Genomic DNA, 72,089 nt, shown 5'->3' with positions numbered 1-72,089 from the left:
CAGGTCCATGCAAGTGTTTACGCTCCACACGAGCAGCCTTCGCCCCGCCCCATCTTCATCTCAGCCGTTCAACATATCCTTCTATTCTTTCTCCCTCATGTGCTTATCTAGTTTCTCCTTAAATGCATCTATACTATTCACCGTAACTGCACCTGATGGTACCACATTAGTAGCCATATAACTCAGACCTCAAGTCAGCATTCTGATTGGCATTGGTACAGAAGGCAAGCAATGTGGGACCCCCTCTGTTATCTTCTCCCCCAGTCCTGGAGGTTCTTCCTGACCAGCTTGAGCTTGCATCAGCAGTACTATAATTATCACCTGCTGCAAAACAGTGTTTTAAAACTCCCAACAACTTTTCAAACTTGCTGTGAAATCGTTTTAATGTTGGGAGAAGTCAGCCTGTCCCAATCAGTCCCTCCCTTTTATTTAACATTAGCAGCATAAAGTGGAACTCTGCACCAGCATCTATCCAGACATGCAGAGCACTCCTTTGCATCTGACCTCAGTACAAGTTAGGTGTGTCAACTCTGTATCACATTGAATGAATTCCCAGATCTGGTAGTTGAGATGAAACTCCGAGGAATTGAGTAGTGCAGTGGCTAGCACTGCAACCTCACAGGTCCAGCAACCTGGGTTTGGTTCTGGGTACTGCCTGTGCGGAGTTTGCAAGTTCTCTCTGTGACCTCGTAGGTCTCCTCTGGGTGCTCTGGTTTCCTCCCACATGCCAAAGACTTGTGGGTTGATCGGTAAATTGGCCATTGTAAAAAAAAAATTGCTCCTAGTGTAGGAAGGTGGTAGGAGAATTGAGGGAAGGTGGGGATGTGAGAGGGAAAAATGGGATTGATGTGGGATTAGTATAAATGAGTGATTGATGGTTGGCATAGACTCGTTGGGCTGAAGGGCCTGTTTCAGTGCTGTATCCCTCTATGAATAACTGGATGCTATAAAGGTAGGGATAATTTAGGGGGTATTTTTGGATGGGCCAAGTGGCCTCCCTCATCTGTAATTATCTTTTGTGTACATTAAATTGTTACCATTTTATGAATTTCTCTGCAGTATCTGCAGTATTCTGCTTTTATTACATGAATTTATCTGACTGTTAGTCAATTGTGGTATTCGCCCACTTACACTAAAAGGAGTTCATGCATCTGTTCAAATGCAGCCAAATACATTCAAGAAAGAATTTATTTCACACCTTTCATTTCCTCAGGACATCTCAGCACACTCTACAACCAATCAATAACCTCTTCAAGTCCAGTCACATTTATTCTGTAGGCAAAATGCAACCATCAATTTTGCGCACAACAGAGGTCCAACAAATGGCAAATGAGATTATCATTTTTAAAAATGTATTCGCCAAAGTCTAGACCTCAGTCAACACCTGAAAAACCCCAGTTATCTGACCATTTCGTTCTTTGCTATTTGCAGAAGCAAGCTGTGCACAAATTGGCCGGCATGTTTCTTACGTTTACAATAGTGACTACACTATAAAAAAGGTTCATTGGCTGTTGAGATTGTGAAAGGCAATAAATAAATGTCAGCTCTTATTTCCCTATATTGAGCTACATTGTTTGGTGTTGGGGATGAATACTGGCATAGGGAGATGAAGGAGAAACAGAGATTCAGGGATGCATGTTGGCAATGACACAGAGGAAGGAGGGAACAGATGTTCTGAGATGATCTGGATGGACCAGATATTGAGGAAGAGGACATAGTTCAGGGATGAATATCGGCTACAGAATGGAGAAAGGCAGGGTTTGAGGCACAAAGGGGAAATTTGCCCAATAGATGGAGGAAGAGGAGTGAGAGATTCAGGATGAATGTTGAACAAGGCAGGAGGACCGAGGCATGCAGTGATGGGGGTGGTGGGGGATGTAGGGGTGGTGGTAGAGATTCATAAATAAATGTTCGTCATTGTATTATTCTGATGCTGACTAGTCTTATAATAGAATATCTGAGAGATTGACAGTTACAGGAACAGCAGTTTGTTTACATGCATCTGATTTCTACAGTATCCAATTTCACTCTATATGAGGTTCTATACAAGTTCTGTTACACAAATTCCTGTTGTGACACTAACAGGCTATTTACATATTTCGCCCAGTAACGATCCTATATTGCATTATACTACATCCCCGCCAAGTCTCTGACTTCTCAGAATGTCAGCCACTGTAGCCACTTTTTATTAGTCTGCCAAAACAGACTTTAGACGATGTCTGGGGTTTCAAGTATTTTATTTTTTCCTTCTCATTCTTTTGTACTTCAATAGAATGATTTGATAACTCAAGTTCTTCACTCAGGTTGTCCTCTGGGTTGATGGCTGATTGTAGCTCTGTCAGTTCATCAGCTTCTTGAGATGATTGTTACTCTTGGATCTGCAGCTTCTTTGGTATCACCACCAATGACCTTCGGTTTCTTCTTATCATCCCTTGGTCAGGCTGGATAATGTACAATTGTGGATATGATGATTGTTCCATCACTTCTTCATACCTTTCCGGATCTCTAATCCAAACTGATTCTCCGGGTTGTATGTCTGTCAAGTTTTTGGTTCTCTGACATCTGTCATAATTCACTGACTGTTTAGACCTTCCTGTATCCTCTCTCTCCCTCACTTTTTCCAAGTCATTCACTTGTGATTTAAGTGTCCTTGAAAATATAGGAAGTTGTGTTCTTAACTTTCGTTCCATCAACAATTTTCATGAAGCTAAACCATTCTAAGGTGCTGTTGCGCTACAGTTTAAAAGTGCTAATTGAAAATCTTCATTCTTCTTTAGTAAAGATTTCACAGTCCTTACACCTCTCTCTGCTTCACCATTTGCTGGAGGATATCTCAGTGAACTAGTGTCGTGAGTAAAGCCATATGCTTCTGTGAACTCTTTGAAGCATTTGTTCACAAAGTGATGTCCATTGTCAAATATCACCATGCCTGGATCCCATGTGTCGCAAAGATTTCATTCAAGGATGTGATTACAGCTTCTGAGCTCTGACCTTGTAGCTGCTTCACTTTAACCACCTTGAATAGTAATCAACAACGCTAAAGAATATCTGATGACATTTGTGGCTCCTTTGCCTCATGACAATTGACAGCACACATGATATACCCTGATATTATCTCTTCGATTTCTTTCAATATGCCAGGCCACAAAATTGACTATCCAACTCTGCATTTTGTTACTCCTAAAAATATCCTCGGTGTAATCTTTCCACGATCTCTAATCTTAGTATCCTGGGGATAACTAACATCTCATCCAATATCAACAAATCATTGACAATATGCAAAAGACCTCATTGCTCATAATATTTCCTTAACACTGGGTTGTGTGGCATGTATGCTTGCCAGCCCTGCAAACAACACTCGTGAATTGATTAGATTAGATTAGATTAGATATACAGCACTGAAACAGGCCCTTCGGCCCACCGAGTCTGTGCTGAACATCAACCACCCATTTATACTAATCCTACACTAATCCCATATTCCTACCAAACATCCCCACCTGTCCCTATATTTCCCTACCACCTACCTATACTAGTGACAATTTATAATGGCCAATTTACCTATCAACCTGCAAGTCTTTTGGCTTGTGGGAGGAAACCGGAGCACCCGGAGAAAACCCACGCAGACACAGGGAGAACTTGCAAACTCCACACAGGCAGTGCCCAGAATTGAACCCGGGTCCCTGGAGCTGTGAGGCTGCGGTGCTAATCACTGCGCCACTGTGCCGCCCTTGCTACACGTACTTCATCTTTTTTAGTCTTCCCGATAACGCTCAACTTCAGATTTGTAGCAGGTAAATGCTCTATAGTTGTTTGTGGAAATACTTCTACTTTCTCAAAAAATAGAATGTCACCTACTTCAGATCCTGCTGATGTAATGCTTGATAATGAATCCACTGTTATTTGCTGTTTCTCAGGAATATATTTGGTTACAGCATCAAATTTCATTAATCTCAATCTAAACCTCTGCACTCTCAGAGGTAACTTTGCTGGTATTTTTGTATTTAGCAGAGTAACTAATGGTTTATGATCCATTTCAATCTTAAATTGAAGACCTAGCACATAGTCAGAGAATTTCTTGCATGCCCAGGTTGCTGCCAGGGCTTCTTTCTCAATGATTGCATTTCTTTGCTCAGTTTCTGTCGAAGAACCAGATGCAAAATACACAGGCCTGCAGTTCCCATTGCTTTGTAACTGAAACAAGACTGCACCTAGCCCTGTTGCTGATGTGTCTACTGCTATAATGGTTGGTAATTTTAGGTGAGAATGTGCTAATACTTCTGAAAAACATAGTTTCTGCTTGATTTTTTGTAAAAGCATCATGTTGCACCTCGCTCCAACACCAAGCCTTGTCATTCTTTAATAACTGGTGCAGTGGTTCCTTTATCATAGCCTGATTCTGCAGAAACCTGATTGACCATGCCCATAAACCTTTGCAATTCTGTGATGTTCTTAGGCTTAGGAAAATATTTGATGACTTTTGTCTTTTCAAGGTCTGCTCTGATGCCTGATCCATCAATAATATGACTTAGAAATTTCACCATTTGTTGTGAAAAGATACATTTCTCATTCAGTGTTAGACCAGCTTCCTGCAGTCTCTACACTACTACTCTGCATCATGTTCCGATTGGCTTGCACCATGGATCAACGCAACAGCCATGTGGCAGATGATCCCTTTTAATCCCTCCAGGATTTTGGACATGGTTCTTTGGAAAATTTCCAGTGTTGACATACTTCCAGAAGGTAATCTGTTAAAATAGAATCTTCCAAACTGTGTTTTAAAAGTCGTATGTCACCTTTCATGACCTTGGGATGTCCCAAAGAGTTTTACAGCAAATGAAATAATTTTTTGAAGTGTAGTTATTGTTTTCAGACATGAAATGTTGGAAAAGACATGGAACAAGGTGAGCTTAGCAGATCAAAGTTGAAGGTTGGCCAATACAGGGTGGAAGAGAATGGAAAGATGTTCGGGAACAAACATTGGCCAAAACAGGGAGGAGGAGAGTGGTTTAGCTACTGGCCAAGACAAGAAAGAATAGTTTCGAGATAAATGCTTGCCAAGAGTGGAAGAAGTGGGGAGAAAGTTTGAGGGTAAATGTTAACAAAATAATGAGGAATGTGGAGATTTCAGGATAATGTTGGCAAAGACATGGAGAAAGGCAGGGGAGAGGTTTGAGGATGAAAGTTTGCCAAGAAAGGAAGGAGAGAGAGAGGTTCAGGGCTGAATACTGGCTGACAGGGAGTTGGGGAAGAGAAGTTCAGAGGGAAATGTTTCCTCTCCAAAGGCCTTGAACGTGTTCTCGCCTCCCAAATCCATTCCCATCTTTCCCAGAACTCCATGTTTGAATCCCTGAAATTAGGTTTCTGCCCCTGCCACAGTACAGAAACAGTTCCTATCAAATGACATCCTAAGTAACTGTGTCAAAGATAAACTTTCCCTCCTCGTCCTCTCAACCTGTCTGCAGCCTTTGATATCGTTCAACACATCATCTTCCTCCAAAGCCTCTCCACTGTTGTCCAGCTGGGAGGGACTGCTCTCACCTGGTTCCATTCTCATCTTTCTAATCATAGCTAGAGTATCACTTGCAATGGCTTCTCTTCCTGCTCTCGCACTATTACCTTTTGTGTTCCGCGAAGAACCCTGTCTTTAGCCCCCTCTTACTTCCCATCTACATGTTGCCCCTCGGCAACATCATCCAAAAGCACAGTGTTCGTTTTCACATGTATGCTGATGATACCCAGCTTTACCGCACCACCATTTCTGTCAACAGTTGCTAAATTATCAGACTGTTTATCTGACAACCCGTACTGGATGAGCAAAAATTGGCTGGTAAATATTGGGAAGCCTGAAGCCATTGTTGAAACCCTCATTCATCCCCTGGTTAACTCTAGACTTGACTATTCTAATGCCCTCCTGGCACACATTCTACCCCCTCTCATAAGAGTTTTGTTTTTCTTTGAAAACTGAGAGGTCTGTGTGTCTTTAATGACTGAAAAAAAAACTCTGTGATCAATAACTGCAAAGGCTTAGTATTGGAAGTGCAGGCTGCAGGGCAATTTGTATCCAAGCAACAGGAAGATTTTACAACAGTCTTATGACTCCTGTGGAAATACTTTAATCTCAATTCTGCAGAGGAAAACAGAACCGCTAGTATGACAGGTGTCTCTGCCTCAACGACCCTTTCAGCCATCACCACCCTCTGGGTGAAAAAGTTTTTCCTCATTTCCCTGCTAATCTTTCTACTAATCACTTTAAATCTATGCCCCCTCATCAATGACCTCTCTGCTAAGGTGAATAGACCCTTCCCCACCACTCAATCCAGGCCCCTCGAAATTTTCTCCATTTCAATCAGATCTCCCCTCAGCCTTCTCCGGCCCAAGCAGAACAACCCCAGCCTATCCAATCTGTCCTCATAGCTGGATTTTTCAGTCCTGGCAACATCCTCATAAATCTCCTCTATACCCTTGCTAGTGCAATCACATCCTTTCTGCAATGAGATGACCAGAACTGCACGCAGTACTCAAGTTGAGACCTAACCAATGAGTTATATAGTTCTAACATAACTTGCCTACTTTTGTATTCTATACCTCGGCTTACAAAAGAAAGGATTCCATATGCATTCTTAACCACCTTATCAACCTGTCCTGCTACCTTCAGGGATCTGTGGACATTCACTCCAAGATCCCTTACTTCCTCGACACATCTCAGTATTTTCCCATTAATCGTGTATTCCTTTGCCATGTTTGACCTCCCCAAATGCATCACCTCACACTTTTCCAAGTTAAATTTCATTTTCCACTTTTCTGCCCATCTAACCAGACCATCAATATCTTCCTGCAGCCGACAGCTATCCTCCTCGCTATCTACCACACGGCCAATCTTTGTGTCATCTACAAAATTCTTGATCATGCCCCGCACATTTACGTCCAAATTGTTAATATATACCACAAAAAGCAGGGGACCCATACTGAGCCCTGCAGATCACCACTGGAAGCAGTCGCTAAAACACCCGTAAACAATTACTCTTTGTTTCCTGCCACTGAGCCAATTTTGTATCCACCTTGCTGCATTTCCCTGGATCCCATGGGATTTTAGAGTCAGAGAGTTATACAGCACAGAAACAAGCCCTTCAGCCCATTGTGTCTGTGCCAGACATCAAGCACCTAGCTATTCTAATCCCATTTTCCAGCACTTGGCCATAGCCTTGTATGCTATGACGTTTCAAGTGCTCACCTAAATACTTCTTAAATACGGTGAGGATTCCTGCCTTTACCACCCCTTCAGGCAGTGCATTACAGATTCCAACGACCCCCTGTGTGAAAAAAATTTACCTCGAATCTCCTCTAAACCTCCTGTCCCTTGCCATAAATGATGGTGCAATGGTTAGCACTGCAGCTTCACAGCTCCAGCAACCCTGGTTCAGTTCTGGGTACTACCTATGCATAGTTTGCAAGTTCTCCCTGTAACCATGTGCATTTTCTGTCGGGTACTCCAGTTACCTCACACAGCCAAAGACTTTCAGGTTGATAGATAAATTGGTCATTGTAAATTGCCCCTAGTATAGGTAGGTGATAGCAGAATTGAGGGACGATGGGGTTGTGGTCGGGAATATGGGATTAATGTAGGATTAGTACAAAGGATGTTGATGGTCGGCACAGACTAGGTGGGCTGAAGGGCCTGTTTCAGTGCTATATCTTTCTATGTATGAACCCTGGTTATTGACACCTTCATTAAGGGAGAATGTTTCTTCCTATCTAACCTATCAATGCCCCTCATAATTTTGTATACCTCAATCAGGTCTCCCCTCAGCCTTCTCCACTCTAATGAAAACAACCCTAGCCTTTCCAGTTTTTCTTCATAGCTGAAATGCTCCAGCCCAGGCAACATCCTGGTGAATCTCCTCTGCACCCTCTCCAGTGCAATCACATCCTCCCTACAGTGCGGTGCCCGGAACTGTACACAGAACTCCAGCTGTGGCCTAAATAGCGTTTTATAAAGCTCCATCATAACCTCCCTACTTTTATATTCTGTGCCTTGGCTAATAAAGGCAAGTATCCCATATGCCTTCCTGACCACCTTATCTACCTGTGCTGCTGCCTTCACTGGTCTTTGGACAAGTACACCAAGGTTCCTCTGATCCTCTGTACTTCCTAGGGTCCTACCATCCATTGTGTATTTCCTTGTCTTGTTAGTCCCCGCAAAATGCATCAGCTCACACGTCGCAGGATTAAATTCCATTTGCCACTGCTCCGCTCATCTTACCAGCCCATATATATCATCCTGTAATCTAAGGCTTTCTCCTCACTATTTATGACACCACCAATTTTCGTGTCATCTTCAAACTTTCTGATCATACCACCGATATTCACATCTAAATCAGTCATGTACACGACAAACAACAAGAGTCCCAAGAACGATCTCTGTGGTACACTACTGGTCGCAAGCTTCCAAACGCAAAAACAACCCTCGACTCATCACCCTCTACCTCCTGCCACTAAGCCAATTTTGGATGCAATTTGCCAAATTTCCCTGGATCCCATGGGCTCTTACCTTCTTAACCAATCTCCCATGTGGGACCTTATCAAAAGCCTGACTGAAGTCCATGAATCTACATCAGTCTACATCAACTGCTTTACCCTCAGCTACACATCTAGTCACCTCCTTGAAAAATTCAATCAAGGGAGCTGGACCCCTAACAAAGCCATGCTGATGATCACTGATTAATCCCTGCCTCTCCAAGTGGAGATTAATCCTGTCCCTCAGAATTTTTTCAATAGTTTCCCTACCATTGATATTGGACTCATCGGTCTGTAATTACCTGGTTTATCCCTGCTACCCTTCTTGAATAATGGCAGCACATTCACTGTTCTCCAATCCTCCAGTACCGCTCCTATGGCCAGAGAGGATTTGAAAATTTCTGTCAGAGCCCCTGCGATCTCCTCCCTTGCCTCACATAACAGTGTGGGATACATCTCATCTGGGACTGGGGATTTATCCACTTTTCAGCCCACCAAACAGCTAATACTTCCTGCCTTTCAATGCTGATATGTTCAATTATATCACAAACCCCCTCCCTGATCTTATCACCTGCATCATCCTTCTCCATAGTGAACACAGATGAAAAGTAATAATTTAAAACCTCAGGGCGGCACAGTGGCGCAGTGGTTAGCACCGCAGCCTCACAGCTCTAGGGACCCGGGTTCAATTCTGGGTACTGCCTGTGTGGAGTTTGCAAGTTCTCCCTGTGTCTGCGTGGGTTTTCTCCGGGTGCTCCGGTTTCCTCCCACAAGCCAAAAGACTTGCAGGTTGATAGGTAAATTGGCCATTATAAATTGTCACTAGTATAGGTAGGTGGTAGGGAAATATAGGGACAGGTGGGGATGTTTGGTAGGAATATGGGATTAGTGTAGGATTAGTATAAATGGGTGGTTGATGTTCAGCACAGACTCGGTGGGCCGAAGGGCCTGTTTCAGTGCTGTATCTCTAACCTAAAAAAAAACCTATGTCCTCTGGCTCCACACACAGATTGTCACTTTGGTCCCTAATGGGCCCTACTCTTTCCCTGGTTATCCTCTTACCCTTAATATACTTATAAAACTCCTTGGTATTTTTCTCTATCTTGCCCGCCAGTGTTTTTTCATGCCCCTCTTCGCTCTCCTAATTACTTTTTTATGTACCCCCTACACCTTCTATACTCCTCTAGTGCCTCTGCTGTTTTCAGCACTCTGAATCTGCCATAAACCTCCTTTTTTTCCTGATCCAATCCTCGAAATCCCTTGACATCCAGGGGTTCCTGAACTTGTTGGTCCTACCCTTCACCTTAATGGGTACATGTTGGCCCTGAACGCTCACTATTTCCTCTTTGAATGATTCCCACAGGTCTGATGTAGACTTTCCTCCAAGTAGCTGCTTCCTGTCCACTTTGGTCAGATCCTGTTTTATCATACTGAAATCAGCCTTCACCTAATTCAGCACCTTTATTTCCAGTCCATCTTTGTCCTTTTCCATCACGACCTTCAATCTTATAAAGTTATGGTCACTATCCCTGAAATGCTCCCCACTGACACTTCTACCACTTGTTAGGCTTCATTCCTGAGGATCAGGTCCATTACCGCCATTCACTTGTCGGACTTTCTACGTACTGGCTCAAAAAGCTCTCCTGGATGCACTTTAAGAATTCCGCCGCCTCTCAGCCTTTCTCACTAAGATTATCCCAGTTGATATCTAGGAAGTTGAAATCCCCTACTATTATTACCCTATTATTTTTACACCTCTCTGACATTTGACCACATATCTCTCCCTGACTGTTTGGAGGCCTGGAGTGCACTCCCAGCCAAGTGATTGCCCCCTTTTTGTTTTTAAGTTGTACACATATGGCCTCATTTGAGGAACCTTTTTTTTTAGAATTAGAATTAGAATTAGAACATTACAGCGCAGTACAGGCCCTTCGGCCCTCGATGTTGTGCCGACCTGTGAAACCATCTGACCTACACTATTCCATTTTCAACCATATGTCTATCCAATGACCACTTAAATGCCCTTAAAGTTGGCGAGTCTACTACTGTTGCAGGCAGGGCGTTCCACGCCCCTACTACTCTCTGAGTAAAGAAACTACCTCTGACATCTGTCCTATATCTATCACCCCTCAACTTAAAGCTATGTCCCCTCATATTTGCCATCACCATCCGAGGAAAAAGACTCTCACTATCCACCCTATCGAACCCTCTGATTATCTTATATGTCTCTATGAAGTCACCTCTCCTCCTCCTTCTTTCCAACGAAAACAACCTCAAGTCCCTCAGCCTTTCCTCGTAAGACCTTCCCTCCATACCAGGCAACATCCTAGTAAATCTGCTCTGCACCCTTTCCATAGCTTCCACATCCTTCCTATAATGCGGTGACCAGAACTGCACGCAATACTCCAGGTGCGGTCTCACCAGAGTTTTGTACAGCTGCAGCATGACCTCGTGGCTCCGAAACTCGATCCCCCTACTAATAAAAGCTAACACACCATATGCCTTCTTAACAGCCCTATTAACCTGGGTAGCAACCTTCAGGGATTTATGTACCTGGACACCAAGATCTCTCTGTTCATCTACACTACCAAGAATCTTCCCATTAGCCCAGTACTCTGCATTCCTGTTACTCCTTCCAAAGTGAATCACCTCGCACTTTTCCGCATTAAACTCCATTTGCCATCTCTCAGCCCAGCTTTGCAGCCTATCTATGTCCCTCTGTACCCTACAACATCCTTCGGCACTATCCACAACTCCACCGACCTTAGCGTCATCCGCAAATTTACTAACCCACCCTTCTAAACCCTCTTCCAGGTCATTTATAAAAATGACAAACAGCAGTGGCCCCAAAACAGATCCTTGCGGTACACCACTAGTAACTAAACTCCAGGATGAACATTTGCCATCAATCACCACCCTCTGTCTTCTTTCAGCTAGCCAATTTCTGATCCAAAGCTCTAAATCACCTTCAACCCCATACTTCCATATTTTCTGCAATAGCCTACCATGGGGAACCTTATCAAACGCCTTACTGAAATCCATATACACCACATCCACTGCTTTACCCTCATCCACCTGTTTGGTCACCTTCTCGAAAAATTCAATAAGGTTTGTGAGGCACGACCTACCCTTCACAAAACCGTGCTGACTATCGCTAATGAACTTATTCTTTTCAAGATGATTATAAATCCTGTCTCTTATAACCTTTTCCAACATTTTACCCACAATCGAAGTAAGGCTCACAGGTCTATAATTACCAGGGCTGTCTCTACTCCCCTTCTTGAACAAGGGGACAACATTTGCTATCCTCTAGTCTTCCGGCACTATTCCTGTCGACAATGACGACATAAAGATCAAGGACAAAGGCTCTGCAATCTCCTCCCTAGCTTCCCAGAGAATCCTAGGATAAATCCCATCTGGCCCAGGGGACTTATCTATTTTCACACTTTCCAAAATTGATAACACCTCCTCCTTGTGAACCTCAATCCCATCTAGCCCAGTAGTCTGAATCTCAGTATTCTCCTCGACAACATTTTCTTTCTCTACTGTAAATACTGACGCAAAATATTCATTTAACACTTCCCCTATCTCCTCTGATTCCACACACAACTTCCCACTACTATCCTTGATTGGCCCTAATCTAACTCTAGTCATTCTTTTATTCCTGATATACCTATAGAAAGCCTAAGGGTTTAGATTAGATTAGATTAGAGATACAGCACTGAAACAGGCCCTTCGGCCCACCGAGTCTGTGCCGACCATCAACCACCCATTTTTATACTAATCCTACACTAATCCCATATTCCTACCAAACATCCCCACCTGTCCCTATATTTCCCTACCACCTACCTATACTAGTGACAATTTATAATGGCCAATTTACCTACCAACCTGCAAGTCTTTTGGCTTGTGGGAGGAAACCGGAGCACCCGGAGAAAACCCACGCAGACACAGGGAGAACTTGCAAACTCCACACAGGCAGTACCCAGAATCGAACCCGGGTCCCTGGAGCTGTGAGGCTGCGGTGCTAACCACTGCGCCACTGTGCTGCCCCAGATATCATCCCTCCTTACTGCAGTAATTGACTCCTTGATCAACAGTGTAATGCCACCTCAACTTTTACCCACTCCCCTGTCACCCCTGAAGATTCTTTACCCTGGAATATTGAACTGCCAGTCCTGCCCCTCCTTCAATGTCTCTGTGATAGCAATAATATCATATTTGCATGTGTTAATCAATGCCCTCAATTCATCTGCCTTACTAGTCAGATTCCTTGCATTAAAATAGATGCAATCCAACCTTGCATTATTTGCTTGAGCCTTAACAGGTCTATTTTTGCTCTGCCGTCCAAGCTGACTCAGTTTCTCTTCTATATTTGACTGTGCATCACCCCCTACTGTACCTCCATTCTGTAATCCATTCCACTGCCAAATTAGTTTAAATGCCCCCCAACAGTACTAGCAAACCTCCCTGCAAGGATTTTGGTACCTTTCCGGTTCAGGTGCAATCCGTCGAACTTGTACAGGTTCCAACTTCGCTAGAAACAGACCCAGTGATCCATGAAACTAAAGCGACCCCTCTTGCACCATCTCCCCAGCCATGCATTCATCTCCTCTATCCTAATATTCCTATACTCATTAGCACCTTCCTTCAATCATAAGGTCAGAAGTGGGGATGTTCGCTGATGATTGCACGATGTTCAGCACCATTCGCAACTCCTCAGATACTGAAGCAGTCCATGTAGAAATGCAGCAAGACTTGGACAATATCCAGGCTTGGGCTGATAAGTGGCAAGTAACATTCGCGCCACACAAGTGCCAAGCAATGACCATCTCCAACAAGAGAGAATCTAACCATCTCCCCTTGACATTCAATGGCATTAACATTGCTGAATCCCCCACTATCAACATCCTAGGGGCTACCATTGACCAGAAACTGAACTGGAGTAGCCAGATAAATACTGTGGCTACAAGAGCAGGTCAGAGACCAGGGACCATGTGGTAACTCACCTCCTGACTCCCCAAAGCCTGTCCGCCATCTACAACGCACAAGTCAGGAGTGTGATGGAATACTCTCCACTTGCCTGGATGGGTGCAGCTCCAACAACACTCAAGAAGCTTAACACCATCCAGGACAAAGCAGCCTGCTTGATTGGCTGACTGCTCGATAAGGCAGGACTTCCTCCCTCAAGCCGGGACCCGTAAAATGTGGGATAGATCCCCAGGCTAGGCAGAAGCGGGTTCACCACCGACTTTTAGGCCGGTGGCCTGCTCCCATCCTCCCAACGTAAAATCCAGCCCTATAGCTCCTCCAGTCTTCCCTGTACCCCGCTGTGCAGCTGAGCCACCCATGGTGCCATAGACTTGGCTCTGGCTGCACTCCCCAGATGGAGCATCACTTTGCTCAGTATACAGAACTGAATACCTGTTGGAGAGTGAGATGCACTCAGGGGTCTCCTGCACTACCTGCCCATTTCTTCTTGACTGTCTAGTGGTCACCCACTCCCTCTCTCCCTGCTGTGGGATGACCAAGGTTAAGTTGAGAGTTGGCAGGAAAATTGGGGTTGGAGTTGAAATCAGATGCTAAAAAAGCAGAGATATTTGATGTAATAGTCCAACATTTAAAATTGGAAGAACAAGAAGATAGTAAGTCAATGGGTGATGCAGTTGAAGTGGCTAAGATTCAGTTAGAAATGATAAAACTTAGGCTTCAACAGGAGAAAGAAAAAGAAACAGAATTAAGAAAATTCGAAGTTGAAAAAGAACTAAGAAAACTTGAACTGGAAAAATATGAAAGGGAGAAAGAGAGAGCACTTCAGAAAGTGAAAGAGAAAGAGGGAATTCAAATTAAAAGAAATGGAACTAAGACAAAGGAGTGGTCTTGATTCCAGGGTAAATTCTGGTCAGGAAGAATCTGAATCCAGCTCAGGATTCAGCGAAAAGCTGTCTAAATTTATTCAAGCTCTTCCAAAGTTTGAGGAAAGGAATGTAGAGGCATTTTTCATTTCTTTTGAAAAAATAGCCAAACAATGAAATGGCCAAAGGAAAGATAGACATTGCTTATGTAAAGCAGGTTGATGGGCAGAGCTCATGAAATTTATGCCATGCTTCCTGAAGAGGCTTCTGCAGATTATGAGATAGCAAAAAAGGCTATTCTCACTGTGTATGAGTTAATCCCTGAAGCTTACCGTCAGAAGTTTCAGAATTTACAGAGATTGGTTAGGCAAACATACGTAGAATTTGAGAGGGTGAAGCAAATTAACTTTGATCGTTAGATAGGAGCATTAAAGATGGAAACCACGTATGAGAACCTTAGAGAATTGAGTAAAAGCAAAATACTGCGGATGCTGGAAATCTGAAATAAAAACAAGAATTGCTGGAACCACTCAGCAGGTCTGGCAGCATCTGTGGAAAGAGAAGCAGAGTTAACGTTTCGGGTCAGTGACCCTTCATCGGAACTCTTCGGAACTTCGAGAATTGAGTCTCTTGGAATTTAAAAATTCAATCCCACTAGTCGTGAGAACTCATGATAACCTGAAAGTTTTAAATGCCAGGTAAAGCAGTGGAAGTTGCTGCTGATTTTGAGCTTATGAATCAACCAAAACCTTATGTCAGTCACCCCGGTAAACCCGAGAAGGATAGGAAGTGGGAGAGTGAAAGGAAGGCAAGTAGCCGGGGGCAAGAAAGAATAGCTGGGAATGCCCCGGGATCACCTCCTCAGGCCTGAAATGGAGATGCTGAGGGTAGAAGTGAGGTCCGCAAGTCCAAGTGTTGTTATTGCCAAAAGGTAGGACATCTTCGTTCAGAATTCTGGAAGTTACGAGGTACACCCATGGGACTTGTTGGGGTACCCAAAGTTAATGCTGAAGAACAGCCTCTTTCTTTGACTGAAAGTACAGCAGACCAAGCTGTAGCTTTAACGGCAGCTGTAAAGTCAGACACAAAAACTAAAGTAAGTGCAGATGTCAAGAATAAGATACTTGAAAGTTAGAAATGAATTCTTGTCAAAGGGAAAAGTAACTCCATATCCCGCAAGCGAGAAAGGAAAACCTACTGTTACACCTAGGGATATAGGAGCAACCCAAACTCTTTTGCTGGGGAATGGTATAACATTTCCAGCAGAGCACCACTGAAAACTAATGTTTTAGTTCATGGAATTGGCAGAGTATATATACCCGTACCTTTATAAAGAGTGCATCTAGAGTGTGACCTAATATCTAGGATGGTAAGTGTAGGAGTTGTCCATAGTTTGCCAGTTGAGGTAATTGACCTACTACTAGGAAATGATTTGGCCGATCAAAAGTATCGATATCTCCCGTCATCATCGAGAAACCAAAGGAAGTTAGAGAAACTGGACAATTACAGGATCAAGTTCCCAGAATATTTCCTGTATGTGTAGTAACCTGAGCAATGGCTGAACAAGTTCCATTGTCAGGCATAAAATTGGCACCACAAGCAGATAGCCAAGTTATTTGGGGATTTGGATAATCCAGATGAGATGTTTAACAAATCTTCTATAATTGCAGCACAACAAGCTGATCCAGAGCTACATAGAATAGCACAGACGGCTCTGACAGAAACTGAGGTGAAAGGAGTTCTGGAAGGCCATTATATTGAAGACTGGGTTTTGAAGAGGAAATGGAGACCGCCTCATAGACCTGCGGACGAAGTCTGGACAGTTGTTCGACAGATAGTGGTACCACCAAATATCGGCAGGAGTTATTAAGGAGAGCACATGACATTCCTCGAGCAGGACATTTGGGGATTCAGAAGACCAAATCACATATAGGTCAACATTATTACTGGCCAGGCCTTACAAAGGACGTGAAGCAATTTTGCAGAACATGCCATACCTGCCAAATGGTGGGAAAACTGCAACCTACCATAAAACCGGCACCACTTATTCCCATACCAATTATAAAGCAACCATTTAACAGGGTATTAGTAGACTTTGTAGGACCGTTGGCAAAAACAAAAGCAGGATATCAATACATATGTCATGGCTGTGGCTACTTGATTTCCAGAAGCCATTCCTTTTAAGACAATTACTGCCAGAGTAGTAGTAGAGAAGTTAACCCAATTCTTTACGAGATATGGATTACCACTTGTCGTTCAATCAGATCCAGGTTCTAATTCCATATCTAAGATATTTCAAGAAGTCATGGGCAATCTGGGTATCAGACAGTTGAAATCTTCAGCATATCAGTCACAGACACAGGGAGCTATAGAGAGGTGCCATCAAACTCTCAAAACAATGATGAGAACATACTGTCATGAATATCCGCATGATTGGGATAAAGGGCTAAACTTTCTTTTATTTGCTACAGAGATTTGCCAAAAGAGTCTGCAGGTTTTAGTCCTTTCGAATTGGTTTACGAAAATGAAGTAAGAGGTCCTCTAAAACTCATCAAGGACAGATTTTTAGAACAAAGGAAGATACTTTGATACTAGACTATGTATTTGTGTTCTGGGAAAGGCCGATGAAAGCTTGCAAAGTAGCTCAGGAGCACCACAAAGTATCCCAAGCCAATATGAAAACATGGACAGATAAAAATGCAAAGACCAACAATTTTCGACCAGAGGATGAAGTATTGTTACCTTTACAGGGTGAACCATTGAAAGCATGGTTCAGCGGTCCATATAAAGTGATCAATGGAGTGGGTAAGGTGAATTACTTGATTGACACCCCTGATCGCAGGAAAAAGAATCGGTTGTGTCATATCAATATATTAAAGCAACATCATCACAGACAGGAGGATAAGCCAGTACAGGTATGTAAGGTAAAAGCAAAATACCGTGGATGCTGGAAATCTGAAACAAAAACAAGAAATGCTGGAATCACTCAGCAGGTCTGGCAGCATCTGTGGAAAGAGAAGCAGAGTTAACGTTTCGGGTCAGTGACCCTTCTTCGGAACTGACAAATATTAGAAAAGTCACAGATTATAAGCAAGTGAGGTGGGGGTGGGGCAAGAGATAACAAAGGAGAAGGTGCAGATTGGACCAGGCCACATAGCTGACCAAAAGGTCACGGAGCAAAGGCAAACAATATGTTAATGGTGTGTTGAAAGACAAAGCATTAGTACAGATTAGGTGTGAATACACTGATTATTGAACAGCAGCAAGTGCAAACCTGAAAAAACCCTGAAAAAAACAGTGGGTAAGCAAACTGAACAAACTAAGATGAAATGAAATAAATGCAAAAAAAAAGGATTGTAAAAAATGTAAAAAAGAATGTAAAAAAAAGAAAAAAGGAAGAAAAACTAACTAAAAATGAAAGTAAAATGGGGGGCTGTCATGCTCTGAAATTATTGAACTCAATGTTCAGTCCGGCAGGCTGTAGTGTGCCGAATTGGTAGATGAGATGCTGTTCCTCGAGCTTGCGTTGATGTTCACTGGAACACTGCAGCAATCCCAGGACAGAGATGTGAGCATGAGAGCAGGGGGGAGTGTTGAAATGGCAAGCAACCGGAAGCTCAGGGTCCTGCTTGCGGACTGAGCGGAGATGTTCTGCAAAGCGGTCACCCAGTCTGCGCTTGGTCTCCCCAATGTAGAGGAGACCACACTGTGAGCAGCGAATACAGTATACTACATTGAAAGAAGTACAAGTAAATCGCTGCTTCACCTGAAAGGAGTGTTTGGGGCCTGGGATAGTGAGGAGAGAGGAGGTAAATGGGCAGGTATTACAGCTCCTGTGATTGCAGGGGAAGGTGCCCTGGGACGGGGACGAGGTGGTGGGGGTAATGGAGGAGTGGACCAGGGTGTCACGGAGGGAATGATGTAAGGTAATGGGGACTGTTGAGAAGGAAAAGAATAGTGAGGATGAGACAGAAGGAGGCCTAGACAATTCACAGATTGAACCTCTTACTACCCAGTTAGCGAATACAGAGTGGCTAGGAAAATTGGACAACATGCTTTTGTACTTAGATGCAGAACAACTTAAAGACCTAACCAGGCTACTCATAACATTTGTAAGCATCTGTAGGGATAAGCTGGGATGTACAGCCTTGGCCCCACATGATGTGGATGTACGGGAATCTATTCTTTGAAAACAACATCCTTCCCGCTTAAGTCCAGACAAAGAGGCCCAAGTAAAAGCAGAAATCCAATACATGCTGGAAAACAACTTAAATGAACCTACTCAAAGCAGCTGGAATTCACCAATAGTCTTAGTGCCTAAACCTGATCGGTCAACTCGACTTTGCATAGACTGCAGAAAAGGCAATGCGGTAATGAAGGCAGGCTCCTATCCAACTTCTCATTTCAAAGACTGTATTGACAGAGTGGGCAGTGCCATATGTCTTACATACATAAATTTGATGAAGGGATACTGTCAAGTTCCTTTGACAACTCGAGCTAAAGAAATAGCAGCTTTTGTCACACCAGACTGTCTTTATTAGTGCCGAATGATGCCATTCGGTCAAAAAATGCCCCAACAACTTCTCAGAGAATAGTGAAACCAGTAGTGGCCAGTGTTCCTAACTGTGCAGTTCACCTGGCTGAGGTGATGGTCTACAGGGATACTTGGAAGGAAAGCTTGAAACAACTGGAAGACTACGGTTGGAAGGTTGCATTGGTTGAAGAGGACAACCTTCGTAAGAAATTAAAACCGAAATGCTGGAACGTTCAAATAGAGTTTATTGTTACAGCCTTATCGCTTGAAAATTATACACGTTTCAGGAAAAAACAATGTTTTTGCCAATGCTTTGTCACAATTTTAACCATATTACCAAAAATATTGTGTAAATTTTTAGTGGAGTGAATCAGGACATGAATGCAAAAATCTGTTTAATTTTTTTGTAATTTCTGTTCCACATTGTAATGAAACACATTCAAGAATGGCGTTTCATTTTTCCAAAGGTGGAGGTGTCACAAGAGTTTTGTTTTTCTTTGAAAACTGGGAGGTCTGTGTGCCTTTAAGACTGAAAAAAAGTCTCTGTGATCAATAACCGCAGAGGCTTAGTATTTGAAGTACAGGCTGCAGAGCAATTTGTATCCAAGCCACAGTAAGATTTTACAACAGTCTTATGACTCCTATGGAAAGACTTTAGTTTCAATTCTGCAGAGGAAAACAGAACAGCTAGCAGTGGCAGGTGCTGTGAGGGTTGCTGATAGACCAGAGGAAAAAGACCTATTCTTTCTGAAAGTAAGCTCAGCATTTCAAGGGAAAAAGTGTTAAATTTGAGGTGAAGACAGAGGAAGAGACCCTGACAAAAGGGGAATTGCTAATCTCTGTGGGGAAACACTGCTTTGAAGAAAGGAAGCTTGTGTTTTGGGTGTGACTGGTTGCTGTTGTCTCCAGTCAAGAATCCCTGCCTGAAGTGTGAGTTCTGGAATTGCTGTGCTCTGTGGAGAATGCTTCTTTGCTGAGAACAAGTCCTGTTGACTTTTGTGCTTTTTGGAAGTTACTGAACTCTCAATAAAGTTTCTACTGTTAGACTGTTACTGTAAAAATTTAAGTAGTTAGAACCTGTTGCTGAAAGATCTGTGTGATACCTGCTGCAGACGAACAACCTTGAACACCTACCCACCATGCTCTGTTAATTAATTTCACCTGGAGAGCCATTGAGTGCCATCTGGCTATTCAACTCTGGGACCCCTCACCGATCTAGGAAAATACTGCCAAAAGTTACAACCTTGTTATTTATTTATTCCTAAGAAACTCTGTAAAAGTCAATATTTCTGTTTTTGACGGTTAACCATTAGGTAATTGAATGTATGTGTGTGCATGAGGGTTAGGAATATTAAGGGTTTATAAAATCTTTTCATACATATAGATTCATCTCATTATCGTTTAAAACTTGGTTTATTAATACATTCTTAATTTTGTTGTTGTTCCAAGCAACCTGGTTTGGCATGCTTTATTCTGGGGATAAATAAAATGATTAATTTGGCTATTTTTCCAGTAGGTGGGAAACTTTACTAATATGCTGTGACCTGTGGAGTAGCGGGTCTGAATTAACAGTGCATTACTCCTGCCTTGGTTGTAACACCCCATAAAGTTGAGGTCATCCAAGCCTCTGCTATCCAAGACATAACTCATACCAAGTCCTATTCACCTATCACCCCTATGCTCGCCGACTTACATTGGTTCCTCATCAAGCAACACCTTGGTTTGAAAATTCTCATCCTTGTTTACAAATCCCTCCATTGCCTCATGCCCTCCTTATCTCTGTCATCTCCTCCAGCCCCAAAACCCTCCAAGATATCTGCACTCCTCTAACTCTGGCCTCTTGTGCATCCCTGATTTTAATCACTTCACAATTTGCAGCTGCGCCTTTAGTTGTATGGGCCCTAAGCTCTGGGATACATTCCCTACACCTCTCTGCCTCTGCACCTAACTTTCCTCCTTTATGACACTCCTTAAAAACTACCTCTTTGACCAAGCTTTTGTTCATCTTCCCTAAGATCTCCTTATGTGACTCCTTTTCATATTTTGTTTTATAATGCTCCTGTGAAGCACCTTGGGAAATGTTATTACATTAAAGGTGCCATATAAAGATAAGTTGTTGAAGACAGGGATGGAGGGAGCCGTGATATTCAGGGATGATCATTTCTAACTCAGCGAGGAAGGGGAGAGATTTTCCTGGATTAAAGTTGGCCAAGACAGGATGGACAGGGATTCAGGGATAAATGCTGCTCAGGGCACGGAGTGTGAGAAAGAGGTTTGAGAATGAATATTGGCCAAGGCAGGGAGAGAGGTTCTGGGAGGAAGGGGGACAATAGTTAATGGATGAATGTTGCGCAAGACATGGAGGAAGGAGTGAGTGATTCAGGAATGAATGTTGTGCAAGACACAGAGGAAGACAGGAAAAAGATTTGAAGATAAATGTTACACAAGACACGGAGGATGTGGGCAGAAGAGTTTTCAAGGGAGCAGGCAAAAGAGATATTCGGGATAGATGTTTCCCAAGACAGGAGAAAAGGGTTTAGTGATGAATGTTGCTTTTGGCATGTAAAATAGGTGGGGAAGCTTTGAGGATAAATCTTGACCAAAGCAAGGAGGAGGTGGGGAAAGGTTGTAAAGAGGTTGAGTTCTGATGAAAGGTCACAGACGGGCAATGTTAACTGTTACACAGTACACAGATGCTTTCAGACCAGTTGAGTATTTTCGGCACTTACTGTTTTTAATTCAGATTTCCAGCATCTGCAGTATTTTGCCTTTGATTTATTGGAGAATGAATGATGGCCAAGAGAGGGAATAAGGGGGGAGGATGGGGGAAACAAATGTTGTTCCAGAGATGGAAGAACTGATGGAGGAGGGGAGGGGAGGGCAATCAGAGATTCAGGGATGAATGTTGGCCAAGACAGGAAGGAATGGGGGCAAAGAGGGTCACCGATGAATGTTGCTACAGAGATGGAGGGAATGGCAGTGGGCACGGAGGGCATGGAATCAGAAGTTGAGAGATGAATATTGGCAAAGTCAGAAAGGGAGAGAGAGGTTCAGAGAAGAAAGCTGGTCAAGACAGGGAGGAAGTGCTGCAAAGGTTCAGGGATGAATGTTGCACAAGACAGGAAGAGAGGGGGAGAAGAGAACTTCCCAACAAAGTTGCATTTGACAGGATGAAACTTGCGTCAACATTCCACTATTATCACACAAAGTGAGATAGAGATAGAGATCCAGGAGGTTTCATCATCAGTCACATGCAGCTCAATATAAATAAACCATCTCACTGTGTCTGACGGATTTTCATCTCCGGCGGAGAGGATGCGCTGGAGTTTGGTATTGGTGCGGGCTCTGGCGGTGCTGGCGCTGTGGATCGGCGGAGACTCCGGGGTCTTTTCCCAGAATCCGTGTCATTGTTCAACACGGGATCTGTGTCAACCCATACCCGCGGACCATCAGTACCAAGTTGAGGTGAGTGTCTCAGATCATTAAATTCCCTCGGGAAAAGAGTTAGTTTACTTGAAGTTGTCTTTTGAAGTGTGTTGAGCAGTAACACTTGGAATGGAGCATTGGGATGTGAACTCCTGCCTTTCCTCATGTGGTTCAGCTCCTCTCACCCGCACTGATGTGGAAGGTCAGAGATTGTCCTCTTTAGGATGTTCCTTTTACACCAGGGGCCGGGACTCCACCCCCCGGGGCTGGGATGGACTGGACTGGGGGGATCGGGCTGGGCTGGACTGGGGGGCTCGGGCTGGACTGGACTGGACTGGGGGGCTTGGGCTGGGCTGGACTGGACTGGGGGGCTCGGGCTGGGCTGGACTGGACTGGGGGGGATCGGGCTGGGCTGGACTGGACTGGGGGGATCGGGCTGGGGTGGACTGGACAGGGGGGTTCGGGCTGTGCTGGACTGGACTGGGGGGATCGGGCTGTGCTGGACTGGACTGGGGGGATCGGGCTGGGGTGGACTGGACTGGGGGGATCGGGCTGGGCTAGACTGGGGGGATCGGGCTGGACTGGGTTGATGTGGGGTAGAGAGTTCTCCAGTCAGGCTCCAGCCTGGGCTCCGGGGGAGATACAGACTGGAGAGGGGTCGTTAACACAGTCCAAGTATCAGGAACAGGCTGAGGCTGTGAGTCGGGGTCAGTGACAGGTGAAGCTGGTGCAGCAGCGCAAGGGGCAGCTCAGATTATTGTCGAAATGCAAAGAGAATCCTGTTATATATAATAAATATGTTCAAGTGTTAATCTTGGTATAGTTACAGCCTGTGTAAAATAGGACCAGCCGTAGTATTGGGCAGTGCAAAGATATTTTAACAAGTGCAGCATCAATAAAATGTGTTTTTAATGTTTCTCCAATGTGCAGAGTCTTAAATGATGTGTGATCTAACTCTTACAGCCTCATACCATGGTTCAGGTTTGCAGATTTCACACAATATTGATCCAGAAACACCAGTTAAAAATCCTGGAATCACATGGAATAAAATTGTGATTTGACCTCGGTCATTGTAAAACTGGGACCCTGGTCATGATTAAACTGAATACAATTTAGCAGATCTTTGAACAAATGTTTGTGTTAAATGTCTCTGTAACTGCTGTGTAGTTGATGAGGTTAGTATTTATTTCAGAGTAATGTTACTAAGTGGGCAGTGTGGCAGGAACAGGAGCTCCATCAATATAACCTGCAGACTAGATGTGTTCATTATCCCTTCCTTATCCTGTACCCTGGGGACAACTATATTGATCAGGAAAATCTATATTTTTAATGTCAGTTTTATATCCTTCATTACTGCAGCTGACAGTTTTATTTTTGTATCAGGTCATGGTGTTTTATCATGGAGGAACAGATTGGATACATTATGACTGGTCCAAGGTCACGACTGTTGTCGCCCTGAATTCTCCACAAGCTGATCTTGTGTGTCATGCTCACGCAAATAAAGTTCGAGTTGTCCTGAAAGGTAACTAATTTTATCACAGAAAAAATCAAATATTCTTCTGTCTTCTAATGCAAGCTGTATTATTGAGAACCACGTAATGGAACATGCAGTGTACAGGTTTGAGGTAAAAACAAGAAATGCTGGAACCACTCAGCAGGTCTGGCAGCATCTGTGAAAAGAGAAGCAGAGTTAACGTTTCGGGTCAGTGTTTGAGTCTTGAGTGTAATCACCGGAATGGACTGATTGGGCCGAATGGCCTGTTTGTGTGCTGTATATTTTATGTCATTCTATGATATTGCTGTTCTTGATGTGACAGTGCTGAAATACCTGGACAGCTCCGAAACAACTATTAATTATTCTGCTAATGATTCTGCACTCCAGATTTTTTGATATATGAAAAATCTTATATCAACACACGTCTTCTGTCTTCATAGAATCACAGAATGGTTAGAGCACAGAAGGAGGCCATTCAGCCGGTCCTATTTGTGCCAGCTCTCTGCAATAGCAACTCACCTCGTCCCCTTACCCCATCTTTTTCCATAGCCCTGCAAATTTTTCTCTTCAGATAATTATCCAATTCGCTTATGAAGAGTTCCATTGAAGCTGCCTCCACCACACTCTCAGGCAGTGCATTCCAGATCGTAAACGCTCGCTGCATGAAAAAGTATTTCCTGATGTGCCATTGCTTCTTTTGACATTCACCTTAAATCAGCGTCTTCAAGTTCTCAATCTTTCTGTCAATGGGAACAGTTTCTCTGTCTACCCTGTCCAGACTCCTCATGATCGTTTACACCTCCATCAAATCTCCTCTTAATCTTCTCTTCTCCAAGAAGAACAGCCCAGCTTCTCCAACATATCCACATAACTGATGTTCCTCATCCCTGGAACCATTCTCATGAAACTTTTCTGCACCCTTTCTAAAGTGTGGTGCCCAGAATTGGACACAATACTCATTTGTGGCTCAACGGTGTTTTATACAGGTTTATCCTAACTGCTTTGTTTTTATAAAGCCCAGGATCCAATATGCTTTATTAATGCTTTCTCAACCTGCGCTGCAACCTTCAGTGATTTGTGCACAGATATCGCCAGGTGCCTATGCTCCTGCACCTCCGTTAAAAATGTACCCTTTAATTTTTATTGCCTCTCCTCATTCTTCCGACCAAAATGATTCACTTTTATGCATTAAAATTCATCTGTGACTTGCCCGCCCGTTCCACTGATCTGTCTATGTCCTCTTGAAGTTTATCACTATCCTCCTCACAGTTCACAATACTTCCATGTTTTGTGTCATCTCCCAATTTTGAAATTGTGGCCTGTACACCCAAGTCTAGCTCATTAATATAGATCAAGAAAAGCAGGCGTTCCAACACCGTCCCCTCAGGAACCCCACTATAGACCTTCCTCCAGTCCAAAAACTGTTCACAACTACACTCTGTTTCCTGCCATTTTGCCAATTTCGTATCCATGCTGCCACTGTCCTGTTTATTCCATGGGCTCTAACTTTACTGACAAGCCTGCTATGTAGCACTTTATCAAATGTGTTATGGAGAGGTGGGAAATGGTGTGGCTGGCTTCTACTTTTCACCTCCCAACTGACCGCAGATGGTGTTTCTGTAAAGCTAGTGTTTCAGCCCGACTGTTGATCGCAACCTTCACCCACTCACATTCACACATATACATACACAAGGATAGATGGAGAGAAAGAAAAAGGTAAGATGTAATTCAAGTCCCAAGGGATGTAAGTATTTCATGGTTTGCAGAAATCTGTTGAATCATATTGGAAGGAAAGTCTTTTCAAAGGTGCAGGCCTGGATGTTTGCTGAGGTGCTGCAGACTTCTGCTTTACTGCTGCAAGTGGGAAATTCAAAGTCACTTTGGCAATTTCTCTCTGCCTCAGTTGTTCAAAGATGTTTTCAAATGGCGTTTTGGAGGTAGTGCTCCTTTGCTGAGCTGGTCAGCCTCACACAGCTTCTCTGGATGGAAAATTTTGGCCTTCTGTAGTCTTTGGTTGACCCCTACCTCTCTCTCCACAGAGGTGACCTTTTAAGGTAAAATCTCATCACGTGTAAATCACCTTTCAGGTCTCTAATCGGCACCTCCTTTTGCCACCCTTTTTCTATTGTGATGGAATCCATGGTTGCAAAGGTTGTTTTTTTTTTAGACCCTAACTGAGAGGGAAACTAGAATTAAAGCAAAAACTAGAACTGAAACAGAAATGGACCCGAACAAAACAGTAACAGAAGCTGAAAAAATAACTAGGTTTCCATGGTACCTGACACCGGTTAGAACCAGATAAAGGGAGACAGAGTCCTCCCCAAACAAGGCAGATCAGGCAGAAGTGGAGTGCCAGCAAGCAGAAGAAAGTGAAAACTCAATCCAGGAGCTGTTTCTGTTACTTAAAGTAGCTGACTAAGCAGATCCAGCCATGAAATGCACAAGTTGTCACTAAAGGACTCAGATAAGGGGAAGACTGATAAGTCCGCGCCATCAAGACTGTCGTGAGCAGAGCTGAGGAGATTCTGGAGAAGTGCACCTTGTGGTAAAGACCACACCCAGGGAGTTCGTATTGAGGGGGATTACTGTTTGAAGAACAGTGGCTAAATCCTTGAAGAAAGATCTGAAAATGTAGCTGAGGAACCTCTGAGTTGTGAAGAACTGTGTGAATGTAATTTAGTGCCAAATATGCTGGGTGGTATACCCAGTGAAACAGTGAGACCCATTCATGTTGTATCTGATAGTTAAGGTGTAATTTGTAACATATATATTGACCATGATTGGTATGTTGCTTCACGTTTAATTTATGTTGGTTTTGGTTTGAGTGTTAAAGTAAAATTTATAAAAGTGAAAACTTGTCTGTTTGGTTTGGTTTCCTAAATTATGGTCAGTCGGTGGATTAGATTCTTTTGAATTGTTGCTGGTCTCCATTGACGATCGTAACACTAATTCTATGCCTTGTTACTACCGACCGCTCCAGTCAAAGCCCCCAATCAAAATATACGATTCTGATTGTGGTGGGAGAAACGCATTGTTAATTCAATTCCATCCCTCTACACATCACCTAACATATAATTTTAAACTTTCCAAATTAAAGAAAGACCCAACCAAATTGTACCTTCTATTAACCCTTGAAGGAGACTAACCAAAACAGGTGTCTTTAAATCAACAAATTAATTGTTTAATTAGAAAAACTAAATTCTTAACCACTACTAAGACACAAACAACATTTAAAATAGAAAAAATTAGGGTCCTTGCTAATTTACAGTCCAATGTTGCTTGAAGTCCTCACAGCCGTCCGATGGCGAAAGAAGGTTCTTCAACAGTATAACAGTCTGTAGTCTAATTCCAGCAATAAGTGATACTTTCCTTCTCCAGCGATGAATTTCAACCATTAACGACTTCCAACAACTTACTGGGGTAGGTGGTGGCGTAGTGGTATTATCACTGGACTTTCTTTTGGGCCTCCTTATCTCGAGAGACAATGGATATGCGCGTGGAGGTGGTCAGTGGTTTGTGAAGCAGCGCCTGGAGTGGCTATAAAGGCCAATTCTGGAGTGACAGGCTCTTCCACAGGTGCTGCAGAGAAATTTGTTTGTTGCACAGTTGGCACACTGGACTAGTAACCCAGAAACCCAGGGTATTTCTCTGGGGACATGGGTTCAAATCCCACCACAGCAGAAGGTGGAATTTGAATTTAGTTAATAAATCTGGAATTAAAAGCTAGTCTAATGATGTCAATTGTTGTCAAAACCCATCTGGTTCACTGATGTCCTTCAGGGAAGGAAATCTGCTGTTCTTACCTGGTCTGGCCTACATGTGACTCCAGACCCACAGCAATGTGGTTATCTCTTGCATGCCCTCTGAAATGGCCCAGCAAGCCACTCAGTTGTACCTAACCACTACAAAGTCAATAAAAAGGAATGAAACCGGACGGAGCACCCAGCATCGACCTAGGCATCGGAAACGACAACGGCAAACCCAGCCCTGTCGACACTGCAAAGTCTTCCTTACTAACATCTGGGGGCTTGTGCCAAAGTTGGGAGAGCTGTCCCACAGACTAGTCAAGCAACAGCCTGACATAGTCATACTCACAAAATTATACCTTACAGACAATGTCCCAGACACTGCCATCACCATCCCCGGGTATGTCCTGTCCCACCGGCAGGACAGACGCACCAGAGGTGGTGGCACAGTGGTATACAGTAGGGAGGGAGTTGCCCTGGGAGTCCTCAACATCGACTCCAGACCCCATGAAGTCTCATTACATCAGGTCAAACATGGGCAAGGTAACCTCCTACTGATTACCACCTACTGCCCGCCCTCAGCTGATGACTCAGTATTCCTCCATGTTGAACACCACTTGGAGGAAGCACTGAGGGTGGCGAGGGCACAAAATGTACTCTGGGTGGGGGACTTCAATGTCCATCACCAAGAGTGGCTCGGTAGCGCCACTACTGACCGAGGTGGCCGAGACCTAAAGGACATAGCTGCTAGACTGGGTTTGCGAAAGGTAGTGGGGGAAGCAACACGAGGGAAAAAATACTTGACCTGGTCCTCACCAATCTGCCTGCCGCAGATGCTTCTGTCCATGACAGTATTGGTAGGAGAGACCACCGCACAGTCCTTTTGGAGACGAAGTCCTGCCTTCACTTTGAGGATACCGTCCATCGTGTTGTGTGGCACTATCACCATGCTAAATGGGATAGATTTCGAACAGATCTAGCAATGCAAAACTAGGCATCCATGAGGCGCTGTGTGCCATCAGCAGCAGCAGAATTGTACACAACCACAATCTGTAACCTCATGGCCCGGCATATCCCCCACTCTACCATTACCATCAAGCCAGGAGACCAACCCTGGTTCAACCCTGTAGTGGGGAAGATGCTTGAGTCTATTATCAAGGAAAAAATAGCAGGGCATCTCGGTAGAAATTGTCCCGTTGGGCAGACGCAGCATGGGTTCTTGAAGGGCAGGTCATGCTTGACAAATCTTTTGGAATTCTATGATGACATTATGAGCAAGGTGGACAATGGGGACCCAGAGGATGTGGTGTACCTAGATTTCCAAAAGGCCTTCGACAAGGTGCCGCACAAGAGGCTGCTGCAGAAGATAAGGACGCATGGCGTTAGGGGTAAAGTATTAGCATGGATAGAGGATTGGTTGACTAACAGGAAGCAGAGAGTGGGGATAAATGAGTGCTATTCTGGTTGGCAATCAGTCACTAGTGGTGTGCCTCAGGGATCGGTGTTGGGACCGCAATTATTTACAATTTATATAGATGATTTGGAGTTGGGGACCAGGTGTAGGGTGTCAAAGTTTGCAGATGACACTAAGATGAGTGGCAGAGCAAAGTGTGCAGATGACTGTGAAACTTTGCAGAGGAACATAGATACATTGAGTGAGTGGGCAAAGGTCTGGCAGATGGAATACAATGTTAATAAATGTGAAGTCATTCATTTCGGTAGGAGTAACAGTAAAAAGGATTATTACTTGAATGGTAAAAAGTTACAGCATGCTGCTATGCAGAGGGACCTAGGTGTCCTTGTGCATGAATCGCAGAAGGTTGGTCTGCAGGTACAGCAAGTAATTAGGAAGGCAAATGGAATTTTGTCCTTCATTGCTAAAGGGATTGAGTTTAAAAGCAGAGAGGTTATGTTGCAGCTGTATAAGGTACTGGTGAGGCCGCACCTGGAGTACTGTGTGCAGTTTTGGTCTTCTTACTTGAGAAAGGATATACTGGCACTGGAGAGGGTGCAGAGGAGGTTCACTAGGTTGATTCCGGAGTTGAGGGGGTTGGCTTATGAGGAGAGATTGAGTAGATAGGGATTATATTCATTGGAGTTCAGAAGAATGAGGGGGGATCTTATAGAAACATATAAAATCATGAAGGGAATAGATAAGATACAAGTAGAGAGGATGTTTCCACTGGCAGGTGAAGCTGGGACAAGAGGGCAAATCCTCAAGATTAGAGGGAGCAGATTTAGGACTGAATTAAGAAGGAACTTCTTCACCCAGAGGGTTGTTAATCTATGGAATTCCTTGCCCAGTGAAGTAGTTGACGCTTCTTCAGTAAACGTCTTTAAAGCTAAGGTAGATATCTTTTTGAACAATAAAGGAATTAAGGGATACGGTGGGAGTGCGGGTAAGTGGATCTGAGTCCATGAAAAGATCAGCCATGATCTTATTGAATGGCGGAGCAGGCTCGAGGGGCCGGACGGCCTACTCCTGCTCCGAGTTCTTATGATTATGATCAAAGAAGAGTGCAGGAGGGCATGCCAGGAGCAGCACCAGGCATACCTCAAAATGAGGTGTCAACCTGGTGAAGCTACAACACAGGACTATCTGCGTGCCAAACTATGTAAGCAGCATGCGATAGACAGAGCTAAGCGATCCCATAACCAACGGATCAGATCTCAGCTCTGCAGTCCTGCCACATCCAGCCGTGAATGGTGGTGGACAATTAAACAACTAACTGGAGGAAGTGGCTCCACAAATATCCCCAACCTCAATGATGGGGGAGCCCAGCATATCAGTGTGAAAGATAAGGCTGAAGCATTTGCAACAATCTGGGCCTCCTCCTGGAGTCCCCAACATCACAGATGCCAGACTTCAGCCATTTCGATTCACTCCACGTGATATCAAGAAACGACTGAAGGCACTGGATACTGCAAAAGCTATGGGCCCTGACAACATTCCGGCAAAAGTACTGAAGACCTGTGCTCCAGAAATCGCCGTGCCCCGAGCCAAGCTGTTCCAGTACAGCTACAACACTGGCATCTACCCTGCAATGTGGAAAATTGCCCAGGTATGTCCTGTACACAAAAAGCAGGACAAGTCCAACCAATCCATTTCCCGCCCCATCAGTCTGCTCTCAATCATCAATAAAGTGATGGAAGGTGTTATCAACAGTACCATCAAGCGGCACTTGCTTAGCAATAACCTGCTCAGTGACGCTCAGTTTGGGTTCCGCCAGGGCCACTCAGCTCCTGACCTCATTACAGCCTTGGATCAAACATGGACAAAAGAGCTGAACTCAAGAGGTGAGGTGAGAGTGACTGCCCTTGACATTAAGGCAGTATTTGACCGAGTCTGGCATCAAGGAGCCCTAGCAAAACTGAGGTCAATGGGAATCAGGGGGAAAACGGTCTGCTGGCTGAAGTCATACCTCGCGCAAAGGAAGATGGTTGTGGTTGTTGGAGATCAATCATCTGAGCTCCAGGACATCACTGCAGGAGTTCCTCAGGGTTGTGTCCGAGGCCCAACCATCTTCAGCTGCTTCATCAATGACCTACTTTCAATCATAAGGTCAGAAGTGGGGATGTTCACTGATGGTTGCACAATGTTCAGCACCATTCGTGACTCCTCAGATACTGAAGCAGTCCGTGTCGAAATGCAGCAGGACCTGGACAATATCCAGGCTTGGGCTGATAAGTGGCAAGTAACATTCGCACCACACAAGTGCCAGGCAATGACCATCTCCAACAAGAGAGAATCTAACCATCTTCCCTTGACATTGAATGGCATTACCATCGCTGAATCCCCCACTATCAACATCCTAGGGGCTACCATTGACCAGAAACTGAACTGGAGTAGCCATCTAAATACAGTGGCAACAAGAGCAGGTCAGAGGCTAGGAATCCTGAGGGAAGTACCTCACCTCCTGACTCCCCAACGCCTGTCCACCATCTACAAGGCACAAGTCAGGAGTGTGAGGGAATACTCTCCACTTGCCTGGATGGGTGCAACTCCAACAACACTCAAGAAGCTCGACAAGCCCGCTTGACTGGCACCCCATCTACAAACATTCACTCGCTCTACCACCGACGCACAGTGGCAGCATTGTGTACCATCTACAAGATGCACTGCAGCAACTCACCAAGGCTCCTTTGACAGCATCTTCCAAACCCGCGACCTCTGTCAACTAGAAGGACAAAGGCAGTAAATGCATGGGAACACCACCACCTGCAAGTTCCCCTCCAAGTCACACACCATCCTGACTTGGAACTATATCACCGTTCCTTCACTGTCGCTGGGTCAAAATCCTGGAACTCCCTTCCTAACAGCAATGTGGATGTACCTACCCCACATGGACTGCAGTGGTTCAAGAAGACAGCTCACCACCACCTTCTGAGGATGGTATGTTGCCTCCTTGGGGCCTGGGTCAAGATGTCTGTGAACGGACAGGGGGCATTCTGAAGGGGGAGGGTGAACAGCCAGAGGTTGTGGTATACATCGGTACCAACGACATAGGCAGGAAGAGTGATGAGGTCCTGCAGGGGGAGTTTAGGGTGTTAGGGAGTAAGTTAAAAAGCAGGACCTCTCGGGTTGTAATCTCTGGATTACTCCCTGTGCCACGTGCCAGTGAGGCTAGAAATAGGAAGGTAGTGCAGCTAAACACGTGGCTCAGCAGCTGGTGGAGAAGGGAGGGTTTCAGATATCTGGACCATTGGGCTCTCTTCAGGGACAGATGGGACCTGTACAAGAAGGACGGGTTGCATCTAAACTGGAGGGGCACTAATATCCTGTCTGCAAGGTTTGCTAGCGTCACTCGGGAGGGTTTAAACGAGTGTGGCAGGGGGGGTGGGAACCAGAGCAGTAGGACAGCTAGTGAAATTAATGAGGAAGACGTAGTAAATAAGGCTAGTAGGACTAAGAGGAAGAGCAGGCAGGGAGATGTTGCTGAGCACAGCGGGACTGGTGGTCTGAAGTGCATTTGTTTCAATGCGAGAACTATAACAGGTAAGGCAGATGAACTTAGAGCTTGGATTAGTACTTGGCAATATGATGTTTTTGCTATTACAGAGACTTGGCTGAGGGAAGGGCAGGAGTGGCAGCTAAATGTTCCAGGCTTTAGAACCTTCAGGCGGGATAGAGGGGGATGTAAAAGGGGTGGGGGAGTTGCATTACTGGTTAAGGAGAATATCACAGCTGTACTGCGGGAGGACACCTCAGAGGGGTCATGCAGTGAGGCAATATGAGTGGAGCTCAGGAATAGGAAGGGTGCAGTCACGATGTTGGGGGTTTAATACAGGCCTCCCAACAGCCAGCGGGAGGTCGAGGAACAGATATGTAGACAGATTTTGGAAAGATGTGGTGGTGGGTGATTTTAACTTCCCCGATATTGACTGGGACTCACTTAGTGCTGGGGGCTTGGATGGGGCAGAATTTGTGAGGAGCATCCAGGAGGACTTCTTCAAATAGTATGTAGATAGTCCAACTAGGGATGGGGCCATTCTGGACCTGGAATTGGGGAATGAGCCCGGCCAGGTGGTCGAAGTTTCAGTGGGGGAGCATTACGGGAGCAGTGACCATAATTCCATAAATTTTAAGGTACTAGTGGATAAGGATAAGAGTAGTCCTCGGGTGAAGGTGCTAAATTGGGGGAAGGCTAATTATAACACTATTAGGCAGGAACTGAAGAATTTAGATTGGGGGCGGCTGTTTGAGGGTAGATCAACATCTGACATGTGGGAGTCTTTCAAATGTCAGCTGATTCAAATCCAGCACCAGCATGTTCCTGTGAGGAAGAAAGACAAGTTTGGCAAGTTTCGGGAAGCTTGGATAACATGGGATATTGTGAGCCTAGTCAAAAAGAAAAAGGAAGCATTTGTAATGGCTGGAAGGCTAGGAACAGACGAAGCTCTTGAGGACTAAAAAGACAGTAGGAAGGAACTTAGCAAGGATTTAGGAGGGCTAAAAGGGGTCATGAAAAGTCATTGGCAAACAGGATTAAGTAAAATCCCAAGGCTTTCTATGCATATATAAAGAGCAAGAAGGTAACCAGGGAAAGGGTTGGCCCACTCAAGGACAGAGATGGTAATCTATGTGTGGAGCCAGAGGAAATGGGCGAGGTGCTAAATGAGTACTTTGCATCAGTATTCACCAAAGAGAAGGACTTGGTGGATGATGAGCCTAGGGAAGGGAGTGCAGATAGTCTCAGTCATCTCATTGTCAAAAAGGAGGAGGTGTTGGGTGTCTTGCAAAACATTAAGGTAGATAAGTCCCCAGGGCCTGATGGGATCTAACCTAGAATACTGAGGGAGGCAAGGGAAGAAATTGCTGTGGCCTTGACAGAAATCTTTGCATCCTCATTGGCTATAGGTGAGGTCCCAGAGGACTGGAGAATAGCCAATGTTGTTCCTTTGTTTAAGAAGGTTGGCATGGATAATCCAGGAAGTTATAGGCCGGTGAGCCTTACATCAGTGGTAGGGAAATTAGAGAGGATTATTCGGGACAGGATTTACTCCCATTTGGAAACAAACAAATTGATTAGCGAGAGACAGCATGGTTTTGTGAAGGGGAGGTCGTGTCTTACTAATTTGATTGACATTTTTGATGAAGTGACGAAGATGATTGATGAAGGAAGGGCAGTGGATGTTGTCTATATGGACTTTAATAAAGCCTTTGACAAGGTCCCTCATGGCAGACTGGTACAAAAGGTGAAGTCACACCGAATCAGGGGTGAGCTGGCAAGATGGATACAGAACTGGCTTGGTCATAGAAGACAGAGGGTATGAGTGGATGGGTGTTTTTCTGAATGGAGGGATGTGACTAGTGGTGTTCCGCAGGGATCAGTGCTGGGACCTTTGCTGTTTGTAGTATATATAAATGATTTGGAGGAAAATGTAGCTAGTCTGATTAGTAAATTTGCGTACGACACAAAGGTTGGTGGAGTTGCGGATAATGATGAGGATTGTCAGAGGATACAGCAGGATGTAGATCGGTTGGAGACTTGGGCGGAGAAATGGCAGATGGAGTTTAATCCGGAGAAATGTGAGGTAATGCATTTTGGAAGGTCTAATGCAGGTGGGAAGTATACAGTAAATGGCAGAACCCTTAGGAGTATTGACAGGCAGAGAGATCTGGGCGTACAGGTCCACAGGTCACTGAAAGTGGCAACGCAGGTGGATAAGGTAGTCAAGAAGGCATTCGGCATGCTTGCCTTCATCGGTCGGGGCATAGAGTATAAAAATTGGCAAGTCATGTTGCAGCTGTACAGAACCTTAGTTAGGCCACACTTAGAATATTGCGTGCAATTCTGGTCACCACACTACCAGAAGGACGTGGAGGCTTTGGATAGGTTACAGAGGAGGTTCACCAGGATGTTGCCTGGTCTGGAGGGCATTAGCTATGAGGAGAGGTTGGAAAAACTCGGATTGTTTTCACTGGAACGATGGAGGTGGAGGGGCGACATGATAGAGGTTTACAAAGTTATGAGCGGCATGGACAGAGTGGATAGTCAGAAGCTTTTTCCCAGGGTGGAAGAGTCAGTTACTAGGGGATATAGGTTTAAGGTGCGAGGGGCAAAGTTTAGAGGGGATGTGCGAGGCAAGTTTTTTACACAGAGGGTGGCGAGTGCTTGGAACTTGCTGCCAGGGGAGATGGTAGAAGCAGATACGATAGCGACGTTTAAGAGACATCTTGACAAATACATGAATAGGAAAGGAATAGAGAGATATGGGCCCTGGAAGTGCAGAAGGTGTTTGTTTAGGCAGGCATCAAGATCGGCGCAGGCTTGGAGGGCCGAATGGCCTGTTCCTGTGCTGCACTGTTCTTTGTTCTTTGTTCTTTGTTCTCAAGGCAATTAGGGATGGGCAATAAATGCTGGCCTGGCCAGCAACGCCCACATCCCATGAATGAATAAAAAGAAATAGCACAGTCATGGGCTTTGGCTAGTGCTTTGAAAACTTTTCGACCCACTGCCAAATTGGTGAAGGCTCTAATCTCCTGGCAAATTGCATGTTGTACTTACAGAACTCCAACATTTCTCAGGGTCCTCTCAGTGTCATCACTCACTGCAATGTGTGGGGCTTTTTAATCGCTGCTCTTCTGCTCAATCTTCGGCCACTCCGGCAGCTTGCTGTTCCTTCTTCTCTCTTTTGATGTATACTTTAAGAAAAATTGTCACTGTGCGATATTTGGTGGTCTTCAGAAAAAATAAATATATCCCTGCACAGCCACCGCATAACATTACTTGTCCCTTGGTATGTGACCTATTGTTAAGACTCACTTAATATACAAAATAAAGATGGGTTTTATTCTAACTGAACTGAAACATTTACATACAAAGAGTTACTGCACATGCACATCTAAACATCTAAACCCTTCCGATGAAGGGTCACTGACCCAAAACGTTAACTCTGCTTCTCTTTCCACAGATGCTGCCAGACCTGCTGAGTGATTCCAGCATTTCTTGTTTTTATTACACATCTAAACATGTCTTACTATATCAGGCATGATCTGCCTTATACAAATCCATGCTGACTTTCCTTAATTAACTCAAACCAACTTCATTCCCCAGCAATGCTGCCTTCCTAACTGGACATGAAAGATACTGATCAAGAATGTTCAACTGAACACATTTGATAAATTCCTTCCCTTCTCTGCTTTTAACACAATCGCTGCCCATTCAATATTGGGGTCATTAAAGTCTCCTGTTACCATGACGCTATAGTTCTTTACCACTCTGTTACATCTTTGCAAATCTGCTCCTTTATCTCCTTACCACTATTTTTGCCCTGTTAAGTACATCAAGTAGTGTAATGGCTGCTTTATTGTTTCCTAACTCCAACCAAATAGATTCTGTGTTTGACCTCTCAAGGACATTGACTCTTTCTAGCACCGTAATATTTTCTTAATTCTGTTACCCTTCGTCTTTTTCTTCCCTATCGTTCTTGAATACCTTCTTCTTCTTCTTCTTCTTTGGGCTCCTTTTCACAAGAGACAATGGGTAAGCGCCTGGAGGTGGTCAGTGGTTTGTGAAGCAGCACCTGGAGTTGCTATAAAGGCCAATTCTAGAGTGACAGACTCTTCCACAGGCACTGCAGATAAAATTGGTTGTTGGGGCTGTTACACGGTTGGCTGTCCCCTTGTGCTTCGGTCTTTTTTCCTGCCAACTGCTAAGTCTCTTCGACGCGCCACACTTTAGCCCTGCCTTTATGGCTGCCCACCAGCTCTGTCGATCGCTGGCAACTGACTCCCACGACTTGTGATCAATGTCACAGGACTTCATGTCGCGTTTGCAGGCAGGTTATTTGTGCCTGCAGCTCACCAACTTTATTAACCACACTTTGTACATTTATATGCACTCCCATCTTGACATAATTCTAACTGTCCCTCCCAGTCCACTGTGAACCTTGTTTCTACCTTGTAATTGTACATCTTGGTGCCAACTCCCTGCCAAATTTGTATAAAGCTTGTCTACCTTGAAGAGGTCCCTTCTGCCACAGAGCTCCCAATCTCTCAGGAATCTAAAGCCCTCCCTCCTGCACCATGTTTCTAGCCACACATTAACTGCCCTATCCTCCTATGTTTACTTTTTTTCATGTGTGGCAAAAGGAGTAATCCAGACAATACTACCTTTGAGGTTTAGCTTTTTGACATCCTCCCTAACTCCAGATGACAGGATATCTTGATTTTAATAACCTACAAATAAATAGGTGGAACATTTATTACATGTCACAACAGTAGTATGCCACTTAAGCCAGAATTAAAAAGTGGAATGTAGTTTACTGAAAGTCCTACCCTATTGTGTACTGAGCCTCGGTCCAGCGCACCCGCTCCACTCTTCTGACTCTGCCCTGATGAGATTTCTCCTCTTCCACCATCAATGGCAGATTCTTCAGCTGTTACTGAATTGAAAACGAGAATCTAGAATCTTCTACCTTTGTTGCTTTTCTATTTCTCTTATCTTCTCAATCTGCCTTGAAGCTGATCTGTTTGACTGTGCTTTTGGTCACTTCCATCATGTCAGCTTGACTCAGTGGGAACACGCTCTCTCTCTATCTCTCCATCTCCCTCCCCTCTGGGTTAGAAGGTTTTGGATTTACTCCAGCAATTGACACATAAGGGCAGTACTGAGGGAGTGCTGCACTGGTGAAAGTGCTGTGTTTCAGATGAGATATTAAACAAATGTTCCACCAGCCTATTCAGGTGGGTGTAGAAGACCACGTGGGCACAATGTGAAGAAGAGCAAGGAGTTCTTGTGGTGTCCTGGGTAACATTCATCCCTCACCCAACACCACCAAAATACCAAACTGGTCCATTATCTAATTTCCTATTTGTGGAACCTTGCTGGGCACAAATTAGCTACAAAATCCACTTAGAAAACAACAGTGATTACACTTCAAAAATAATTAAGTAATTGGTTATGAAGCATGTAAGGGCATCCTTAGGCTCTGAAAGGCACTATATAAATGCAAGTTCTAGTAAAATCTTCTTCTCTGACTTTCGACTTGATGTTGGCAGTTCTGTTTGTAAAGTGTCTTGGGACTGTCTGTTCTGTGAACCAAGCTGTATAAACTTTACTTGTTGTTTCTTTACACTTCACCAGAATCTATAGAAAAAAACCACCTGATAGACAGTGCAAAACAACATGATTGGATAAACAGTCAACTGCGTTTCATAAAGCTCCATTTTATGGATGGAATTAATTTGGATTTAATGGAAACTATTTCAAGTGGTCATGAACTAACTCAGCTGCTCAGGCAAACCACAACAACCTTCCACCTTGAAAGACATGGATCTCAGGTAAATGGGTTTAAAATGGGACTATGTAGTCTCTACTTAATTATGAAGGAACATGGATTTTTTTTGTATAAATAACTTGAAATGGTGATTTCCAGCTACTGTTCATCAGAGCATCATCTTGTTACAAGGCTACTTGTACCATCGCTGAGATTAGACCTTTTATGTTGAATCAACACTTGCAGTCCAGAATTATACAAGTGAATTGAGGCCCAGTTTCCAGTGATGGCATAGTTCAAACTAAGTAGGACAATGATACAGCACAGAGGAGGCCATTTCACCCATCGTGTCTGCTCTTTGAAAGAGCTATCCACTTAGAATCATAGAATGCTTACAGCACAGAAGGAGGCCATACAACCGGTCGTGTCTGCGCCAGCTCTGTGGAACAGCAATTCACTTAGTCCCACTCCTCTGCCTTTTCCCTGCAGCTCTGCAAATTTTTTTCTCTTCAGATAAATATCCAATTCTCTTTTGAAGGCCCTGATTGAATCTGCCTCCACCACAAACTCAAGCAGTCTTCTCTGTATTCATGGCAGACATAGACTTCAAAATGTTTAAGAGCCAATACTGGACCTAATATTTCTTTTTCCATGGTAAAATACCTTTTTTGGTGTTGATAGAGCTTTTTGGAAAAGAATCCCACTGGTCTTTCTATGCAGATTTGTCATCTTGTAACAGGACTGTACTGATCCTCAGGTCACTAGCATCAATCGCTAAGTTGAAGGGCTTAGTAAAATTTGGAGCAGCCAACACTCGTTCATCAGTCAAAATGGCCTTCGGCTTTTCAAAAGGTACTTGGCACTCCCTGACCACAATACCTTGGTTTTCTTTTTCTGCAGCAAATCTGTTAGTAGAACAGTTACAGTGCTGAAATTTGTTACAAACTTTCTGTAGGACCACACATCCCGAAAAATCTCATGATTTCTCACTTAGTCTTAGGGGTAGGGAACTCCATCAGGGCTTGTACTTTCACAGTTCTTGGCAACACTTGTCCTTGCCCTACTACATGCCCATGGTAGATTCACTCTCACTTTTGCAAACTCGCTTTTGGCAAGGTTTATTATTAACTCAGCTGTTTAAGTCGTCTTCAGTGCATGCGCTAACCAGTCCTGGCAAGCCGGAACGCAGCGCATGCGCAGAGAGCAGGAGACCGTCTGCGCATGTGCGCACCATGGCGCAGCCTGATGACATCAGTGGGGCCCAGCGTTGTCAGGAATCAGTTTGATTTTTTAAGCAGTTTCGAGCTGTAAGTGTTACTGTATCCCAGCACATCATCAAGATAAATAACACAGTTAGGAACACTGGCTGCCACTTGATTCATTAATCTCTGAAAGGTTGCTGGGGCATTTTTTAGCCCGAATGACATCACTCGGCACTGGTAAAGACTGTCTGGTATGCCAAAAGCTGATATTTCTTTAGTTTGGCATGTAAAAGGAACTTGCCAGTATCCCTTTAACAAATCTACCTTTGTAAGAAACGTAGCACTGCCCGCTCTGTCAATGCAGTCTTCCAAGTGAGGAATTGGGTAGCAGTCTGCCCTTGTTACTGCATTAACTTTTCTGTAGTCTATGCAAAGTCTGGTTGAACTGTCAGGTTTAGGCATTAATACTCTTGGTGAGTCCCAGCTACTTTGACTGGATTCAGTTAGGTTTTTTTTTCCAGCATGCATTGGATTTCTGCTTTTACTTGGGCCTGTTTGTCTAGAAGTAAGCGGAAGGAAGCTGTTTTATAGGAACAGATTCCCCTACGTCATGTGTGGCTAAGGTTGTACATCTTGGCTTATCCCTACAGACTCTTTTAAATGCCGTGAGTAGCCTGATTAGGTCTTCTCATTGTCCTACATCTAAATATGAAAGTATAGTGTCCAATCTTCTTTGCAATTCAGTATTAGCTAATCAGGTAGTAGGAGGTTCAGTTTGAGAATTATCAATGCCTCCTTCTGCCTCATCCTCTCATTCTTATCTGTTACTATTGGCTGAGATACTGGTGCTTGCTTTCATCCTCCTGGTGATGATATTGTTTTAACATATTGATATGACAGTCGACTTTTTTTGGCAATCTGGGGTGTCAATCAAATAATTTACCTTACCAATTCTTTTGCCCACTTTATACCAACCACTGAACAGTGCTTTTAATGGTTCACCCTGTAAAGGTAATAATACTAACACGACATCCGCTGGTTGAAATCTTCGGGTTTTTGCATGCTTGTCTGCCTATTTTATCATAGTGGTTTGGGATGCTTTAAGATGTTCCTGAGCCACATTGCAAGCTCTCGTGAGTCGTTCCCCAAACATGGATTAATATCCAGTACAGAGGATTCATCCTACTGTTCTAAACTCTTTCTTTAGTTTTAGAGGACCTCTTATGTCTGTGGACTAATTCAAAAGGACTAAAACCTGTAGACTCATTAGTGGCAAATAAAAGAAAGTCTAGCCATTTATCCCAATGATGGGGATATTCATGACAGTATGCCCCAATCATTGTTTTCAGAGTCTGATGATACCTTTCTAAAGCTCCTGTGTCTGCGGGTGGTCTGCGTGTATATGTCCTGCTGCAGAACTTTCATGTGCTAACCTTAATAATTCCCAGCGATACTTAGGCAGTACGACAATCTGTCGAATAACCGTCCACACTTCACCTGCAGGTCTGTAAGACGGTCTCCATTTCCTCATCAGAACCCCATCTTTAATATAATAGCCTTCTAGAATTCCTTTTTCCTCAGTTTCTGTCAGAGCTCATCGTGCCACTTTATTTAACTCTGGATTAGCTTGTTGAACTGTGATCAGAGACGATTTATTAAACATTTCATTTGGATTATCTGAATCCCCAAAGAAAGTTTCAGTTATTCGGCTATCTGTTCGTGCTGCCAATCTTGCTTCCGACAATGGAACTTGTTTAGCCATTGCTCGGGTTACTATACACGACAGAAAAATTCCTGGAACCTTTTCCTGTAATTGTTTCTTTGTGACTACGGGAGAAACTAATACTTTTGCTCGAGCCAAATCATTCCCTCGGAGTAGGTCAATTCCATCTACCGGCAAACTATGGACAACTCCTACAGTTACCGTCCCATACATTAGGTCATACTCTAGGTGTACTCAATACAAAGGTACGGGTATATACTCCCCGCCAATACCATTCACTAAAACTTCAGCATTTAGTTTGCTCTCCGGTGGAAATGTTATACCCCTTTCCCCAGCAAAAGGAGTTTGGGTTGCTCCTGTATCCCTAAGTATAACTATAGCTTTGCCTGCCTCACTTGAAGGAAAAGGAGTTACTTTTCCTTTCGACAAGAATTCCCTATATCTTTCGGGTATCTTATTCTCAACCCCTACACACACATTGGTTTTTGTATTTGCTTTACAGCTGCTGTCAAAGCTATAGCCCAATCTGCTGTATCTCAGTCAGAGCCCCTTTCTCTGCATTGATTTTGTGTACTCCCACAAGTCCCATGTGTTTACCTCGCAACCTCCAGCATTCTGAAGGACGATGTCCCCCCTTGTGACAATGATAACACTTCAGCTTGCAGATCTCAGTTCCACCCTCAGCATCTTCCTTCTTCCTTTCTGGCTGTAGGAGGGGATCCTGGGACATTCCCACCTGTCCCTTCCTGTCCCCAGCTATGTGCCTTCCTTTCACTCTCCCACCTTCTATCCTTCTCGTGTTTGTGGGGGTGGAAGGCAAAGGGTCTGGGCTTATACAAAAGCACAAAATCATCAGCAATTTCTGCTGCCTGTCTGGACCTTGAAATCCTTTGGTTCTCTACATGAGTTCTCACTACTGGAGGGAGTGGATTTTTCAATTCTTCCAGGAGAGTTAGTTCTCTAAGGTCCTCGTACCTGGCTTCCATCTTTAGTGCCCATATCCAATGAACAAAATTAATTTGTTTTACCCTCTCAAACTCTATATAAGTCTGCTCAGCCAATCTTTGGAGGTTCCAAAACTTCTGTCGGTAAGCTTTAGGGAAAAACTCATACACACCGATAATAGCCTTTTTTGCCATATCATAATTTGCAGCAGCCTCCTCAGAAAGCATGGCATAACCTTCATGAGCTCTGCCCCTCAACCTGCTTTGCATTAGCAGTGTTCAGCTTTTCTTTGGCCATTTAATTTGTTTGGCTATCTTTTCAAAATAAATGAAAAATGCCTCTAGTCATAGATTTGTACAGCATAGACACAGGCCCTTCGGCCCACCACTTCCATGCCAGCCAGAATGCCTATCTCTCCTAATCCCACCTGCCTGCGTTAATTCCATATCCCTCTATGCCTTGCTCATTCAAGTACATGTCCAGACGCCTCTTAAATGTCGCTACTGTTCCTGCCTCCACCACCTCCTCAGGCAGCTCATTCCAGATACCCACTATTCTTTGTGTGAAAAATGTACCCCTTTGATCCCCTTTAAACCTCCTCCCTCTCACCTTAAATCTATGCCCTCTAGTTTTAGTCACCCCTACCATGGGAAACAGACTCTGGCTATCTGGCCGATCTATGCCTCTCATAATTTTATATACCTCTATCATGTCCCCTCTCAGCCTCCTTCGCTCCAGGGAAAACAGATCCAGCCTATTCAAACTCTCTTTATAACTCAAGCCCTCCAAACCAGGCAACATCCTTGTCAATCTTTTCTGCACCCTCTCTAGCTTAATCACATCTTTTGTGTAGTGCGGCGACCAGAACTGCACACAGTACTCCAAATGCGGCCTAACCAACGTTATGTACAACTGTAACATGACGTCCCAACTCTTGTACTCAATGCCTCGGCCGATGAAGGCAAGCATGCCATTTGCCTTCTTCACCTCCCTGTCTACCTGTGTTGCCACTTTCAGAGAACTATGTACTTGCACCTCTCTGTCCCTTTCCTCAAACTTAGGGAGGGCTTGCACAAACTTAAAAAGCCCTCCACTGGATCCTGGAGTGCAGACGGAGTTTTCCCCACTTGAACTTTCACCGGAGTCAAGATCACCCCTTTGTTTAAGTTTCATCTTTTTAAATTCAAATTCCCTTTCTTCTTTTTCACTTTCTCTTTGAAATTCAAGTTCAAGTCTTTACGATTCTATTTCTTTTGCTTTTCTCTGTTGAAGCTTAAGATTTTCTTTTTCCTTGTCAAGTTCAACTGCCTCATCTGTAACCAAATTTTAACTAATTCAACTGCACTACCCTCTGATTTGCCTTCTCCTTCCAGTTCCAAACGTTGAACTATTATTTCAATTATGTCTGCTTTTTTAGCACCCGATTTCAATTCTAACCCCAACTTTGCTGCCAAATGCTTTAGTTTAACCTTAGTTAAATTTCGCAAGTCATTGAGGGATGCCGCCTCCTTTTCCAGAAAAGCTTCAGCAACTGCTAGACATTCCAGTGGTGTAGACTATACCCTATTAAAAAAGTAAGCTGGTTCTTTTACTTTCCCTTTTCAATTACTAATGTCCTTAGGGAAGGAAATCTGCCGTCCTTACCTGGTCTGGCCTACATGTGACTCCAGACTGACAGCAATCTGGTTGACTCTTAAATGCCCTCTGAAATGGCCTCGCAAGCCACTCTGTTCAAGGGTAGTTAGGGATGGGCAATAAATGCTGGTCTTGCCAGCGATACCCAAATCCCACAAATGAATAAAATAAATTATTACTCCACTTACAAGTGAATGTTGTCAGTGTTGGGCTTAATCCCTCCAAGTGCCCCCAATTAGAATGTTACGACTGAGGGAGGAGTGCACTGTTAATTCAGCCCCACTTCTCCACAGTACGCAACATATCAATAAATTTTACCACTTACCAAAACAGCCAATCAGATCCTCTATTTGTCCCCAGAACAAAGCACATCAACCAAGACTGGATATTGTCCAGGTTTTGCTTCATTTCTACATGGATTGCTTCAGTATTTGAGGAGTCGCAAATGGTGCTGAACTTGGTGCAATCACCAGCGAACTTCCCCACTTCTGACCTTATAATTGAAGGAAGGTCATTGATGAAGCAGCTGAAGATGTATGGCCAAGGATATGACCCTGAAGAACTCCTGCAGTGATGTCCTGGAGCTCAGATGATTGACCTCCAACAACCACAACCATCTTCCTTTGCGCTAGGTATGACTCTAAATAGCGGAGAGTTTTCCCCCTAATTCCCATTGATTCCAGTTTTGCTAGAGTTCCTTGATGCCATACTCAGTCAAATGCCACCTTGATGTCAAGGGCAGTCACTCTCACCTCACCTTTTGAGGTCAACTCTTTTATCCATGTTTGAACCAAGGCTGTGAGGTCAGGAGCTGAATGGTCCTGGCGGCACCCAAACTGAGGGTCACTGAGCAGGTTATTGCTAAACAAGTGCCACTGATAGTACTGTCGACGACACCTTCTATCTCTTGACTGATGATCGAGAGTTGACTGATGGGGCAGTATTAGGCCTGGTTGGATTTGTCCTGCTTTTTGTGTCCAGGACATACCTGTGCAATTTTCCACATTGCCAGGAAGATGCTAGTGTTGTAGCTGTACTGGAACAGCTTGGCTAGGGGCGCGGCAACTTCTGGAGCACAGGTCTTCAGTGCTATTGCTGGAATGTTGTCAGGGTCCATAGACTTTGCAGTATTCAGTGCCTTCAGTCATTTCTTGATGTCACGTGGAGTGAATGGAATTGGCTGAAGACTGGCATCTGTGATGCTGGAGAATTCAGGAGGAGGCTGAGATGGATCATCCACTCGGAACTTTTAGCTGAAGATGGGTGCAAATGCTTCAGTCTTATCTTTTGCATTGATGTGCTGGGCTCCCCCATCATTGAGGATGGGGATATTTGTGGAGCCACTTCCTCCATTTGGTTGTTTAATTGTCCACCACCATTCACGACTAGATGTGGCAGGACTGCAGAGCTTAGATTTGATCTGTTGGCTGTGGGATTGCTTAGTTCTGTCTATCGCGTGCTGCTTACGCTGTTTGACATATAAGTAGTCCTGGGTTGCAGCATCACCAGGTTGACACCTCATAGTTAGATATGTCTGGTGCTGCTCCTGAAATGCCCTCCTGCACTTTTCATTGAACCAGGGTTGGTCTCCTGGCTTGATGGCAATGGTAGAATGGGGGATATGCTGGGCCACGTGGTTATAGATTGTGGTTGAGTACAATTCTGCTGCTGCTGATGCCCCACAGCGTCTCATGGATGTCTCATAGATCTGTTCGAAATCTATCCCATTTAGCATGGTGGTAGTGCCACACAACACGTTGAATGCTATCCTCAATGTGAAGACAGAACCTTGTCTCCACAAGGACTGCATGCTGGTCCCTCCTACCAATACTGTCATGGACAGATGCATCTGCGACAAGCAGATTGGTGAGGACTAGTTCAAGTATGTTTTTCCCTCCTGTTGATTGCCTCACGACCTGCCGCAGACCCAGGCTAGCAGCTATGTCCTTTAGGACTCGGCCAGTAATGGTGTTACTCAACCACTCTTGGTGATGGACATTGAAGTGCCCCACCCAGAGTAGATTCTGCACACTTGCCACTCTCAGTGCTTCCTCCAAGTGTTGTTCAACATGGAGGAGTACTGATTCATCAGCTGAGCGGGAACAGTAGGTAGAAATCAGCAGGTTTCCTTGCCCATGTTTGACCTGATGCCATGAGACTTCATGGGGTCCAGAGTCCATGTCAAGGACTCCCAGGGCAACTCCCTCACAAATGTATACCACTGTCCCACAACCTCTGCTGGGTCTGTCCTGCCAGTGGGAGAGGACACCAGGGGATGGCAATGGCTGTGTCTGGGACATTGTTTGTAAGGTATGATTCCGTGAGTAAGACTAAGTCAGGCCGTTACTTGACCAGTCTGTGGGTCAGCTCTCCCAACTTTGGCACAAGCCCCCAGTTGTTAGTAAGGAGGACTTAGCAGGGTCAATCGGACTTGGTTTGCCGTTGTTGTTTCCGGTGCCTAGGTCATGCCGGTGGTCCATCCGGTTTCATTCCTTATTGACCTTGTAGCGGTTTCATACAACTGAGTGGCTTGCTAGGCCATTTCAGAGGGCATTTCAGAGTCAATCACATTGCTGTGAGTCTGGAATCACATGTCGACCAGACCAGGTAAGGACTGCAGATTTCCTTCCCTAAAGGACATTAGTGAACCAGATGGGTTTTTTTTACAACAATCGACAATGGTTTCATGGCCATCATTAGACCAGCTTTTAATTCCATATTTATTAATTTAATTCAAATTCCACCTTCTGCCACGGTGGGATTTGAACCCATGTCCCAAGGGCAATGCCCAGAGTCTCTGGGTTACTCGTCCAGTGACAATACCACTACGCAACCGCGTCCCCATAAAGCGCTGTTCCATTCTCTGTTGAAAAAGCTTTAACTCGGATAGGAAATCTGTGGCCTTCCAGTTCATGACGGGAAATTTAATAGTTTTGCATCCAATGCTCTTTGTTTCTCACAGATCCTTCTGTTTTACTGCGGGTTGGGTTTCCTTCGATGGAAATACTAAACAGTACTGCAGAACTGCTGTGCCTGCTGCTTGTGCCTTCATCATGCCCAGCCCAGGCTCTGTATCACTGTAGGTCTGTGCCACTGTAGCCTGTACCTCACGCTTTTTCTTTGGTCCCACCCATGAAGCTGATTTCACCATGAAACACACCATAACGCACCAATGGCTTTGCAAATGTTCAGCCCAATTCCAAACCGGCTTCTGTAGCCCCATGCTGAACCGACTTAATATTGTGACTGACCACCGATCCGGTTATCTTCCGAGTCAGTTACTCACTGTTTTTTCAAGCACTGATCTTCGAGGGTACTTCTCACTGTATTGCCTCTGCTTTGAAGCAGACCGCTCGTGTTGTCCCAATTTCTTTTACTGGTTTCTCACGATCTGTGGACTGGCTCATCTCCGTGATCTCTGCACTGAAGTGAATCACCACGATTCTGACCTTCACTGTGTTGCTTCGACATTACTTCTGCAACATGGTCTTCAAAAACACACAGCTGCCACCATCTAAATGGTGCAGTCTGGAAATCCAGCAACAGCACAACTATGCCAAGCCTTCACTTCTGCTATCTAGAGGACCACCATCACCACAACAAGTCAGAACGGACAGGTACTGTCATGAGGCCAAGTACTCCTCCCCCAACATGTCCTCAACCTTGAGCACAAAACCTTCAGACACAGAGGATGAGGAGGGGCGAAGGACACGCAATGTCCTGAAGAGGCAGAGGAGGAATGAGTTGAAGTATTGTCTGGTGGTTCCTCGTGATAAGGTGCCAGTGCTTTCCAAGAATGACAAGTCCTCAAAGGTGGTCGTCCTCAGAAAAGCAACCGAGTATATTAGCAGGCTGAAGGCAGAGCAACAGAAACTGAACGTAGAAAGAGAGAAACTTCAGAAAAAACAGCAACAGCTTAGATGCAAATTTTCCGATACAACTCCGAAACGATAAGTGGACTCTTAAACTTATGCATGTGTAAATTCCATAATCTCTATCCATGTGTAAATAGTTTTGATGTTATCTAGTTTTATGTATTTTTACTTTTAACATACGAGACTTATCTTTGGAAAGTAAGGGGATGTTGTATTATTGCCTTTAAGAGTGATGTCCTGTTGCGATCTTAGTATGCTAATGAGCGAAGTACCAGTTGTCATGTGACTACAAGCCTGAATCACTCTGCAACTGTAACACCTGGAAACAGGTTCTGTAAATTGTGAGCTCTGCACTGTATATCCTTGTTAGCCGTTAATGACCCTGTTTGAGATCTTCAACCAAATGGACTTCACACCTCTCATTTATGTTGCACTTGGCAACATTAAAAGGAAGTCATTATCTGATTGAATTTTTCGAGGAGGTGACTAGGTGGGCGACTAAGATGAGGGTATTGCAGATGATGAAGTCTCCATGGACTTGAAGATCATGGGAGATTGGTCAAGAAGATAAGAGCCCAAGGGATCCAGGGCAATTTGGCAAATTGGATACGAAATTGGCTTAGTGGCAGGAGGCAGAGGGGGATGGTCAAGGGTTGTTTTTGTGAGTGGAAGCCTGTGACCAGTGGTGTACTGCAGGGATCAGTGCTGGGGCCCTTGCTGTTTGTACTGTACGTTAATGATTTAGACATGAATATAGGAGGCATGATCAGTAAGTTCAAAGATGACATGAAAATTGTTGGTGTTGTAGATAGTGAGGAACATAAGAACATAAGAAATAGGAGCAGGAGTAGGCCATACAGCCCCTCAAGCCTGCCCCGCCATTCAATAAGATCATGGCTGATCTGTCCTAGGCCTCAACTCCTCTTTCGGGCCTGCTCTGCCTAACCCTCGACTCCCCGAGATTTCAAAAATCTATACATTTAGTGGCCTATGCTCCACAACTCTCTGAGGCAGAGAATTCCAGAGATTCACCATCCCCTGACAGAGGAAATTCCTTCGCATCTCAGTTTTAAATGTGTGCCCCCTTATTCTGTAACTATGTCCCCTAATTCGAGATTCCCCCACTAGAGGAAACATCTTCTCAACATCTGCCCTGTCAAGCCCTCTTAAAATCTTATATGTTTCGATAAGATCACCTCTCATTCTTCTAAACTCCAATGAATAAATGCCTAACCTGTTTAGCCATTCTTGACAAGACAATCCCTTCATCCCAGGAATCAACCTAATGAACCTTTTCTGAACTGACTCTAATGCTAGTATATCCTTCCTTAAATACGGGGACCAAAATTGTACGCAGTACTCTAGGTGTGGCCTCACTAGCACCCTGCACAGTTGTAACAAGACTTCCCTATTTATAAACTTTAACCCCCTCGCAATAAAGTTGAAAATTCCATTTACCTTCCCAATTAATTGCTCGCCTTTTGTGTTTCATGTACAAGAACACCCAGATCCCTCTGTACTGCAGTATTTTGTAGTCTTTCTCCATCTAAATAATAATCTGCCTTTTTATTCTTCCTACCAAAGTGGATGACCTCACACTTTCCCACATTGAACACCATCTGCCAAGTTTTTGCCCACTCACTTAACCTATCTATATCCCTTTGCAGATTCTTTGTGTCCTCATCACAACATGCCTTCCCACCTATTTTTGTATCGTCAGCAAATTTGGATACACTACACTCTGTCCCTTCCTCCAAGTCATTAATATAGATAGTAAATAGTTGAGGCCTCAGGACCGATCCTTGTGGCACCCCACTAGTTACGGCTTTCCAACCTGAAAAAGACTGATTGATCCCGAACCCGTGCCTACTGTGTGTTAGCCAGTCCTCAATCCATGCCAACACATTACCCTCAATACCCTGAGCTCCTATTTTGTGCAATAAACTTTCATGTGGCACCTTATCAAACATCTTCTGAAAATCCAAATGCACTACATCTACTGTTTCCCCTTTATCCACTCTACTTGTTATTTACTCAAAGAACTCTAACAAATTTGTCAAACATGATTTCCCTTTCATAAAACCATGTTGACTCTGTTTGATTGCATTGTGTTTTTCTAAATGTCCTGCTATTTCTTCTTTAATAATGGACTCGAGCATTTTCCCAATGACTGATGTTAAGCTAACTGGTCTTTTCTTCTTTCTTGAAAAGGGGCGTTGCATTCATGGTTTTCCAATCCGCTGGTACCGTACCGGAATCCAGTGACTTTTGGTATATTATGGCCAATGCCTGCACTATCTCCGCAGCCACTTCTTTTAAAACCCTTGGGTGCAGGCCATCAGGTCCTGGAGACTTGTCTGCCTTTAGTCACATCAGTTTTTCCAGCAGCTTTTCTCTCATGATAGAGATTGTTACAAGTTCCTCCCTCCCATTTACACCTTGCCCGTCTATGAGTGTTGGGATGTTTATAGTGTCCTCCACCGTGAAGACCAATACAAAATATTGGATTAAATTGTCTGCCATTTCCCTGTTCCCCGTTATTAATTCCCCAGTCTCACCCTCTAAGGGTCGCACACTTACTTTAGCTACTTTAATATAATGAAAGCACCCAACTATTCTAATCCCATTTTCCAGCACTTGGCCCGTAGCCTTGTATGCTATGGCATTTCAAGTGCTCATCTAAATACTTCTTCAATGTTGTGAGGGTTCCTACCTCTTCAGACAGTGTATTCCAGATTCCAACCACCCTCTGAGTGAAAACAATTTCCTCAAATCCCCTCTAAACCTCCTACCCCTTCCTTTAAATCTATGCCCCCTGGTTATTGACCCCCTCCGCTAAGGGAAGAAGTTTCTTCCTATCTAACCTATGAATGCCCCTCATAATTTTGTATACCTCAATCATGTCCCCCCTCAGCCTTCTCTGTTCTAAGAAAAACAACCCTAGCCTTTTCAGTCTCTCTTCATAGCTGAAATGGTCCAGCCCAGGCAACATCCTGGTGAATCTCCTCTGCACCCTCTCCAGGGCAATCACATCCTTCCTATAGTGTGGTGCCCAGAAAGGTACACTGTACTCCAGCTGCGGTCTAACTAGCATTTTATACAGCTCCCTCATAACCTCCCTGCTCTTATATTCTATGCCTCGGATAATAAAGGCAAGTATCCCATATGCCTTCTTAACCACCTTATCCACCTGTGCTGCTGCCTTCAGTGACAAGTACACCAAAGTCCCTCTGACCCTCTGTACATCCTGGGCTCCTACCACCCATTGTATATTCCCTTGCTTTGTTTGGTCTCCCAAAATGCATCACCTCACATTTCTCAGGATTAAATTCCATTTGCCACTGCTCTGCCCATCTTACCAGCCCATCTATAATCGTCCTGTAATAAAAGGCTTTCCTCCTCACTATTTACGAAACCACCAATTTTCGTGTCATCTGCGAACTTACTGATCATACCTCCTATATTCACGTCTAAATCATGAACGTACACGACAAACAGGAAGGGTCCCAGCACCAATCCCTTGACCCATCACTGTCTGCCTCCTGCCACCAAGCCAATTTTGGATCCAATTTGCCAAATTGCCCTGGATCCCATGGGCTCTTACCTTCGTAACCATGCGTGACCTTATCAAAAGCCTGACTGAAGTCCATGTAGACTACATCAACAGCTTTACCCTCATCTGCACATCCAGTCACCGCCTCAAAAAATTCAAATCAAGTTATTTAGACACGATCTCCCCCTGACAAAGCCATGCCGACTATCCCTGATTAATCCCTGCCTCTCCAAGTGGAGATTAATTCTGTCCCTCAGAACTTTTTCCAATAGTTTCCCTACCACTGAAGTTCGACTCACTGGCCTATAATTATCTGGTTTATCCCTGCTACCCTTCTTGACTACTGGTACCACATTCACACTCCTCAAGTCCTCTGGTACCTCTCCTGTGCCGAGAGAGGATTTGAAAATTTGTGTCTGAGCCCCTGTTATCTCCTCCCTTGCCTCACATAATATCCTGGCACACAGCTCATCTGAGTCAGGGGATTTATTCACTTTTAAGCCCGCCAAAACAGCTAATACTTCCTCCCTTTCAATGCAAATATATTGAAGTAGGTCACAATCCCCCTCCCTGATCTCTACACCTACATCGTCCTTCTCCATAGTGAACACAGTTGAAAAGTAATCATTTAAAACCTCACCTATGTCCTCTGGCTCCACACACACATTGCCACTTTGGTCTCTAATGGGCCCTACTCTTTCCCTTGTTATCCTTTTGCCCTTAATGTACTTATAAAATGCCTTAGGATTTTCCTTTATCTTGCCCACCAGTGTTTTTTCATGCCCCCTCTTCGCTCTCCTAATTACTTTTTTAATTACCCCCCTACACTTTCTATACTCCTCTAGTGCCTCTGCTGTTTTCAGCACTCAGAATCTGCCATAAGTCCCCTTCTTTTTCCTGATCCAATCCTCCATATCCCTTGACATCTGGGTTCCCTGGAGTTTTTGGCCCGACCCTTCACCTTAACGGGTACATGTTGACTCTGAAATCTCACTATTTCCTCTTTGAATGACTCCCACTGGTCTGTTGTAGACTGTCCTACAAGTAGCTGCTCCCACTCCACTTTGGCCAGATCCTGTTTTATCATATTGAAATCAGCCTTTCCCCAATTCAGTACCTTTATTTCTGGTCCCTCTTTGTCCTTTTCCATAACTGCCTGAAATCTAACAGAGTTATGGTCACTATCCCTGAAATGCTCCCCCACTGACACTTCTACCACTTGTCTAGCTTCATTCCCTCGGATTAGGTGCAGTACTGCCCCTTCTCTCGTAGGACTTTCTACGTACCGGCTCAAAAAGCTCTCTTGTATGCATTTTAAGAATCATGCCCCCTTTGAACCTTTCGCACGAAAACTTTCCCAGTTGATATTGGGGAAGTTGAAATCCCCTACTATTATTACCCTATTATTTTTACACCTCTCTGAGATTTGCCTACATATCTGCTCCTCTATCTCTCCCCGACTGTTTGGCGGCCTGTAGTACACACCCAGCCAAGTCATTGCCCCCTTTTGTTCTTAAGTTCTACCCATTTGGCCTCATTCCAAGATATTATCCCTCCTTATTGCAGTAATTGATTCCTCGATCAACAGTGCAATGCCACCTCCTCTTTTACCCCCTCCACTGTCTCGCCTGTAGATTCTATACCCTGAAATATTGAGCTGCCAGTCCTGCCCCTCCCTCAACCATGTCTTTGTGACAGCAATAATAACATAATCCCATGTGCTAATCATCGCCCTCAATTCATCTGCCTTCCTGCTGGTCTGATTAGTAAGTTTGCAGATGACACAAAGGTTGGTGGAGTTGCGGATAGTGATGAGGATTGTCAGAGGATACAGCAGGAGATAGATCGGTTGGAGACTTTGGCAGAGAAATGGCAGATGGAGTTTAATCCAGACAAATGTGAGGTAATGCATTTTGGAAGATCTAATGCAGGTGGGAAGTATACAGTAAATGGCAGAACCCTCAGGAGTATTGACAGGCAGAGAGATCTGGGCGTTCAGGTCCACTGGTCACTGAAAGTAGCAACGCAGGTGGATAATGTAGTCAAGAAGGCAAACGGCATGCTTGCCTTCATTGGTCGGGGCATAGAGTATAAAATTGGCAAGACATGCTGCAGCTGTACAGAACTTTAGTTAGGCCACACTTAGAATATTGCGTGCAATTCTGGTCGCCACACTACCAGAAGGACGTGGACACTTTGGAGAGAGTACAGAAGAGGTTTCCCAGGATGTTGCCTGGTCTGGAGGGCATTAGCTATGAGGAGAGGTTAGATAAACCCGGATTGTTTTCACTGGAACGACGGAGGTGGAGGGGAGACATGATAGAGGTTTACAAAGTTATGAGCGGCATGGACAGAGTGGATAGTCAGACATTTTTTCCCAGGATGGAAGAGTCAGTTATTAGGGGACATAGGTTTAAGGTGAGAGGGGCAAAGTTTAGAGGGGATGTGCGAGGCAAGTTCTTTACACAGAGGGTGGTGAGTGCCTGGAACCTGCTGCCGGGGGAGATGGTGGAAGCAGGTACCATGGAGACGTTTAAGAGGCATCTTGACAAATACATGAATAGGAGGGAATCGAAGGATACAGTCCCTGGAAGTGCAGAAGGTTTTAGTTTAGGCAGGCATCAAGATCAGCGCAGGCTTGGAGAGCCGAATGGCCTGTTCCTGTGCTGTCCTGTTCTTTGTTCTTTGTTCTTTGTACTAGTAAGACTCCTTGCATTAAAATAAATGCAATCCAGCCTTGCATTTTTCACTTGTGCCTTAACAGGTCTATATTTGCTCTGCCTTCCAGACTGACTCAGTTTCTCTTTTACATTTGACTGTGCATCACCCCCTACTGTAACTCCACTCTGTATCCCATCCCCCTGCCAAATTAGTTTAAAACCCCCCAACAGCACTAGCAAACCTCCCAGCAAGGAAGCTGGTCCCTGTCACGGTCCTGTAGTTTTTTCAGGAGTATGCGGTTTACCTTTAAAGCTAGCAAGCGATCAGTAATGCTTTAACAACCTGCAAGCCTCAGGATTTATAGGAAGGTGCATTTCCGCTGCCTTAGAAGCAGCCATTTGGAGACTGCGATTCAAAGGGTGCATTCTCGATCCTGTGGAAACAGCCACTGGGAGTGAGACTCATGCAATATCTTAGTTACAATTCAGTTTGAGCTAACAGAACACAGAGACAGAGGACACAGCTGTGGTGTCAGAGCCTGGAAAAAGAGCTCTCAACCATTTAAACTGAAGGAATAGGACTTTCGTCTGTTTTATTATTATCTCTCAAATTTCCAAGAAAAAGTCAAGGCAAAACAGAGATCTCTGGTAATTTTAATTGAAGAAAGGAAAGTTAGACAATGACAATCTTTTATCCCTCAAAAACTCTAAAGTCAGCTTGATTCCATTGAAAGTATTTGCAAGTCAGTAATTGTTGCAATTCGCTGGAGAAAGAAAGTAACATTCCGTGAGGACTTGGAGCAACATCCAGAGAGGACTTTGAGCAACATCCTGTGAGGACTTCAAGCAACATTGGACTGTAAATTTGCAAGGACTCTATTTTTTTCTATTTTCGATGTTGTTCATATCTTCATAGTGTTTAAGAATTTAGTTCTTCAAATTAAAGAGTTAATTTACTGATTTAAAGACACCTGGGTGAGTTAGTCTCATTCGGGGGTTAATAGATGGTATAATTTGGCTGAGTCTTACTTTATTTAGAGATACAGCACTGAAACAGGCCCTTCAGCCCACCAAGTCTGTGCCAACCAAGAACCACCCATTTATACTAACCCTACAGTAATCCCATATTCCCTACCACCTACCTATATTAGGGGCAATTTACAATGGCCAATTTACCTACCACCTGCAAGTCTTTGGCAGTGGGAGGAAACCGGAACACCCGACGAAAACCCACATGGTCACAGGGAGAACTTGCAAATTCCGAACAGGCAGTACCCAGAATTGAACCGGGGTCCCTGAAGCTATGAGGCTGCGGTGCTAACCACCGCACCACTGTGCCACCGATCTTTAAGTTGGAAAGTTTTCAATGATATGTTAGCCGATCTGTGGAGCGACAGGATTGAATTATCAGTGCATCTCTCCCACCACAATCAGAATCGTATATTTTGATTGGGGGTTTTGACAGGAGCGGACGGTCGTAACAGGCCTGTTCCGGTTCAGGTGCAACCCGTCCAACATGTACAGGTCCCACATATGCCAGAAACAGACCCAGTGATCCAGGAAACTAAAGCCCTCCCTCCTGCACCATCTCCTCAGCCATGCGTTCATCAGCTCTATCCTCCTATTCCTATATTCACTAGCACGTGGCATGCATTTAGAGGGAACGTGAGGATAAACTTTTTCACCCAGAGGGTGGTGGGTGTCTCGAATTCCCTGCCAGAAACGCTGGTGGAGGCAGAAGCCCTCAATTCTTTTAAAAGGTACCTGGACCTGCACCTGAAGTGCTGTAACCACCAAGGCTATGGACCATGTGCTGGAAGGTGGGATTAGATTGGGCGGCTAGTTTTTTCAGCTGGCATGGACAGGACGGGCTGAATGGCCTCTTTCTATGCTGTAATCTTTCTATGATTCTATGGTTAATTTCCAAAACTGTGTTCAGAATACTATTGCAGAGTCTTCGATTCTAAATTTGAATTCCAGTAAATGGGTGTGAAAAGCTCTATTTTATCAAGATGGTATGTGGATGAATGATACCTGGACTCCATCATCTGACAATGGCCTAACCATCAGAAACTATTTATGAGGACAATAGAAAGCGTTGCTCTCGGCACATGACTGAATCTAAGTTTCCGATAAGGGGTTTTGATAAGGCATATTCTGAGCAACGAATGCGAACAAAGAATAAAGCCCCTGCCTGAGACCACCAGCTTGTAGGCAGAGACTCAAGTTGGGCTTGATCTCTTCACACAAGGAATTGCACCCGGGCTTCACCACTGAACCTTGCCTGGAGTATTACTTTGCCTGGAGGGATTTCAGACATGCATCATTTCAAGTGTTCACCCGGAGTAAAGTGTAACAGCGAACTCTTGAAATCATAAGACCAAAACGCATGCTATGTTTATAATCACAATCTTTTTCTGAGTGACTGTGTATCTGTATAAGTGTGACAGTGGGTGTAGTTGCACATATTTTGGTGTTGAAAAAAATGAATATTTATCTTTCTTGTAAAATTTACAAGAAAACCTGTCATTTGTCTGTTCCTGACAATTAAAGCACTCAGGTGTTAAAACATTTTTATTTTAAAATGTGCTGTCTACAGTCAGTCGAGAGGTGGAACGGGGAGACATCCCTATCATCTCTCATCTGTCCGTAACATTATTTACTCCATGAAAACCCTTCATAAAAGGGAGAAAAAACCTGTATTTTTGCAGAAACCTATCAGATCCTTCACTCTAAAATTCAGGAGCCATTACACAGGCAAAAAATGAAGCCAATCACTGCATTTGTATTGGGTGATGGTTGAAGCAGACTTTTATTGTTAAAAGGTTTTCACATGACAGAATTCGCTAACTTGGAGTACAGTGATTCAAATCTGGAGATTAGGCTCACTAATGCTTTCTGGTTACGGCAGTGATTATGTGAGTCATACAAATTCTGCTTTATGCAGAATTATCTGATCTCAGCTGGGATCTTGGAGAGTACAATTTACCCCTAGGGCCACTGGGCCAGGGAAGATCTAATTCTTTTGGGCCTCCTTATCTCGAGAGACAATGGATACGCGCCTGGAGGTGGTCAGTGGTTTGTGAAGCAGCTCCTGGAGTGGCTATAAAGGCCAATTCTGGAGTGACAGGCTCTTCCACAGGTGCTGCAGAGAAATTTGTTTGTTGGGGCTGTTGCACAGTTGGCTCTCCCCTTGCGCCTCTGTCTTTTTTCCTGCCAACTACTAAGTCTCTTCGACTCGCCACAATTTAGCCCTGTCTTTATGGCTGCCCGCCAGCTCTGGCGAATGCTGGCAACTGACTCCCACGACTTGTGATCAATGTCACACGATTTCATGTCGCGTTTGCAGACGTCTTTATAACGGAGACATGGACGGCCGGTGGGTCTGATACCAGTGGCGAGCTCGCTGTACAATGTGTCTTTGGGGATCCTGCCATCTTCCATGCGGCTCACATGGCCAAGCCATCTCAAGCGCCGCTGACTCAGTAGTGTGTATAAGCTGGGGATGTTGGCCGCTTCAAGGACTTCTGTGTTGGAGATATAGTCCTGCCACCTGATGCCAAGTATTCTCCGAAGGCAGCGAAGATGGAATGAATTGAGACGTCGCTCTTGGCTGGCATACGTTGTCCAGGCCTCGCTGCCGTAGAGCAAGGTACTGAGGACACAGGCCTGATACACTCGGACTTTTGTGTTCCGTGTCAGTGCGCCATTTTCCCACACTCCCTTGGCCAGTCTGAACATAGCAGTGGAAGCCTTACCCATGCGCTTGTTGATTTCTGCATCTAGAGACAGGTTACTGGTGATAGTTGAGCCTAGGTAGGTGAACTCTTGAACCACTTCCAGAGCGTGGTCGCCAATATTGATGGATGGAGCATTTCTGACATCCTGCCCCATGATGTTCGTTTTCTTGAGGCTGATGGTTAGGCCAAATTCATTGCAGGCAGACGCAAACCTGTCGATGAGACTCTGCAGGCATTCTTCAGTGTGAGATGTTAAAGCAGCATCGTCAGCAAAGAGGAGTTCTCTGATGAGGACTTTCCGTACTTTGGACTTCGCTCTTAGACGGGCAAGGTTGAACAACCTGCCCCCTGATCTTGTGTGGAGGAAAATTCCTTCTTCAGAGGATTTGAACGCATGTGAAAGTAGCAGGGAGAAGAAAATCCCAAAAAGTGTGGGTGCGAGAACACAGCCCTGTTTCACACCACTCAGGATAGGAAAGGGCTCTGATGAGGAGCCACCATGTTGAATTGTGCCTTTCATATTGTCATGGAATGAGGTGATGATACTTAGTAGCTTTGGTGGACATCCGATCTTTTCTAGTAGTCTGAAGAGACCACGTCTGCTGACGAGGTCAAAGGCTTTGGTGAGATCAATGAAAGCAATGTAGAGGGGCATCTGTTGTTCACGGCATTTCTCCTGTATCTGACGAAGGGAGAACAGCATGTCAATAGTCGATCTCTCTGCACGAAAGCCACACTGTGCCTCAGGGTAGACGTGCTCGGCCAGCTTCTGGAGCCTGTTCAGAGCGACTCGAGCAAAGACTTTCCCCACTATGCTGAGCAGGGAGATTCCACGGTAGTTGTTGCAGTCACCGCGGTCACCTTTGTTTTTATAGAGGGTGATGATGTTGGCATCGCGCATGTCCAATTTACATCTTGGAGAGTACAATTTACCCCTAGGGCCACTGGGCCAGGGAAGATCTAATTGAACATCTGATTACTATCTGCAAACCTGCTGCTGAAACAGTGAATGTCCAGATATTGGGCAAGGACACCAATTGGGTTTGCCAATGCACACAATCAAACAGCCTGCCAGCATTCAATGCCTGGCCCAGCATTAAAGCATGTGACCACTTTGGCTAGATATTGGAGTGTGGCTAACATTTTTGTGACTGCAATTTGCTCACAACTTTTAGCCTTTAAAAGAGGAACACAGAAAATTTGAAGGAAGGTAGGTGTGTGTTGGGAAATTGAACCTGACTTAATATTTTGACAATTAGGAATCCTAACAATTAAGAATCATGATTTCCCCCAACTTTATCATGTATGATGTAATACCATCATGAACACTGTAGAACGTCTCTTAAATTTCACAGCTCCCATAAACCATGCATGAGAAGGGAGTGCTTATAAAAACCATATAACTACCAGTGACATCCAACATAAGGTGTGAAATAAACTTAACTTCTCATTACTATTTGTTCCTCAGGTCACATTTAATGTACCTTGGACTCCAAACTGCCCAGGTGGAAACTGCCTTGATTATGTAGAAATGGCAAATTCCACTGACTTCTTAGTTGTGAAGTCCTTTGATGTGAAGAAGCAACTGTGGGGTGAGTGCTTTGCAAACGCAAATGCTCCCTATCACCAGGTTTATTCAGGTATGTACATTAAAACCTTCTTGTTCAAGGTTTGCCTCACCTATATCAATGTTCATCTAAGGCTTTCATATTTTTATCCCTTTAGGTCTCTCTGCTTATATCAATATGGGTGTTGATTCCAGAAAGCTGGTGATGACCGTTCCATGGTTTGGTTACGACTATCCTTGCCAGCACCTTTATGAGGTGAGAAGAAATGTTTAGTTTGCATTGCACAAGAAATAGGAGTGAAGTCTGAAACACATCTCTCTGTTAAATTAACTGCCCCATTAGGGCATCTAATTGTATTTTGAAACAGCCCAATATTTTGCCTTGCTTAGCTTGCTTGTAGGCTAGTTCAATAACTGCTTTTTTTACACAAAGCTTTTTAATACCTGTTCTACAATTTCGCTAATTTCCATTTGTATCCATTGGCTTGCTGTCTGGACTTACCGTATCCATGATATTTAGTATTTTATTTCACTGAGGCATTTCCTTAACTGCATTCTTCTGGACTGTAAATCTGAAGCTTCTCAAAATTTTTCTCAAAGCTCATCCCTTCACACATGAAATCAAAAAAGCATATGAGATACAGTAGACCATTTGATCCCTCAAGCCTGTTAAACCATTCAATTTGATTGTTTCTGATCTGTATCCCATATACCTGCCTTGACTTTGTCTCTATTAATACCTTTGCCTCACAAAAATCTATCAAACATTGTTTCAAAATTTTCAATTGATCCGTGAGTCCTAATTGTCCCTCACAGCTGATATACTTGGAGATCAGTCATGCTGTCACTCCATTTTTGAAGTTAGCAGAGTAATTATATTCACAAGTAATAGTTTCTCATCATTTTTGTATTTTACAGCCCAGTAGATGTGAATTGCGAAAGGTTCCTTTTAGTGGTGCTGCTTGCAGTCCTCATATTGGAAAAAAGATTTCATATAAAGAGATCATGCAGCAGCTGCCCAGATCAATTACCGGCAGATATTGGGATGATGATTACAAATCCCCATATTATGTCTACATGGTAAGACAATCAAAGCACAGTGAAAACCTGTGCATTTCAACATTCTTTCTAAAATGTGAACATTGCAGGGCCAAAGGACCTGTTTCTATGCTGTATGACTCGATGACTCTATGATTCAGTATTCTCTGTGTATTGGGTTCAGCAAAGCTCAAAATGTAAAATTTGTACAACAGGAAATGTGTGTTGTTGGAGAATTGACAAGAACAGGGAAGTTGAGGAGCAAAGCATCAAAACCAGTTCACCTTGTTAAAACATTGTGAAAAACCAGTTGCAGACACTGTCGGAGGTGTTGTTTTTCAGATGGGAAGTTAAACTGAGGTCCTATTCGTCCTCTGAGGTGGACATAAATGTTCCAATAGCACTATTTTGAGGAAGAGTGGAGGTGTCCTCCCTGGTGTCCTGGGCAATATTTATCCCTCAGCCAACATCACTAAAATATTATCTGATCATTATCACATGCTGTTTGTGGGATCTTGCTCTGTGCAAATTGTCTGCTGCATTTCCTACATTACAACAGTCACTCCATTTCAAAAGCACTTCACTACCTATACAGTGCTTTGGGATGTTCTTAGATTGTGAACAGTGCTATTTAAATGCAAATCCTTTCTTTAGAAGCTTTTTTATATATATATATATAGTATATGTACTCTTGCTAATCAGGGCAGTCAGTCATCATGACAATTTTAAGGAATATATTTGCCCTGTTAACATGTGCCTTGTGTTCATATGTTGCACAGCATCCAGATGAGTTCATTGGTTTTGATGTTGAAAAGATTGACTGGGAATTTCCTTGGAGCTCCTCCTCCAAGAAACTAAAGAATGTCCTTCACACTGAACTTGATCATATCTGTTTAAATCATCACAAGAGTTTCACACAATAAGTTTCTTTCAAGTGCAGGAAGATAGTTATGTAATGTTGTGGGGTGTTAGCAAATGAATGTTTAATTCAGTCAGATTGTTACGAACAGGTGAGAAAGGTATCTAGGTTTCCCTGTCAGCCTTCACCTGGTCTTACTGTAGCAGGGTTTAATTTTAAACACACTGTTTTTAGTTCTCCCTTGGTGAATCCTTGTTCACCACTTTCCAATTATAAGGCAAAGAAATCAGCACAAACAAGCTTTCTTAGGTTTAAAGAAGAAAAGTTGAAATTTATTAAACTTAAACTCTAATTCAGTTAACACCTACAGGTACACGACGCACCCACGCTAGCATGCATACGCGATACACACATGCAGATAGAGACAGAAAAGAGCAGAAGAAAAATAAAGAGGAAACGTTTGAGGCAATATCTGAAGAGTTCTTGTTATGGGTTTTCAAGGTCACTGTAGAGTCTTTGATTGTAGGAAGATCTTGCTTTTCGTTGGGACCCAGTATTCCTGTTAAAACTTGTTCACTGTCGGAGACTTTTCTCTCTTGGGGTTCATGTGTCCTCAGTGGATTCAGAGGCTTGTGAGAAAGAGATGGCAGCAGGCAGACAGGAGAAGCTGTGGCGAGCCAGCCATTGTACAAATTCAAAACACTCAGGTTGCCCAGCAGGTTAGTGATGTGACTAGCTGGTTTGACCATGTCCGTTTGTGTACTCGGCCATCTTAGCAGGAAAACGGGAATGCGAGCACCCCCACCTTCAACATCTGATGATCAAAAGTCCATTGTGGGTTGACTGTATCAGGGAATGGCTGCTTTGTCCTTCCAAACACTGTCTGTTAATATGCAAATATTTTTTCCAGCCACAGCCGATCTGTTTAACAAGTTCTTTCTTCACGCCAGTAACAGTTTAAAATCAACGTTCATGACAAAAATAATATGCCTAATTCTTGGCAGATGGGGGCCGAGTGTGACAGATGAAAACCTTACACTGAATAGCATCATGAAACTATTAAATTATTTGTACACTATCCTACAGTCCAAACTCGAGGTCAATACTTCCATTGACTTTGTCAATTTTCATATTTTGAAGAATTAAAGCAATGGATATCTCTTCGCATTTGAGGTCCTGTGATCTCAATGAGGGATCAGTGATGAGACTTTCTGAACATTAGTTTCTATCTTCTTTTCTAATCATGTGTGATATGTTAATGTACTAGGGCAATTTGCAGATTAATAAAGTACAAGTAAGGTTGCAGTGCTTTGCATATCAGTGCAAAAGACAAGGCTGAAGCATTTGCTACCATCTTCAGCCAGAAGTGCCGATTGAATAATACACCTCGGCCACCTCCTGAAGTCCCCAGTGTAATGAGCAGCTGCCACCATACAGTCATAGAGATATACTGCACAGAAACAGGCCCTTCGGCCCATCGTGTCCATGCTGGCCATCAAGCACCTATATATTCTAATTGCATTTTTCAACACTTGGCCCGTAGCCTTGTATGCAATGGCACTTCAAGTGCTCATCTAAATATTTCTTCAATTTTGTGAGGGTTCCTGCCTCGACCACCACTTCAGGTCGTGTGTTCCAGATTCCAACCATCCTCTGGTGAAAAGGATTTACCTCAAAGCCCCTCGAAACCTCCTGCCCCTTACCTGAAATCTATGCCCCCTGGTTATTGGCACCTCTGCTTTGGGAAACAGTTTCTTCCTATCTACACTATCTATGTCCCTCATAATTTTGTATACCTCAATCAGGTCTCCCCTCAGCCTTCTCTGCTCTAAGGAAAACAGCCCTGGCCTATCCAGTCGCTCTTCATAACTGAAATGCTCTAGCCCAGGCAACATCCTGGTCAATCTCCTCTGCACCCTCTCCAGGGCAATCACATCCTTCCTATTGTGTGGTGCCCAGAACTGTACACAGTACTCCAGCTGCGGCCTAACTAGCGTTTTATACAGCTCCATCATAACCTCCCTGCTCTTAGATTCTATGCCTTGGCTAATAAAGTTAAGTATCCCATATGTCTTTCTACCTGTGCTTCTGCCTTCAGTGATCGATGGACAAGTACACCAAGGTCCCTCTGACCCTCTGTACTTCCTAGGGTCCTACCATCCATTGTTTATTCCCTTGCCTTGTTAGTCCTCCCAAAATGCATCACCTCACACTTCTCAGGACTAAATTCCATTTGCCACTGCTCTGCCCACCTTACCAGCCGATCTCTCTCATCCTGTAATCTAAGGCTTTCCTCCTCACTATTTATGACACCACCAATTTTCATGTCATCTGCAAACTTAGTGATCATACCTCCTATAGCCCCTACTTGGGTGGCACATTGGCGCAGTGGTTAGCACTGCAGCCTCACAGCTCCAACAACTCAGGTTCAATTCTGGGTACTGTCTGTGTGGAGTTTGTAAGTTCTCCCTGTGACCGTGTAGGTTTTGCTGGGTGCTCCGGTTTCCTCCCACAGTCAAAGACTTGCAGGTTGATTGGTAAATTAGCCATTAGAAATTGCCCCCAGTATAGGTAGGTGGGGATGTGGTAGGAATATGGGATTAGTATAAATGGGTGGTTGAGGGTAAGCACAGATTCAGTGGTCCGAAGGGCCTGTTTCAGTGCTGTATCTCTAAATTAAAATAAATAAATCATTAATGTACACCAGCATGTAAAATCAATGCACATGGGATTGGGGCTAGTGTATTGTGGTGGATAGAAAATTGGTTGGCAGACAGGGAACAAAGAGCATGGATAAATGGGTCTTTTTCCGAATGGCAGGCAGTGACCAGCAGGGTACCACAGGGATCGGTGCTAGGACCCCAGCTGTTCACAATATATATTAATGATTTAGATGAGGGAGCTAAATGTAATATCTCCAAATTCGTAGATGTCACAAAGCTGGGTGGGAGGGTGATTTGTGAGGTGGATGCAGAGAGGCTTCAGGGTGATTTGGACAAGTTGAGTGAGTGGGCTAATGCATGGCAGATGCAGTATAATGTGGATAAATGTGAGGTTTTCCACTTTGGTAGCAAAAACAGGAAGGCAGATTATTATCTGAACGGCTATAAACTGAGAGAGGGGAATATGCAGTGAGACCTGGGTGTTCTCGTACACCAGTCACTGAAGGCAAGCATGCAGGTCCAACAGGCGGTAAAAAAGGCAACTGGTATGTTGGCTTTCATAGCGAGAGGATTCGAGTACAGGAGCAGGGATGTCTTTCTGCAATTTTCAGGGCCTTGGTGAGGCCACACCTGGAATATTGTGTGCAGTTTTGGTCTCCTTATCTGAGGAAGGATGTTCTTGCTATAGAGGAAGTGCAGCTAAAGATTACCAGACTGATTCCTGGGATGGTGGGACTGAAGTATGAGGAGAGATTGAGTCGGTTTGGATTATATTCACTGGAGTTCAGAAGAGTGAGGAGGGATCTCATAGAAACCTATAAAATTCTAACAGGGTAGATGCAGGAAGGATGTTCCCGATGGTGGGGGAGTCCAGAACCAGGGGTCATAGTCTAAGGATACGGGGTAAACCTTTCAGGACCGAGATGAGGAGAAATTTCTTCACCCAGAGAGTGGTGAACCTGTGGAATTTGATACCACAGAAAGCAGTTGAGCCCAAAACATTATATGTTTTCAAGAAGGAGTTACATATAGCTGTTGGGTCTAAAGGGATCAAAGGGTATGGGGCGAAAGTCGGAACTGGTTCCTGAGTTGGATGATCAGCCACGATCATAATGAATGGCAGAGCAGTCTTAAAGGGCCGAATGGCCTACTCCTGCTCCTATTTTCTATGTTTCTATAAACTGCAAGGGTCCCAGCACCGATCCCTGCAATACACGACTGGTCACAGGCTTCCAATCGCTGAAACAACCCTCGATCATCACCCTCTGCCTCCTGCCACTAAGCCAATTTTGGATCCAATTTGCCAAATTGCCCTGGATCCCATGGGCTCTTAGCTTCTTGACCAATCTCCCATCCGGGACCTTTTCAAAAGCCTTAAAGTCCATGTAGACTATACCCTCATCTACCCACCTAGTCACCTCCTCGAAAAATTCAATCATATAATGAGCTCCTTTTAATGTTGTCAAGTGCAACATAAATGAGAGGTGTTAAGACCATTTGGTTGAAGATCTCAAACAGGTTTATTAACAGCTAACAAGGATATACAGTGCAGAGCTCACAATTTACAGAACCTGTTTCTAGGTGTTGCAGTTGCAGAGTGATTCAGGCTTGTAGTCACATGACAGCTGGTACTTCGCTCATTAGCATACTAAGATCTCAACAGGACATCACTCTTAAAGGCAATAATACAACATTCCCTTACTTTCCAAAGATAAGTCTTGTATGTTCAAAGTAAAAATACATAAAACTAGATAACATCAAAACTATTTACACATGGATAGAGATTATAGAATTTACACATGCATAAGTTTAAGAGTCCACTTATCGTTTCGGAGTTGTATCGGAAAATTTGCATCCAAGCTGTTGCTGTTTTTTCTGAAGTTTCTCTCTTTCTACGTTCAGTTTCTGTTGCTCTGCCTTCAGCCTGCTAATATACTCGGTTGCTTTTCTGAGGATGACCACCTTTGAGGACTTGTCATTCTTGGAAAGCTCTGGCACCTTATCACGAGGAACCACCAGACAATGCTTCAACTCATTCCTCCTCTGCCTCCATTGCGTGTCCTTCGCCTCTCCTCATCCTCTGTGTCTGATGGTTTTGGGCTCAAGGTTGAGGACTTGTTGGGGGAGGAGTACTTGGCCTCATGACAGTACCTGTCTGTTCTGACTTGTTGTGGTGCTGGTGGTCCTCTGGATAGCAGAAGTGTGGCTTCGCATAGTTGTGCTGTTTCTAGATTTCCAGACTGCATCGTTTGATGCTGGCCAGAGTCTGCAAGCGGGTTCCGATCCTTTGAGATTTCCATTGGCAATGCTCCCCACTGCCAGCCTTTGCTTCTCAGTGCTTACAACATCAATCACTTCTGCTGTAATGGGTACCTTGGTGACCTCATGAATGGTTACTATCTTGAGGTCCCTACACGCTGGTAGGACTGCCACTGCTGGTAAACTCATGTCTACCAGGTAGAATGTTGGCAGTTTCCATGCCATCTTCCCATAGCTGTATTGCATTGTTAGTGTGCCAACACACAGGACTGGTGACCTATTGTATGCACATAACTTGGTAGTTGTCTTTTGTATCACTGATTTGCAATGATTTCGGTACATATCCTTCAGAATCTGGACTGGTAAGATATTTGCACTAGCACCAGTGTCAATCTTAACCGTGAGTGTGTGTTTGCCAGCTTTCTTTGGGCACATGATGTTAATGGTAGCGAAAGCTCCCAGTTGTTTGACTTCATCAACACAATGTGAAACACCTATTCGTTTTTTGACTGAGGATTGCATCTCTGAGTCTTGTCTCAGGTCTGCTTCGCCGTGGACTCCATGTATTGGCTTGCATTTACCCAGGTCTCTGGTGCTTTCCTTGCTGCTGTTGCCCTGCTTCTGCATCTGTCATCTGTTTTTTTGTGCCCTACTGTGACCTCTGGCTGTGTCTTTGGAGCCAGATTTCTTGCATAGGTGGGCCCACTGTCCTTATGCACAGGTCTTGAAATGTCGGACAACTTCATGGCGAGTGGGACCAATCACACTTACCACACAGCTTACTTGCTCTTTTTGAACTGGTTATGGTGCCAGTATTGTTGACTGATCCTAGTGCTTGCAGGTGCTATTGTCCAGCTACAATGGCTTTGTATTTTCTGTGATCTTCCAGCAGTGCATCAATGCTGTGACATTTCTTTTTCCACCCCCCGAGAGGGCCGTCTGAAATGCTTCAATGGGTGTTGATACAATCACCAGCTCCATGATTTGGCCCGACAGCTCAGCTTCTGAGAAATTGCATATGTTTCCCTTATTACGATATCTACTGATGAGCTGGTCTGTTGATTCCTGTGGCTGTTGCCTGTAAGACATCAATTCCAGGTGGTGAATTCTAAAATTCGCTCTTAATCAGAGCTGATCATCTCACACTTTCCATATCTTTGTGGGATCTTTCTGGTCCTCATCAGATAAGCCTGAGATGTTGATTCTGTGTATCACTCATTTCCAACTGCTATTAGTATTTTATAGCTTGTTTCTCTGGTTCTGCAATTACTTGGTGTGTAAAGCATAACTGCATTCTTTGTTTGAAAAGTTGGAACTCAGACAGGATATCCATGGCCTTCCAGTTCATGCTCGGAAATTTGGTTTCCATTGTTCTGCTGTTCTTTTGCTTTAAAACTTGCTTTAAGACTTCTTCTGAATCTGCACTACTTTCCTTTTTTAAAAAAAATCTCTTCTTTCGACTGACTGCTTTGATTGACAGGAGCAGGTGCTTAACACTGTTTGTCTGTCTATCTTGCTTTCAGCACTCTCGTCTGTCTGTTTACACAGGTGTTCAATAGGCAGTTCAGTTTTAAGAGTTTGCTGATGTTCTTCACGGTTGAGTGGTTTTATGGGTTTTTTTAAACTTTGGCTGACTGAGTGAAAACTCTTCATGCTTGAGTGATTTCATGTTTTTTAAAAAAAACTGTGGCTGCGAGCTGCATGAATGGACGATTCCCACGTTTTTTGCTGTCAGACGCCTCATGGCGCCGACCATGATCAGCCTGGAAGAGGGGTTGGGTCTCCCAGGTATTTTTTTCAACATGGAACATTTTTGAAAAAATCAAATTTCTAAGCACGTCAGAGTTTTTTTTTAAACTGGGATTCCTGCACCAATGGCAAAATGACTTACCTGATCCAGGAGACTGATTTGCAGCCTGTCGTTGAGAACTCTGCCTTCTACAGCTTGAGGTAAGTTTTCTTTTTTTTCACTCTTTGAGCCTGTATTTCTTTTTAACTTTCTTTCTTTTAGCTGTGTGGAGGGAGTTTTTAAAGCTGTTTTACCTGTGGTCTTCAATTTTAAATTGGCTTCTCACCACAGCTGCCACCACATAATGAGGAGCTGCCACCATATAATGAGTTCTTTTTATGTTGTCTGATGCAACATAAATGACATGCGTGGAGTCCAGTTGGTTGAAGATCACAAATGGGTTTATTAACAGCTGATAAGTATATACAATGCAGAGCTAACTATTTACAGAACCTGCCGCTAGGTGTTACAGTTGCAGAGTGACTCAGGCTTTGCAGTCACATGACTGCATCCTGGCACTTAGATCCTAAAGGGACATCACTCTTAAAGACAATCATAAAACACCCAGCATCACAGGTGCCAGTCTTCAGCCAATTCAATTCACACCACTTGATATCAGGAAACAGCTGAAGGCACTGGATACAGCAAATGCTATTGGACGTGACAGATCCCCTCTGTAGTACTGAACACTTATGCTCCAGAACTAGCTGCGCTCCTCACCAAGCTGTTCCAATAGTGTTGCAAAACTCCTCCACCCAACAATGCAGAAAATTGCTCAGTTAGGTCCTGTCCAGAAAATGCAGGGCAAATTCAATCCAGCTAATGACGACCCATTCTCTCGAACATTAGCAAAGTGATGGAAGGTGCCGTTGACTCAGCAATAACCTGCTCATTGATGCTCAGTGTCAGTTTGGCCAGGATCACTCAGATCCAGACCTCATTACAGCATTGATCCAAACATGGACCAAAGAGCTGAATTCCGGTGGTGAGGTGAGAGTGACTTCCCTTGACATCAAGGCATCATTTGACCAAGTGTGTCATCAAGAAGCCCTAGAAAAATTCAATGGGAAACAGGGGCAAGCCCCTTCACTGGTTGGAGTCATACCAAGCACAAAAGAAGATAGTTGTGGTTGATGGAGGCCAATCATCTAAGCCCCAGGACACTGCTGAGGAGTTCCTCAGGGTAGTGTCCTAGGCCCCAACCATCTTCAGCTGCTTCATTAATGACCTTCCCTCCATCATAAGGTCAGAAGTGGGGATGTTAGCTGATGATTGCACAGTGCTAAGTACCATTCACAACTCCTCAGATACTGAAGCAGTCTGTGCCCACAAGACATGTTCAATATTCAGGTTTGGGTTAATACGTGGCAAGTAACATTTGACCATCTCCAAAAAGAGAAAATCTAAGATTCAATGGCATCACCATCACCGCACCTGCAACCATTAACATCCTGCAGATTACCTTTGAGCAGAATCATAACTGGACCAAATACATAAATTGTGTGGCTACAAAGGCAGGCCAGAAACTGGACATTCTGTGCAAGTATATCACCTCCTGACTCCCTCAAGTCTGTCCACCATCGACAAGACACAAGTCAAGAATATGATGGAATACTCGCCGCTTGCTTGGATGAGTGCAGCTCCAACAACATTCATGAAGATCAAAGCTCAACACCGTCCAGGACAAAGCAGCCCACATGATCAGCACCCCACTTATTACCTTCAACATTCATTCGCTCCACCATCAGCACACACTGGCAGCAGTGTATGTCATCTATAAGATGCACTGCAGCAACTTGCCAAGGCTCCTGTGGCAGCACTCTCCGACTTCTATCACCTAGAAGGACAAGGGCTGTAGAAGCATGGGAAAACCACCACTTGCAATTTCCTGTTCAAACTACACACCATCCTGACTTGGAAATATATCGCCATTCCTTCACTATAGCTGGGTCTAAATCCAGGAACACCCTACCTTGTAGCACTGTAACTGTATCTGCACCACATGGACTGCTGAAGATGGCTCACCACCACCATCTCAAGGGCAATTAAGGATCGGCAAAAATGCTGGACTTGCCAATGACACTCGCATCGAATGAGCAAATATAAAAAAAATCTGTTGTAATTGAGGTTTAGAACAAACTACCTGATGAAGGGTCACTGACCTGAAATGTTAACTCTGCTTCTCTCTCCACAGATGCTGCCAGACCTGCTGAGTATTTCCAGCATTTCTTGTTTTTATATACCTTTATAGGTTTCATCTCCTCAATCCAACTAAACTTATTCTATTAAACCAAGGACAAGTTTCATGTATTTTAAATAGTGGTGTGAAATAGTGGAGATGTTCAGTATTGTGTCGAAAAGCTATGCACTGACCCAAACCTAACTCCTATCTGTATAACTCTCTTTGGCTTTTTTGGCAGGTTAATAATACATACCACGAGGTTTGGTATGATGATCCAGAGAGCATTTCACTAAAATCATCGATCTTGAAGAAACTAAAACTCCGTGGCATAGGTGCGTGGACTGGAAATTTCCTAAACTACACTGCTGATCCTACAGTAGCAATGCAAAGTGAAGAAATGTGGAATGCTCTGTGCCCGATCCGAGGAAAATGGAGAACTTAAACCATTTACTCTTCTCATGTGATTATTTAATTTTGTAAGTAAAAACAACAAAAAGTGAGCTCACCTCCAACATTAGAAATTCAACAAACGCAGATCTAAAGAACATGTTTAAGATCTTATCTAATCAATCAATTCCTATTCAATGGAAAGTAAATGTACTAACATGATTTGCACTCCAAGATCTGGTCACTTCAGGCATCTTAAGTTGTTTACAAAATGCACCAAATCTGCATTAGTTACCATAATGTTTAATGACAGTGTCGGCTAAAATTTGTTGCCACTGAATACTTACAATTCAGCTTTCCAGTTGGGTAAGAATCATATCTGACATCCACAAGTGCTGTCTGCATTATACACATCTTCATTCTCAAACATGATTTATTATGATCTTGTTTTGCCATAGGTTATCATTTTGAACTTAGATAATCTTTTAATGTTCAGTTTCCTCCATTAAGGGGTGTGAATGGACTGCAAATAGTGTCCTCTTTTTGCTGCTTGGTTTTTAATTGTAATAATGCAAAACACTGTAACTATTTGGCATTTCAATCTTCATGTGAGTTTTACAGTTGCCTACTCCTGAATGGCAATTTGAATCTTTCCACAAATATGTATTTCACAAAATAAAATGCTGTTTGCAAAGTAAGTGTTTAGTTCTGTTGCTGGAGGAAAGTGTAAATTGTAGAAATATAAAACAATTGTGGATCCAGTTAGAAAAGCATTCCAATCAATCTAATCTTTGCACATATATGTAGTTGTCCTTTGTTAATCACCTTCCCTCCTCATTTCCAATGTGCAAAATTCAACCATTGGGGTTAAGTGGATTGGGGATCGATATTTGTCCCATTTTCTCTGTATTTGTAATTCTACCCTGCAAGAATTATCACAGTCTATATTCCTGGTACAATTTTTTTCTTTACCAATGTGCGATTGTAGGTCTAACTAGCTCCCAGATAAGAGTACAACTCTGGTATGGAATTTGAAGAAACACAGTCAAATCCAGATCAAGGTAAAGAAGGCAGCAGAAAAACTAAATATAAACAAGAAATGCTGGAAATACTCAGCAGGTCTGGCAGCATCTGTGGAGAGAGAAGCAGAGTTAACGTTTCGGGTCAGTGACCCTTCTTCGGAACTCAAAAAATGACCTTTTTCAGTGAGGATAAAAGCTACCTTTCTTTGTCTCTGCTAAACTATAAATAATTTAAACTACAAAACTGCCTTTGCAGCAGAAGCCAACCAGGGTCTTGAAAGTTTGAGAATTATTAAACCATACAGATGTGTACTGCACATCCCACTTTTGGTGGCAGTGTCTTCATTGGCCGAGGTCCTAAACTCTGGAATTCATTTCTGAATCCTTGTTGCCCCCCTCTCGTCCATTAAGACACTTCTTGAAACCTACCTCTTTGACCAAGCTATTGGTTCACCTGCCCCAATATTTTCTTCAGTGTGAAGGTGTTGGAGACGGTGCAGAAAAGATTTACAAGAATGCTACCATGGATTGATTGGAGAAGCTGGGACTGTTTCCTTAGAGAAGAGAGGTTAAGAGGAGATTTGATTGAGATGTTCAAAATCATGAGCGGTCTTGACGGGGCAGATAGGGAGAAACTGTTCCCATTGGCAGAAGGGTCGATAACCAGGCCACATAGATTTAAGGTATATTGCAAATTC

General features: G+C 44.0%; 1 protein-coding gene across 1 annotated transcript; it reads left to right on the top strand.

Annotated features, from left to right (window-relative positions):
- Positions 1-22,218: 22,218 nt before the first annotated feature.
- On the top strand, positions 22,219-70,424 carry LOC137373173 (di-N-acetylchitobiase-like). The gene is made up of 7 exons (XM_068038030.1): positions 22,219-22,368; positions 23,713-23,851; positions 38,160-38,356; positions 59,094-59,265; positions 59,351-59,448; positions 60,111-60,272; positions 70,221-70,424. Exons 1-7 carry the CDS (start codon positions 22,219-22,221, stop codon positions 70,422-70,424), a joined length of 1,122 nt encoding a protein of 373 aa, XP_067894131.1.
- Positions 70,425-72,089: the final 1,665 nt, after the last annotated feature.

Source organism: Heterodontus francisci, chromosome 8 (assembly GCF_036365525.1).
Source record: "Heterodontus francisci isolate sHetFra1 chromosome 8, sHetFra1.hap1, whole genome shotgun sequence".
In the NCBI taxonomy this organism is placed as follows: Eukaryota; Metazoa; Chordata; class Chondrichthyes; order Heterodontiformes; family Heterodontidae; genus Heterodontus; species Heterodontus francisci.
Note: the sequence above shows the minus strand (reverse complement) of the source record. Positions and strands in the feature narration are given on the sequence as shown.

Coding starts and splice junctions, on each gene's coding strand:
- LOC137373173 (XM_068038030.1), top strand. CDS start 22,219: ATGCGCTGGAGTTTGGTATTGGTGCGGGCTCTGGCGGTGCTGGCGCTG. Junction 22,369..23,712: donor ACCATCAGTACCAAGTTGAG/GTGAGTGTCTCA, acceptor TTTTTGTATCAG/GTCATGGTGTTTTATCATGG. Junction 59,266..59,350: donor CTATCACCAGGTTTATTCAG/GTATGTACATTA, acceptor TTATCCCTTTAG/GTCTCTCTGCTTATATCAAT.